This window comes from Lactuca virosa, chromosome 6 (assembly GCF_052849685.1).
Source record: "Lactuca virosa cultivar CGN04683 chromosome 6, Lactuca_virosa_CGN04683_v6, whole genome shotgun sequence".
Taxonomy (NCBI): Eukaryota; Viridiplantae; Streptophyta; class Magnoliopsida; order Asterales; family Asteraceae; genus Lactuca; species Lactuca virosa.
The window spans coordinates 194,332,862-194,404,950 of record NC_136431.1 but is presented as its reverse complement, the minus strand read 5'-3'; the positions used below and the strand labels follow the sequence as shown (position 1 = coordinate 194,404,950).

At 40.6% G+C, this 72,089-nt stretch overlaps 2 protein-coding genes across 4 annotated transcripts; one reads left to right on the top strand and one right to left on the bottom strand.

Moving 5' to 3' along the window:
- The first annotated feature begins 61,901 nt into the window (after nucleotides 1-61,901).
- Nucleotides 61,902-62,960, top strand: LOC145122197 (uncharacterized). Its single transcript, XM_079057840.1, has 2 exons — nucleotides 61,902-62,352; nucleotides 62,608-62,960. The coding sequence occupies exons 1-2, from the start codon at nucleotides 61,902-61,904 to the stop codon at nucleotides 62,958-62,960; spliced, it is 804 nt and encodes a 267-aa protein (XP_078913966.1).
- Nucleotides 62,961-63,924: 964 nt separating this feature from the next.
- On the bottom strand, nucleotides 63,925-66,462 carry DIM1A (Ribosomal RNA adenine dimethylase family protein). Of its 3 annotated transcripts, none has more exons than XM_079056332.1 (4): nucleotides 66,308-66,462; nucleotides 65,834-65,950; nucleotides 64,896-65,255; nucleotides 63,925-64,829 (listed from the first exon to the last, which is right to left on the bottom strand). In XM_079056332.1, exons 3-4 carry the CDS (start codon nucleotides 65,211-65,213, stop codon nucleotides 64,116-64,118), a joined length of 1,032 nt encoding a protein of 343 aa, XP_078912458.1. In that variant the 5' UTR covers nucleotides 65,214-65,255; nucleotides 65,834-65,950; nucleotides 66,308-66,462; the 3' UTR covers nucleotides 63,925-64,115. The 3 variants fall into 3 exon arrangements, with proteins under 3 accessions (XP_078912458.1, XP_078912459.1, XP_078912460.1); XM_079056333.1 differs by having other exon boundaries at nucleotides 64,896-65,244; XM_079056334.1 differs by lacking the exon at nucleotides 65,834-65,950 and having other exon boundaries at nucleotides 64,896-65,244; nucleotides 66,308-66,447.
- Between the last annotated feature and the right edge of the window lie 5,627 nt (nucleotides 66,463-72,089).

The following is a 72,089-nucleotide window of genomic DNA, read 5'->3' as shown; positions in this document are numbered from 1 at the left end:
ATTATGTGCCTACGGTTTCCTTGATTGTTTATATGTCGACATATGGTGGTGGATAAGGCTAAGGCGGTCCTGCTATGTGTTGTAGGCCAAGATACCAGGTGTGGTCCGGTTGTAAGCCGAAGGCACAGAGGCTTGGGAAGAGCGGTTGGGTTGAGGTGGCAGGCCAACATACCCGGGGTAATCCAATCCGATGATTGTGGACCCGATATGCATGCTAGTATGTCCGTTGTATGGAATATTTTGGGGAAACTCATTAAGCTTTGTTCTTAACCAATTATGTAACGTCCCATTTTCACAACCAAAAATTTTCATTTTGTTTAAGTAAATTTCCCCAATTATAAATTCGTTATGTAGAAAACCGTTTATTCTGAATACATTTAAAAAAAAAATCAAAATGATATTAAAGCGCGAAATTGTAACATCCGTTTTCTTTGATGAATCGAATTAGGGTTTCAAAGGGTCAAAGGTTGGATTTTTGGAGAAAAAGGGGTCCTCAAGACGTGAGGCATTAAGGCTCACGACGTGAGGATGGATGCATGAAGATTATGTCTGGGAGTGAGCTCACATCGTGAGCAATACGAGCTCACGATATGAAGGTCGCTGCCGCCCAAGCCCATGGAGTTTTAAGGTTTCCTACGTATTTAAGCCCCTTTAACTTGGTTTTGGGTTCATTTATCAGCCTCCACCTTCCCCTAACTCAGAACAACCCTAACCTTAATCCATCTTGGTGATTTTGGATCCATTGTGGTGTTTTGGTGCCTAGAAGAAGAATAAGAGGCTCTAGAGTGTTGGTTCAACAAGGAGGCTTCATCATCATCATCTTGTGCACATTTTGAACCATTGTAAGTGTCCAAGATCCAATCTTTATGAGCTCAAATTGCTAGATCTAAGTTCCACGCTCCTTTTTGCATTTTTATGTTGGATTGCATGTTTGGGATCCATAAAGTTGGCAACTTTATGGATCAATGAGTCATTCTCTATGATTTAGTCATATGGATTTGAAGTGTGGTTATAATTTATAAATCTTGTTTGAGTTTGGGGCTATTTCTTGTCATTTTGACCTAATATGGGTCTAGGACATGCTTGAGGCATGCATGTCCATCAAATAATCATTATATTGGCCTTTGGAGTCCTTGTTAGCTTTTAAAAGACTTAGGATTGAAGGATTAATGGATTAAGGATTCAAAAGTTGGATTTTTAGCCTCAGACTGTTCTCACGACGTGAGAAGCGTTACGTCCCGATTCTGGAGAGTTGGTTGGGGCTCACGACGTGAGGATAGGCCGCTCGCATCGTGAGGCCAGCTCATGTGGCATTTCTTAACTGAGTTGGTTGGGTTGAGTCAGGATGAGTGAGATCTGATCGAGTGAACTCTCACGACGTGACCAAGGACTGGTCACAACGCAAGATGTGGTTTTGGGCCTTGTTGGGCCATTGGGCTTTTGTTCTTGGGCCATGGTTAGGCTGTGGATTTTCTTGGTAATGGACCCATGAGAGTTTTTAGGCCCAATTAGGAAGTTGGGTCATATTGGGCTTGGGTTGCCATTTTGGGCTTTTGTGTAATTAGGTTGGCCCTTGGTTTTATGCCAAATGAGAAAAGGAAGTTGGATTATGGAGTGGGCCTTGGATTTTGGGTTATCGGGTTAATTATTAATTAATGTTGTATTTATTTCCAGTTGATGCGAGGTTATCCGGTTTAGTGACACGAGCAGTTATTTGATTATCAGCAGATTGAGGTGAGTCTTTCTTCGCAGTATCTGTGGGTCGAAGGCACCAATATTGGCCCATTAGTTTATGATGTAGTGTGATGATTATCTTTGTGACAATTTTCAGTTATGTCTGTATTTGCTTCATGACTATGTGATTTATGTTATGATATTATGTGGTAGTGGTAGGGGTGAAATAGACCCGATATCCGGTTGAAATAGACCGGAGGGGATTGCAAGCACCCAGATATGTTTGATAGTATTCGGTTGAAATAGACCGAAGGGGTAGGAAAGCACCCATATATGCTTGGCAGTAGTCGGTTGAAATAGAACGAATGGGTAGGCCAGCACCCAGATATGCATGGCAGTAGCCAGTTGAAATAGACCGAAAGGTTAATGTAACGTCTGGTTCCTGGTACGCAATTTAACCTTATTATTTATTTATTTTGGAAGGGCTACTCGATGAGTTGGTGGCCCTAACTCGTCGAGTAGAAGGCAGAAAAGGCGTGGGTTTTAAGTGAGCTACTCGAAGAGTCGAAGTCCTGACTTGACGAGTAGTCCAGGCTGGATGAAACCCTAATTTTTGGGGTTTGCACCCTATTTAAGCATCATTGTTGGCCTCCATTCCAGCCTCCATCACCTCCAAACCCTAATCAACCTTGAGTGATCTTGAGTTATTTCTTGCCATTTTGTGATAAAAGCTAGAAGAAGGAAGCAAAAGGCTTGGAGTTGTAGAGGAAGGTCAAAGATCCAGAGCTAAGGACTCATTTCTGTCTTCATAGAGGTATAAAGCTTATACATTGGCTGTTATCCACTTATATCCCCTTCTTAGCTTGTATGTTGTCATTTTTTGGTTATTCCGAGTTTTGGACCTTTGAGGATGTATGGACTTCAGATCTGGGCACTCTTGAGCTTTGGAAGCTCAAAGTTGCCACCTTTATTCAACCATAGCTCCATTCTATGACTTAGACCTTCATTTTGGTATGGATTGGGTGTTTTAGCTTCATAACACCATGCATGCACGTAAAGTTAGCAACTTTACGTGTAATGCTAGCCTAAGGAGTCCAGATCTATGAGTTAGAAGCACTGGAATGGATTAGAATCAACTGAATGGGTTGTCACATGGAGGACTCGACGAGTTGTTCTTGGACTCGGCGAGTCAGGTCGTGAACCCTAACTCCTTTTCTGGTTGTGAGTGAAACCATTGAGTTTTGGGAGATGACTCAGTGAGTTGGACAAGATTAGGACTCGGAAGCTGAAGAAATCGACGAGTCCAAAGAGGAACTCGACGAGTTGAAGTCGATATATTGCGATGTTATGAAAGGAAGAACTCGACGAGTCTGGGAAGGGACTCGACGAGTTGACTTAGTTGACCACGTGTCTGAATTGTTCATGAACTCGCCGAGTTGGGAGATGACTCGACGAGTTGGGGATGACTGGGAGCTGACCTTGACTTTGACTTTGACCAGGGGTAAAATGGTCATTTTACCCTGAGAAGGATTATCAGGTTTTGACTAAGAATTATTGTGATATTGATAGTCGGGGAGTCATTGGAGCAGCTATCAGATATTCCTCACCGAAAGTTTTTGCAGACAACTTTGCGAGGTGAGTCCTCTCCTATAGGAACGGGTCTAAGGCACCAAGGTCGGCCCATTTATGTGTGATTGTATGTGCCGGGGTTAGCCCGATGTAGATCATATGTTCCGGACTTCGGTCTGATGTCGGGGCAAGCCCGAGGAAGTTAGTATGCTTGATGTCTTCGTGATTCTTGCATGTGTCTGATTATGTGTTCCGGACTTTGGTTCGATGCCGGGGCAAGCTCGAGGAATGTTAGCTTTCATGTTATGTTTATGTTATGCTTGTTAATATGGTATGTATAACGGGCCTCGGTCCGATACCGGGCGGGGACCGATGCAGGGGCTAGGCCCAAGTTATGCTGGACCTCGGTCCGATGCCGGGCGGGGCCTGATGTCGGATTTGTCCGATGCCGGGCGGGGCCCGATACAGTGGGCTAGGCCTAGTATGTGATTATGTGTATGGTATGTGGTAGCTTGGGGGGAACTCACTAAGCTTCATGCTTACGGTTTACAGTTTTGTTTTCAGGTACTTCCACTAGCAAAGGGAAGGGCTCAGGATGATTGCAGCGCACACACCATAGTTCAGCCTGGGGCGTTTTTAGACTCTGATATTTTGTCATATGATTTGATACAGTATTTGATGTGATGTTTTGAGACACATGGATTATGATTTTACTTATAATAATTTATGAGTTATGGTTTTATTAATGTTTTAACAACGAAATTTTTGGACCGTATTTTTTGGGTGTTTCAAGTTGGTATCAGAGCCATGGTCTGAGGGATTCGGACACACTCTCGGGTGTGTCTGAACTCAAACTAAGGACATGGTATGAAAATTTTACAAAAGAAAATCATTTCTACATAAGAATTTAAAAAAAAAGGAGCTTTGAAAAGAGAAAAAGGGTGTGGTGCATACAATCAGTCGCGCTTAAGTAAGTACTCCCAAATTACCCATACAATATTATGTTATGATATGCTTATGAGAACTACATGCTAGTTTAGGACTAAGGATCTAGGAAGGATGCCTTAAGTGCCTATTATATGTGTATCAGCTTATGAGAATTGCATGCTAGTTCAGGACTAAGGATCTAGGAAGGATGCCTTATGTGCCTGTTATGTGTATCTCAGCTTTATGAACCGATTAGACAGTGATGAACTGAATGTGATATGCTTGATTATGTGTACTCGATGCTCGAATGCTGCTTGCTTTGTGATTTTAGGGGTTCTAGCTATCTCTTACTAACTAGTAAATGAATATGTTAAGTTATATATTGCGAGGATTAAATAATTTCAGAAGGTTAGGTCTAGCTCTATTGCGCAGCTCTTGTTTGAGTCCAACCATTGTAAGGTAGGATCTCTCATTCGAAGAATTATCTAGTCTTAGTGGTATGTAATAGTATTCATGAGCTAGTTAGGGGGGATAGCAGGGACTTCTTGTGCAGCTGATAACAGAGAGTGAGTGGTGATTACCCTAGGGCAAGCCTAGGATGAGTTTAACATGAGATCAGCAGTAGTAGTAGAAGGGACTTGGTGGAGTCGATGCAGTTCTTGAGGAAAGTACGGATAGATGTGGAAAGTAGTATGGGCCCGTACTACTGAAAGCATAGGATCCGTACTCGAATCAAGGAAGGCTGAGATGAATCCAGGAAACGTGTAGTATGTAAGATCCCTCGAGATATGACATGTATACTGATGTTTGTTATGGTGTATTTTCAGTATAGTGGTTTTACGCACTAGGCCAGTTGGCACTTCAGGCAGTAGTGAGGGATCAGGCTCGGGCTCTGGAGCTGGGCAGTTGGATGAGCAGACGAGGGAGTTTATTTCGTCTGAGATTACACGCAGCATTCTAGAGCAGACTCCTATGATATTTGGATCGGTCAAGGAGGGTATTTTAGACCTTCTGGATGAGAAACTGAGCACTTTCCGCACTGAGATAGCGGCCATGATGGGGTCGCGCACACTGACTTTCAAGGAGTTCAGAGCTTGTGGAGCTCCCGAATAGCATGGGGCTCGGGACCCCATTGCGAGCACCAGATGGTTAACGGATGTCGCCAACGCATTCTGCACGAGTAGATGTCCCGAGGGGGACAATGTTCGACTTGTGTCCTGTCTTCTGAAGGACAAGGCATGAGACTGGTGGGAGGAGGTCGGACATGCCATCGGTGATGATGCAGCTCTTGATACCATGACCTGGGCTGACTTCTCAGCTAGGTTCAGAGCCGAGTTTGCACCCATGATAGAGGTGTAGCAGCTAGCTAGTGAGTTCCAGGATTTACGACAGACGACTCAGACAATGGCGGAGATTACCACCAAGTTCAGGGAGAGGGCCCTTCTCGTTCCGCAGTACATGGCAGACGAGGAGATGGAAAATTCCCGATATCATGAGATGTTGAGGAGCGATATCAGACAGTTTGTGAGCCGCTCCAGCTGCAGGACGCTGGTGATAGGTTTTAAGTGAAACAAATAAACTATAAAAAACAATTCCTAAGTTCACATGCAACCTACTTTGGATCTATGTTTTAACTATTGAACATATAACTTTGAATTGCAAAACAAGAACCGTAAGGAGAGAGGCTATTTTCGAAATTAACCAACTAGAGTTTTAGAGTTACATACCTTTCAATTTTTATAGCAAACAATTGGTAATCCTTTGATCTTGATCTTCTTGGAAGCTTAGCACCACAATTGTAATGCTTCTAATGGAATCACACCCAAGAGCTAGCAAGAAGGAAACTTGTGAGGAGAGAGGTTAGGGTATGTAATTTCGGCCTAGGGTTTCTTCAAGAGAAGGAGTGCCAATTTTGGGAGCCAGGAGGCTCCTTATATAGCTGAGGTATCTAGGGTTTAAGGAAAACCCTAATGTTCCTTTGCTTAGGGCCTAAGCTTATCCAAAGGCCTTATCCAAGCCCCTTGGACGAATTTATTAGGGTTTCCCCTATAGATTTCGTCCACCCCCTTCCAAGGAGGTTCTGGAACCTTCCACTCAACTATTCGATAATTCCAAACTAGTCCCTGCACTTTATAATTAATACAATTAACCTCAAAATCAATTCTAATTAATTTTTGGCTAACTATTAATTAAACATAATGATTTCTAATTAATATATTAACCTTTTAACATATTAATAAATCATTTACATTAATTTATTAATCTTATAATAAATCAATATCTCTCTTTTCATAATTTCCTTGTCTAGTTGCTAGGTTTGAGGGCAACCCAAAATGACTGTGATGCTATCAATTCAAGTACATACCAATTGTAGTTCAAGTACATACCAATTATAGTTATGGGCTTAGACACCTAATCCAATAGTCTCCCACTTGGATAAGTCTGTAACTATTATTGTCAGTATGACTTCTAAATTTGACCAGCAAATTGTAGCTTCCAAAAGCTGCTGCTGAACTCTGACCCAGTCAGTTACGTGTCCTAAGATAAGTGATCATATAATCCTTCGTTCTGCAAGATATCCCTAGACATAAGACATGGAATGTAATCAATCTTTTTGTCCAGAATCTATTTTTCCCGATTTCTGATTTGTGATGATATAGGACTTCTAACTGAACACATCAATTTAGTCCTAGCTGGGCCCAGCACATAAGTCAACACCAAATCATCGAGGGTCCCACAGATATCTCTTTTCCCGTTAGGGAAAAAGGAACAAATAAACGTTGATTCATATTCTTGTATCTTTTACTCATCAAATTATACATGACAATACGTTTTATAACACCAAGTTACTGATGTGTTTTTGTATCACCAATGTATAACCGACTTGCAAATTACAACTCATATATCTCCGTTTCAAGATTATAAGATATTATTGTCTCAATATTACTCGTGATGAATTCCATGAAGTAATACTCTGAGCGAGGGTTTATCCAATACTCAAATCTCAATTTCTGAGTACTCATGAATCATTGCAACAATTCTATTGCTATGTCTATCCTTAGACAATCTGCAATCCAATTCATGACAGTCTTAATTCACTACTTACTTCCAAAAGTATGAGCGACTGTGGAGTTTGAATAATCATATTATTCGGGAAGTAAAACATGCAAAATATGAAACACAATAATAAACAATTGACAAAAGGCAGTAAACAAACTCATAAATAATACTTTATTATTTAATCACCAAAAGTCAATTACATTTACTTTGTTACAAGTTTCATAAAACTAATCTAACTACTAAAACTAATATCATCCCTCAGTCCTATGCTTCGAGCATGCTGAATGTGCTTAACCCTACTCAGAACCTTTGTAAGGGGGTCAGCTGGGTTATCCTCAGATGATACCTCTTTTATAACAACATGGCCTTCTTCTACTCTATGTCTTATGAAATGGTACTTTCTGTTGATGTGTCTGGTTTTACCATGATCTCTAGGTTCCTTTGTTAATGCAACCGCTCCTTCGTTATCGCAGAACAGTTCCATAGGCTCCTGGATGGTCGGAACAACTCCGAGATCTCCGATGAAGTTCCTTAACCAAGCCGCTTTTTTCGACGCTTCACTTGCTGCTATGTACTCTGATTCACAAGTAGAATCAGCCACCGTATCTTGCTTGGAACTTTTCCAAGTAACTGTTCCTCCATTCAGTATAAATACACAGCCTGATTGAGAACGGAAGTTATCTCTATTCGTTTGAAAGTTGGCATCACTGTAACCATCTATTCTCAAAGTATCTTTGCCACCAATTACAAGGACCCAATCCTTTGTCCTTCGCAAATACATGAGTATATTCTTAACCGCTATCCAATGAGCTCTACCCGGATTTCCCTGATAACGACTCACCGTGCTCAAAGCAAAGGCTACATCAGGGCGAGTACATGTCATAGCATACATGATCGATCCGACAGCGGAAGCATAAGGTACACGACTCATGGCAGCTATTTCCTCATTTGTACTCGGGCATTGTGTCTTACTTAATTTGGTAATGCTTTGGATAGGTAGCTCTCCCTTCTTGGAATTTTCCATAGTAAACCTATTTAGTACCTTGTCAAAGTACGTGCTCTGACTAAGTCTAATTAGTCTCCTTTTTCTATCTCTCAATATTCTAATCCCAATAATATAGGCAGCTTCTCCAAGGTCTTTCATGGCAAAACACTTTCCAAGCCAAGACTTAACATCTTTCAAGATTGGAATGTCGTTACCGATGAGTAATATTTCATCGACATATAACACACCAGGAAAGTCACTATACTCCCACTAGCCTTGATATATACACAGAACTCATCTTCACTCCTAGAGAAACCAAACTCTTTGACTTTCTCATCAAAGCAAAGATTCCAGCTGCGAGATGCTTGTTTCAATCCATAAATGGATTTCTCAAGCTTGCACACTCTATTGGGAAACTTTGCATCAACAAAACCCTCTGGCTGATTCATATAAACATCCTCAACCAACTTCCCGTTAAGGAAAGCAGTCTTGACATCCATCTGCCAGATTTCATAGTCATGAAAAGCCGCTATGGCGAGCAATATCCTAATAGATTTAATCTTAGCTACTGGCGAGAAGGTCTCGTCATAGTCAATCCCCAGGGTTTGAGTGAAACCTTTTGCAACCAGTCGAGCCTTGAATGTGTTCACATTTCCATTAATGTTTGTCTTCTTCTTGAAGATCCATTTGCACCCAACTGTCCTACGACCTGGTGCACTATCAACCAAATTCCAAACTTGGTTGTCATACATGGACTTCATCTCACTGTCAATTGCCTCTTTCCACTTGGAAGCCTCTGGGCCTGCCATTGCTTCCTTGTAAGTAACTGGTTCATCTAAATTTACCAGTGTCCTATCACTGATGAATGTGTCACCATCTGAAGTAATATGAAAACCATACAACTCAGGTGGCACACTCACCCTAGTGGATCTTCGAAGAGGTAATGACTTATCAACTGGTTCAACAGGAACTGTTTCCTCTGGTTGAGTGCTAGTGTCATCTAAGGTTCCTTCATTAGATAACTCTTGAATTTCTTTAAGGTCAATGGTGCTCCCACTGCCCTCTTTGAATATATAATCTCTTTCTAGAAAGACTCCTCTTCGTGCCACAAAGACCACGTTTTCACTATGTCTGTAAAACAAATATCCAAAAGACTGTTTTGGGTAACCAATGAAAACACATTTCTCACTTCTAGCTGCTAGCTTGTCGTGAGTCTCTCGTCTTACGAAAGCTTCACAACCCCAAACTTTAATATGTGCTAACGAGGGAACTTTCCTCGTCCACATTTCGTGAGGTGTTTTGGCAACCTTCTTTGTAGGGACAAGATTGAGGATGTGGGTGGCTGTCACTAAGGCATACCCCTAGAAGTGAATAGGAAGCGAAGCACGACTCATCATAGAACGAACCATGTCTAACAAGGTCCGATTACGCCTCTCAGCCACACCATTTAACTGTGGTGTCCTAGGAGGAGTTAATTGTGAGACTATCCCACACTTTTTTAGATAGTCGTTGAACTCGATACTAAGATACTCTCCACCTCTATCGGATCTAAGTATCTTTATATTCCTGCCCAATTGATTCTCGACTTCATTTTTAAACTCTTTGAACTTTTCAAAGGTTTCTGACTTATGTTTGATCAAGTAGATATAGCCATATCTGCTATAATCATCAGTGAAAGTCACATAGAATCGATTAGCATCCCTTGTGGTTGATCTGAAGGGTCCACACACGTCAGTATGTATGAGGTCCAACAAACCTTCACCTCTTTCACAAGATCCCGTGAAATGTGATTTTGTCATCTTTCCCAAAAGACAAGATTCACACATATCATCTGATTTTAGGTCAAATGATTCCAACACTCCATCCTTTTGGAGTTGGGCTATGCGTTTCTTGTTAATGTGTCCACGACGACAATGCCACAAGCATTCCTTATCTACATCACAACTTACCAATTTCAAATGTACAAGAGTAGGACACTTTTACTCTTACATTTGACAATTGTTTTAAACCTTTCTTTAAGATATGTCACTCAAGTTACAATCTTGGAGTATGACTCTAAGAATTGTTTTGGAACGAAGTATGACTCATCTTCCTGATCTAACAATTTCAACAATTCATGACTCCTCTTCTTAGTCATAAGAATGCACTAAGATGACCTTTAGAGGACTAATTGTGATATGATTTCTAAATCATTAAGATGATCACAAACATGATACTAAAGTACTCTCCCATCTTTTCGGATTTGAGAAACTTTTATCTTTCTGCCTAATTTGATTCTTCCCATTCGTTCTGCCATACATTGAAACTTTTCCAATGTTTCAGAATTATACTTAAACTTGTAAGTATAACCATATTTACTAAACTTTAGTAAATCAAATAGTCTTAACGAGCTTTGTGGTGGACATGACCAGTGCACAAGAATGTGTACTCGATCCCTTTAGTCCTTCACTTGACTCACACATCCATGTGAACAAGTAATTAGTCTTGATTTTCCAATGCTTGAAAGTTCTCATTCATCATACTATTCAACTTGCATGATTCCAAATTTCGGTCCAATTGAAACTTGGGCGATGAGGAACTTTCCTGATTTGGTAAATTTAGACACTACCACAAATGAAAGAATCAAATCCATTTTCCAATATTGCTGTCAGTGGAATCATATAAGCAACAATTTTCCACAAATGCCATTGTAAGGATACTTCAAATAAATAAAATTAAAGAATTTTCTTTTATTTTAAAACTTTGCGGAAAAACTTATCCTTACAATCCACATGGAAAATTGTTGTTATCTATTCCTTAGCAATATATCATAACTTCTTAAGCAACTGCTCAAAATTCTGATGCGATCGAAATCCACCTTCGCGATCAGAATCAGCATATACTTCCTTTAAGATTTCTCTCTATTCTTTGATTCTTAAAACATCAATATGTGACCCAGTCACATCATGTAATGATGATCTCAGAATAGAACTTAACAGAGTTAGATAATGGGCTCTACCTGATGTAGAGTCAAACTTATTGACTTTAACATCCTTAGGTAAATTTGGCAGCTTTGCAATCAACGCCCCTTCCTTTGGCAAAATAAACATATGGACCCTTTGGTAATGGGACTATCTCAGACTTAGCCTTTCTCTTTACCATTTGGTCAACCGGGTTGACTATGGCCAATCCCTTTCCATTGGGAAGATAATGCTTTTTCTGGATTTCCAGTGTCACCATTGTAACTGTCCGTAAAGTTTTTGGGAAGTTGATATTCTAATCAAATTTGCTTTACTATCGTTCCAAATCATTGCTGATTCAGCAGCACCAAGCAAATAGATATGATCATTAAGGTTCATGCATAGTCTGTTTCATAGTAGCCCCAAAGGAACTCACTATGTGACTTAGAAAGTGATTGAACATCCAACTTTCTCAAGACTTTGACACTCAACTCTCCCGGCTTGTCAATATGTGACTTCATCTCTAAGATGTGATCACACATAGACCTTGCTTGCCATTAGGGCTTGAGTGACCTTGAACTTGTGGGTTAGGGAGAATAATTGGAGGAGGTGGAGGAAGAGAAGTATGACTTCCATGAGCCAAACTCGGGAAGTCATATTCATTAGGAAAGCTTGGTTTGGGAAGATCATTGTTGTCTAAACCAGACATCAACAATGGGAGAAATTCACGTAAAGTTGATTTAAGTCCTTAATATAACACCCAATATGACATATTAAGGCTAGGACCCAACAAACTATTTTATAACTTGGAAGAGGGATGCCGTAATCCAAGCTATAAAATATTTGAAGGTAGGTGAATGACGATTCACCAATTTCCACCAAGATAAATGAAATGTATTATTAGGTTTTAATTGGTTTTGAAACTCCAATATTCTTTTGAGATTCATTGAACTTTTCAATGGCATGTTTCAATCTCGAGTGTGCCCTTCAGGTTTTGTGACTGGGATGCCGAGGATCACAAAACAAGGTGTGAAGTAACCATGCAAATATACTTGGTACCCTTAATATTTACCCCTCAATCGATGTGCCGGTTAACCACACACGCTCCAACGATACTATGATAAACATTAAGTTACCCTTTGCCTACCTTGTTAAGTCCAGGTTAGTGTGCTGGTTAACCACACACGCTCCACTAACAGCTTAAACAAAGTGCAAAGTGTAATTTCATGGATTAGCACCTTATTCACATTTTCCTAAGTAACTAAGATGGGGAATTTATAAGTGTTTAGTTACTTAGTATTTATCATTATACTTATAATGAAGGGAGAATTATAGTCCTTGTCCTACCTGTTCGGCTAACGACCCTCCACCGGTCAAGGAAGCGGTGAGTGAGAGTGGACACCCATTAAACTGCCATTTTATAGGCAGTAACCTTATACCCCCCCTTATAGACCGGCTTCGTGAATGAGGCCTACTAATGGTAAGACGACTTGCTCTTATACATATAATATATTAAACTTTTAATATTATAATAGTATAAGGGTGTATTTTAGACATTTAAAATACTTGGTGGTTTAATCTATTAATTAAACTAGACTTTTAATTTAATTAAACTCAAACCATATATTTATGGATTAATAATACTCTTTTAATTAAACGCTTTAATTAACTATTAATAAAGTCCATAAGAGTTAATTTGAACTATTCAACATAACATCATAATTCCAATTATTAAACTCAAAATTAAAACCATTTAATTAGTTGTTTAAGTTATGAACCCAAGATTTTTAGAATTCAATTCTTTTTTTCATAAAAAACTTTTCTCAAATTCCAAAACTTGAGGGCAAGTTTTGTAATTTTTGAAAACCTTTGGATTCCATAACTTATGGAATTAATGGTGTTTTATGATGAAATTTTCCATGTTCCATAACTTAAGAACAAGTTATGGAATTCTTTAAAACATTAACACCAAATTTTGTAACTCCATAAAAACTTTGAATCAATTTTTTAAAAAAAAAAAACTTTCATATCCATAACTTATGGAAGTTTCAAAAACTCTTAAGATCACAACTTTAAAAGAAACTTTTGAGCTCCAAAATTTTATGACAAAATATGTAACTCCTTAAAACATTTAGATCAAACTTTTAAAACTAATAAAATAATCATATCATTTTATCTTTTACTAAATTTGACCTAATTCAACTCATATAGCAAATGATTCAAATTTTACAAATAATTAGTTTTTCACAAAAACAAGTAATTATCTTAAAATTTGACAAAAGTCATGTTTTTTTTCCTTTTTTTTTTCAACTTGAAAATAAAACATTTGCATCAATATAACAGAAAACAACCAATGGCTCTGATACCACTGTTGGGTTTTGAGCATTCTAACACTCCTATGGTGTACATGCAACCCTATAAACCTTGGATCTATGTTTTCTCTATTATACATGCAAATATTAACTATTCCAAGGTTTCATCCTAACTAGCATATTATGAAGCACCTATACTACAAAGTTCTGGTTAGATGACATACCTTTTGATGTAGCTTGATGTCTTCAAGCTTTAAGAGCTTAGCCCCAATAGTGTGGAAGCCTCAAATGGAATCACAAATCACCAAAACACCTTGGAAGAACTTGAGAGAATATGTATGCACACTAAAATCGGCCCACTCTTATTTTCACACACTTGTTCCAATTTTGTGAGCCAAGGACCCCTTTATATATTATGGAGGATTAGGGTTACATCCATGTAAACCGTAATACTCATGACCTTTCATTTACATAGGATCCATGGGTTAAAAGCTCCATGGACCATCCATGAAAGCTTAGCCCAACCTAAATGAACTTGGCCCAATTCATATATATAAGAGTCCATATTTAATTAGTTCTTTTTGATCACTTAATTAATTCTAAATTAATTCTTGATCAATATTAATTAAATAATATGATTCCATATTAATATATTAGAACTTATAATATATTAATATAAATCATAAATATACTATTCTCAAAAGACTATCCATATAAATTGTGCTGGTGAAGTGCAACCCAAATGGACCATGCCGGGTCGGGTCAAGTACATACCAAATATAGTTATGGACTTAGACATTAATACAACAGTTTCCCCAAAATACCAACCTCATATAACCATACTCATATCATATCAGCAAATACATAGCAGCATGCATAATGAGCCTTCAGCCTGACTGGACCGCCTCGCAGGGCCTACAGCCTATCTGGACCGCTCCCAAGCCTTCGGCATGACTGGACCGCCTCATAGGGCCAACAGCCTATCTGGACCGCTCGCTGGGTATGTTGGCCTACAGCACAAGGCAGGACCGCCTCAACCCAACCCCCAACCAAACAAACATGTGCACATAAATATCATACGCTAGCTCATATCATATATCAGTCAAACCGATCTAACAGATCACTAATCATAGCAACATCCCAATAACCGGGATACAGACCTAACCGGTCACTAACATAACATCATCCTATAACCAGGACAATCATGTGCACATAGATATCATATAACACTAGCATGTATATATATAACAGTCAAACCGATCTAACAGATCACAAAGCATAGCAACAATCCTATAACCAAGATATCGACCTAACAGGTCACTAACATAGCATCATCCTATATACCAGAATATCGACCCAACCGGGTCACTAAAGCATAGCATATCACCATCCTAACTACCAGGATGTAAATCAATAAGCATAACAACATCCTATCTACCAGGATACCGATCTTAACAGATCATAACAACATACAAGCATACTATAACCCAAATAACAATCCAAAGGGTCGGCCTTGGTGCCTTAGACCCTGTTGATATAGTGAGGATAACTCACCTGACATTGCTGAAGTCCTGCAGAAAACTCCAGCTGCTGGTTGACAGCTTCCCGAACTGTCAACATCAAACAATACCCGATTAATAATTGGGTTCCAAGCCGAAAGTCCAACTCACACTCCAAAGGCCCAAAGGTCAAGTAATGGGCCAAAGCTCAACATATGGCCCAATTTTCCAAATTGGGCCTAGACCTCTACATGGTCTTTCCTTAAGGCCCATCCAATTATTTCAGTCCAATTCCCATGGCCCAATATCACATAATCATGAAGGTCCAATTATGGCCCATCTATGGCCCAATTTTCCAAATTGGGCCCAAGTCCTCACATGGGCCTTATCCTAAAACCCATACAATTATTTAGTCCATTTACTTATTCTTGGAAAGCCCATTAATAGTCCAATCACCAAAACCCAATAGAAAGGCCCCACACAAGCCCAATTGAAATTAGGGTTTCACATAAAATGATGATTAGGGTTAAGTTTCCTACTTAACCCATTAAGGACTTAATCCTCTAAGGACTTAATCCATTAAGTCCAATATTGCTTAGATTAATCTTTGCCAATGATTATTATTTAATATCTCAAGTTCATTAAATAATTCTGATGCGGTCCCGATAAGTCCCAAATTAGGGTTTCATGGCATTAGGGTTTTCCAAACCCTAATTAGGGTTTCCAACCCATCTTAGCCCAATAGGCCCAAAACCAAGTTCTTAAGCCCATTAAGGTTTCCTAGGCCCATTAGGGCTTCATTGGGCCCATTAGGGTTTTAGTCTTTTGTCCAAACATCCAACAAGCAATCCCAACACAACTAAGCACACCGCCACCCGACACGGCGGCCGGTGGCGGCAGGAGGCGGCAGCCACCACCTCACGGTGGCGGTTACGAGTTTTTCTATTGATTATTCCGGCATGATTACAATTACAACACCATCCAAAACACACACACACATACTAAAATAACCACCTACAATAATAAACACACACGCACACAACCGCACCGCGGCGGCAGGCGGTGGTCGGAGCTGGCAGCCACCACCTCACAGTGGTGGTGCTATTCCCAGCCAACAAACTACACACCCTACAGCAGGAACAAACACCCACCCGCTTTCTTTCTTGCAAACGGATCCAGCCACCCTCCTGGTGGCGGTTGGCGACGACATTCATCGGAAATAGCGAACCATAGCGACCTTGACGGCGGCAGCCACCATGGCCGACGACCATGGTGGTTTTTCGTGACTCCATGTCGACAGAACCCATGATAGCAACATTCCCCCTTGCGAGCCACCAACACAACCACCATTTCACGGTGGCATGTGGCAGGCGGCACCCGGAGGTCACAGAATGAGACAGTCGCTCAGAGCGGTGGTCTTCCTTGGCTTCGTACGACGTGAAATAGCATTCACCACACAGCCACCCCCGCATCAACTCATGACAGTTGGGGGGGGGGGGGAAGAAACGATGGAGCAGCCTACATCGTTGGTGGTTCAAGCGGCGGCGGCCGAGTGGAGTTCTCATGAACACGACGACTGAAATGCAAGGGAGATTGATTCCCCCCGTTAGGATGGACAGGATGTGGGTGCTCCGGTGGTTGGGGCTTCGACCAATCGGAGAGACAAGGGAGAGTTGGGGTGGTGACGGCGGCTGGAGCCTACACCATTAGGGTTAGGGTTACCGGTTGTAACTGATATATACCCCCTCCACGAAACTTGGCCCCATAATACCACATTTGGTCCCTCCTTCTTCCTTTTCTTTCAAATTAATCCATATTTTACACTTTTAACCTTGCCTCCTGAAACTCTTTACAATTCAAGTCCAAAATGTTACCGATCAGCCCTTCCCTCCACAAATCTTTCCAACATAAGTCCATAATTTATAGCCCCTGACTTCTAAAATCCTTTGCAAAATAAATCCCATAATTGCACTTTAACCCCCGGAACTTCAGTTCTTATCATTTGGCTTCCCGAAACCAACACTCTAGTAATTATTAATTAATTTTGGGCAATAATTAATATAAAATAACAATAAAAATTATTACTCGGGTTTTGGGTTTATTATTTAATTATTTTATTTTAAACGGGATGTTACAACTCTCCCCCACTTAAATTTGATTTCGTCCTCGAAATCTTTTCTTCTCATTCCTTACATGTCAAACAACTTGAGCTACAATCTCGAGCATAATCCCAGTCTTTCCGAGGCCACTGCAACCAACCCTTGTAGGGTTCTGAAACCTGAAAGTAAACGAATTCCTTGCAATATAATCACATTTACTCAATCTGAAACCTGAAGTCTCGAGATGATCCGGCTCCATGACAGGCCTCTCATATGAAATCATTATTGTTGAGCCCAGTCCGCTTGTCTTTCATCTAACTATTCAACTCCTGATATATGGGGTTCCAACATCTAGATACTTCTCATACACCCGAAGACCCAATTCATCAATACCGCCCTATACGCGAAAACTATCTGAACATTGATCTGCCTGAAACATTAAGTTGCCACATGGCTGCTTTCCAAAAACTTACCGAGACCTCCCTGGTCTCAATTCGCTCACCAATCATCTAACATGCTGGGTTCCAACCTGGTCGCGGAGCTAAAGGACTCCCACATAGTTGCCTCACACGACTTCTGAACGAAATCCTTCTCTGGAACTAGTTGCCACTAGTTATCATGTCACTGAGACTCTAATAACCTCCTGATCCAACCGATCGGATCCATGCGTCGAATCTCGTCGCTACTAACCCATGGCTAAAAGCGATTGCTACATGACCAATGGTAGCCTTACATCACACGGAACCTTAAGCAATCCATTGCTTCCTTGGCCTCATAATTGTAGTGGCGTTCCTACAGTCTTATCACTAGCTTAACCAGGTCTAATCCGGTTCCCAAAACCTGAACGACAGAACATTCTAATCCCAAGCCTTCCTAAAACTGACGGATACCCATTCAGATCTACTCCCGGTCACCTAACTGGAGTATTACCTGATCCAAGCAGATTAATCCCATGAGACACTCCGAACTGATGAGATCACCAAGATCCACTGTACTCTATCCGATTTTTAATAACAACTTCCGATCAACCCAAAATATACCGGAGTCTTCACCCTACTCCAGCAACACGTTCAACACTTGGGAACAGACCTACTGATTGATATAGCATAACATCATACTCAATACCCGCACATACATCTACAAACACATACAAAGTCTTCAGCATGACTGGACCGCCTCACTAGGCCTTCAGTCATCTAGACCACTTTAAACTATTTAACATCTCCTTGGACCACCCCCTGGTGATCTTTCCCATGTAGACTTTTCTCACCCACTTAGGGTTCCGAACTCCTGATCCATTTCATGGACTCTAACCCCGGCCTAACCCTAGGCATCATGTCGATCGTCCATCCTCTCGGGAATCCGTGGTCTGTTCCCTGACCTGCGTGTCTACCACATACACTTATAACCCGCACACCTGTGTTGAATGTACTGCCGAGTCCTGGCAGCTATCAAAACCCTCAACCTATCAATCCAAAACCTTCAGAGTCGAGCACACCCTCGACCGAATACTCGAACTGAACACAATTCATGACTAGAACTCCAACCTGGTTTCCCGACTTCTGCTATCAAGCACCAGGAAAACGTGATACACATGCTCTGGAGTTTTACCGAACTCCCAATTCGCACAATCCACAAACCAAAAAGCCACTTGGGTTGTCTTCCTTTCTGACAACGATGTGAGACTTATCCCTTTTTCAACACTGCTCCTGTTTCTGCATCTCGGGACGATTCTCCCCCACTTAGCTTTGACTAAGTCTTCACAATACATGATAATTTGGAGAATTCCCGACCCTTCCCACCTTCCGACGATTGATCCGATGAAAACTAACTCTTTCACACTAGTGCTCCATTACTAGCCAATCCCAAATGATCACACACTCCTAGGAGCCAGATGAATGTGACATCCCCTAATTTCTCGGCCAGAAAAGACCAATTTAATTTATGCTTTTTAAATTAAAATCAGAGAAATCCTTTTAAAAGATGTTGCGGAATTGGTCCCCAAAACTAAACATGATAACAGTTTATCAAAACCTTTCTTTAAGAAATATATAATTTCCTTTTTATATCAAAACCTCGGGATGTCATGTTCCGATACAGATCAAAAGCATAAACAAGACATTATAAGACTTACAACAGTTATTTACAACTACTGGCCTATAATCCAAAAATCACTCATCATCATCATCCGACTATGCTCGGGGTCCACTACCTGTAATATAAAAAGCTGAGTGGGTCAGGCTTGGGAGCCTGGTGAGCATATAGGGTTTTCAACCCACAATAAATAACTTTATTATGCCTAAACGTTAATAATCAACCAAATTACCCCAACCCCATTATCTTATTTATTTCTTAAGGATTTACCCTAAGATTCAACTATCACTCATTCCTAAGGATTCATACTAAGGAATAGGCACGAAGTCACATCCTCGCCAGGGTTTATACAACAGGCACTAAGTCCATAGCTGTCAGGGTTTATACAATATGTGCTAAGTCCATAGCTCTTATTTATCGACAGTATTATTCACGGGAATCCCCCCCCCCCTTCAATACATGCCAATGGTTTTTTAGAGTACAGCTAATGAACATATAGTTCACACACTTACAGGTTGCGAGCCTGCTAGTGTTCCACAGATCATCTAGAATAGTCCATGGTTGTCATTCATAATCTGCTGAATGACGGGGGCCATGTTTGGGTAAGTGATTCTCTCATAACTCACCACTCACCCTCAACTCATGATCTATATCACTGATCATCTCATTTATCCAACTCATCTTTCATCACACACCCACTATTTCATCTACCCATGTTTTACCCAACATTTTTGTAGATAAAAAAAACATATACAGTTTAAATTATTTAAAAACCTGTATAAATCATTCCTTCAACATCCATCTCAAATAAACAAACAATATATATTCACACAGCACCTATTTTATATAAAATACTTCATATCTATGTGTAAGGTAAAAGTAACTACACACTCACGTGATTTAATGATAATCGGGTAGCACTTCGTTTCCTAAAACGATCGTTTCTAATAAAACCGGGAGTTTTATTGAGAAATCGGGCTATACAAGGGTCGAGCTTTGAAACCGAAAAGATAAAGTTTTGCGGGTCTTCGGGTACTTCGGGGCGTGTTCCGGGTGTTTGGTATAATACCGGGGCTTTAGGGGAAGTGAAAATAGCTAAAATATGAAATTAAGGGTGAAAGGTGGCAAATTTTCAAAGTTACACGGGAAGGCTCGCAGCCTTCTATTTATAGGCGAGGTCCGAAGGTCGGATAAGAAGGGTGAGTCAGCAGCGAAGGCGCGTGGCAGCAGGAGGCGAAGGCAAGCAGATGGCTCGCACGTGCGAGGGTCCAAGTGTGGCCTTCTGATTGGACCGAGGTCTATGGTCCGAGGGGGGTTCGTGGCGCACCATGCGAGGCTCGGATACGTCAGGAGAGGCACGCGTCAGACTCCTACTGGACCGCACTTCGGATGCGAGGGAAGGCCACACGCCTCGCCAGCTGGCCTCCGTGACTCAGCATTTTCGGACACGTGGCGCGTTATGAGCGAGGGTGACGTGGCCGAAGTCCCACCTTGCGAAATTTCTCGGATTTGACATTTTTTCTCGATTTTTGTGCAAAAACTTCTAAAATCCATAACTTTTGCATACGGGCTCCGTTTTTGCGTTCTTTATATGCACGTGTAGGTAAAATTACGCTCTACAACTTTCGTTTAGACTTCGTCGGCTAATTTTGACTTTAATTTTTATATTATTATTTTTAACAGACCGGGACATGAAATCCGTTAAAAATTCATAACTTCTTCATCCGACGTCCGTTTTCGTCTGTCTTTTTACCGTTGTACTACTATTGACGAGACCTTCGATTCTCGTTTAGGTTGTGTCGGCTAAAAATCACTCGATCTAAAATTCGAGTTTTTAGCTGTCTACTGCTAAGCTGAAACTTAGAAAAATCATAACTTCCTCATACGAAGTCAGATTTGGACGTTCTTTTTATACATACTCTCGGTTTAATGAACACTACGACTTTCATTTAGATCACTAAGGCTAAAAAGTAGTTTATCAAAAACTCACTTTTTACGTCATTCGGCACCGTGCCGGTTTTGTCGCGAAACTTTGACAGGTCGTAACTTCTTCGTTATAACTCGGATTTCGGTATTCTTTATATATCTGTAATCCTTGTCACGACCACTACAACTTTCTTAATAGATATCGGCTTTATCTAATATTTATTTTCGACGCTCATTTTTATTCTTAATTAATTAAATCCTAGTAATTAAGCATAAAACACATAATACACATAATTCCTTTTCATTTCTTCAAAATGAGCTACAAAGGTTAACCTAGACTATTATATCAATATTAATGCCTAGCCTAGAAATACGGGCGTTACAATTCTCTCCCCCTTAGGATGATTCTGTCCCCGAAATCACACATCAACAAACAACTGCGGGTAGCGACTCATCATGTCACTCTCCGTTTCCCAGGTGAGATTTGGCCCATTCGTATGTTTCCAACGCACACGCACTAAATCGACCATCTTGCGTCGCAACTTCTTAGTCTTACGGTCAACGATTGCCTCAGGTTCTTCAATTAACCTCTTGTTTTCATCCAACCTTAATTCAGAAATGGGAATTATGTCGGGCACATCTCTCGTGAACTTTCTCAAATAACACACATGAAAGGTATTATGAATACCCTCCAGTTCTTCCTGTAATTCTAGCTTGTAAGCTTGATTCCCGATCCTCTGAAGAACTTTAAATGGTCCAATAAACCTTGGACTCAATTTTCCCCCTTTACCAGATCTTATAAGTCCCTTCCACGGCGAGACTTTAAGTAAAACCGAATCTCCAACTTCGAATGATATCGGTTGTCTTTTCTTGTCAGCATAACTCTTTTGTCGATCTTGAGCTGCTAACATCCTTTCCCTAATCACTTTCAACTTTTCAGCAGTCTGATGGACTAATTCAGGTCCCACAAACTGCTTTTCCCCAGCCTCCAGCCAACATGACGGCCTTCGACACTTTTCTCCATACAAAGCGTGATAAGGTGCCATCTTGATGTTTGAGTGGAAACTATTATTATAGGAAAATTCTACTAGAGGTAAGTGTTCATCCCAGTTACCTTGGAATTCCAGGGTACATGCTCTCAACATATCCTCCAGTGTTTGAATTGTTCGTTTGCTCTGACCATCGGTTTGCGGATGGTAAGCTGTACTCAAACACAACTTAGTACCTAATTCCTCTTGTAGACTCCTCCAAAACCTTGAGGTAAAACGGCTGTCACGATCTGATACAATCGATAACGGAACACCGTGAAGCCTCACCATTTCCTTCACGTAAGAATTCGCAAGTTTATCCGTAGACCATTTCTCGTTAGCTGCTATGAAATGGGCACTCTTAGTGAAGCGGTCAACGACCACCCAACTCATGTCGTGACCGTTCCTTGTTCTGGGCAGTTTAGTCACAAAATCCATGGTGATGTCTTCCCATTTACCTTGGGTACAGGCAAAGGTTCTAAACTCCCATACGGTTTCTGATGTTGTGCCTTAACCCTAGCACATGTTACACACTCGGCCACATACTTAGCAACATCGAGCTTCATCGTCGGCCACCAGTAATAGGGCTTTAGATCCCTATACATTTTTGTACTGCCAGGATGAATCGAGTACATGGTCTTGTGAGCTTCTTCCATCAGAAGATCTCTTACTCCTCCCGTCTTAGGTACCCAAATCCTATCTTTGAATACCTTCAGTCCTTGACTGTTTGTATCAAACACCAACGTTTTACCCAAACGTTCTTCCTTTCGGTCATTTTTCGCTAAAGCTTCCTATTGAGCTTTCTTTATAACTTCCATAATTGTCGAGACAACTTCAATTCTCAACGCTCTTGGCCTTTTCTTTTCAAGACTTACCTTCCGACTGAGAGCATCAGCAACAACATTTGCTTTACCAGGGTGGTAAAGTATCTCACAGTCGTAGTCCTTGAGTAACTCTAGCCAGCGCCGTTGCCTCATGTTCAATTCCTTCTGATTAAATAGATATTGAAGACTCTTACGATCAGTGAAAAGTTTTCACTTTGTGCCATAAAGATAATGCCTCCATATCTTTAAGGCGAATACTACCGCTGCCGACTCCAGATCATGAGTGGGGTATTTCTTTTCATGCTCTTTCAATTGCCTCGATGCATACGCTATCACTTTATCCCTTTGGGTCAGAACACAACCTAACCCAACTCCAGAGGCATCACTATAAACTGCAAAGTCATAAACTCCTTCAGGTAATGAAAGAATCGGTGCTTCACACAATTTCTTCTTTAGCTTCTCATTCCAAGTATAAGTAGCTCTTTTGTGGGTCAAAGCTGTTAATAGAGTAGCGATCAAAGAAAAGCCTTGGATAAATCTTCGATAATATCCAGCTAATCCTAAAAAGCTTCAGATCTCCGTAGGACTTTCAATCGTAACCTTCGAGTTACAAAATAAATCCTTATTGAGGACTCCTTCTTCTTCTTAGAATGAGTACTTTCCTTCATTTATTGTAACAGACCGATGGGTCATGTTCTAATGATCTCTCATTGTATAATGCACTGCTTAGACTCAGGTCTCTTAGAGATAAATTCCGGAACAAACTATACCTTCCTTCATGTTCTAATGTGATACAATCACAGTTCAACATGTATCATTTCTAACTACCAACTTCTTTAACAATGAGCGCAATACTTCTATTGATCGCTTTGATCATCTTTCACTTCAATCTTCTGGCTTAAGTCAAATGCTACATCGAACTTGGTTCTCTGAACCACGTAATAAACTCATCGTAGTCGGACTCGATTCGATATGACCTCTAGGGTCGGAATAAAAATCATCTTCTTAGTCATTACCGAAACGATGGTAACGACAGACTAGAATAAGACGGAATCAATTACTAGTTCCTTGGTAACCTTGTGACTTTCCCTGATCCAAGTACGAGTCATGTGCTTCCAGTAGTATAGGCCTCTACTACCATTCACACCTACTCATACTCGTCCCAAGTATTGTCTCACAGTTCTCCAAGTCACCATACAAGAATTTCACATAGTCATTCAATTCATCAGATGACAAAACCAGGGTTTATATTATTTCTTGAAACGATTACACAGAGGTTCAAGTTTACCCTATACTATGCCTCTAATAGGCTAAACCACTTGTTACTATTCACATTACTACTTCATAACTTGATCTTCGGATATCAAGTCTTTACTTCTAATTCCTAGCGTTGTTATTTGCTTCGTCAAGGATATTCTAAAATTCCCTTGGCGTTGGCGGTGCGCTTGGCCTTGTTATTTCATTTTTCTTCAGGCAGTCCTTAGAAATATGGCCTTCTTCCTTACATCTGTAACACACCCCCTTGGGAATCGTACACTCATTCGCGTAATGTCCAATTTCTCCATACTTGAAGCATTTCACCTTCCTGTTATGATTCCCAGAGTGTTTATTTTTGCACTTCCCGCACCATTTCCCTTTACCTCCACACTTGAAGCATTTCACCTTCCTGAGAATATGTTGCTCTTATTGGGCCTTGAAGACCCCTCAAATTTCCTCTTCTTGCCAACTTCAACCTTGTTAGTGGTCCTGTCATTGATCATTTCTTCAATAGACTTAGCAACCCAGATAGTTGCCTCAAGAACAGATGCCTGACGTTGGCGGCGAAATTTCTCGGATTTGACATTTTTTCTCGATTTTTGTGCAAAAACTTCTAAAATCCATAACTTTTGCATACGGGCTCCGGTTTTGACGTTCTTTATATGCACGCGTAGGTAAAATTACGCTCTACAACTTTTGTTTAGACTTCGTCGGCTAACTTTGACTTTAATTTTTATATTATTATTTTTAACAGACCGAGACAGGAAATCCGTTAAAAACTCATAACTTCTTCATCCGACGTCCGTTTTCGTCTGTCTTTTTACCGTTGTACTACTATTGACGAGACCTTCGATTCTCGTTTAGGTTGTGTCGGCTAAAAATCACTCGATCTAAAATTCGAGTTTTTAGCTGTCTACTGCTAAGCTGAAACTTAGAAAAATCATAACTTCCTCATACGAAGTCAGATTTGGACGTTCTTTTTATACATACTCTCGGTTTAATGAACACTACGACTTTCGTTTAGATCACTAAGGCTAAAAAGTAGTTTATCAAAAACTCACTTTTTACGTCATTCGGCATCGTGCCAGTTTTGTCGCGAAACTTTGACAGGTCGTAACTTCTTCGTTATAACTCGGATTTCGGTATTCTTTATATATCCGTAATCCTTGTCACGACCACTACAACTTTCTTAATAGATATCGGTTTTATCTAATATTTATTTTCGACGCTCATTTTTATTCTTAATTAATTAAATCCTAGTAATTAAGCATAAAACACATAATTCACATAATATTCACATAATTCCTTTTCATTTCTTCAAAATGAGTTATAAAGGTTAACCTAGACTATTATATCAATATTAATGCCTAGCCTAGAAACACGGGCGTTACAATGAACACTTCTTGAATCTCAGTGAAACCGACAGTCACTAATGCTTGAATGACCTCACACTCAAATCCTGACAACGTTGAATAACCCTTATGTTGGACCGTATTCGCCGACCTCCCACATTATACCCCTTTTCCAAGATGCTCCAAACAAGTTTCCCGCTCTCGGCTCTAGAATCATTCCCTTCAGGGTTCGCACCCTAACTCACTCACCAGCTCGATCATCCACAGCTGAACTGCAGTAGCTGAAACAACCTCTGCCCTAAACCGGGATACAACTGCTCCCAAGACATAGTCTCCAATCCTGAAAGTGCGATGAATCACATAATCAATCCTTACCGTCCGATGCAAGAGATCCAAGGCAAACCGAACCTCACAAAATACTTATGCCACATTGACCCACCCGCGCTTACTAACGCTAAACTACTGTCGTCAATCCCGACGACCAACTGACCCCGAGCTGGAATACGACCTGATCCTGGGGTCACAAGCATGCTCACTCCTTCCTGTTCGAAAACTGAAAGGGCACAATCCTTGCCCTAGAAAACGACATTTCACTCCATCAATTACCCATTCTACTTCCAGCTGCAACACTCTAGCTGCCCATAATCCTCACTCCCTTCCGAAGCCCCCGCGTTTCGCATTCCGGCCTCAAGCAAAACCCCCGAAGCCTCAAGTCTAGAAACTCATGTACTAGATTCTCCCGCTCAACCCGCAGAAATATAACGAGTACAGATCATCTTCCTGATCCCAGATAACTGCAGCCCTCTGCTCATCAGAATAAGTACCCATAACAAGTCCCGGTACTAAAAAGCTCGACCAGCTCCTCCCCCTTACCGTCGTTACAACTGCTATAGCTGCCGCGGAAACCGTCTCAGCAATGGCTGCATAGCGCTCGGCGAAATACTCAACCGTGGCGGTCTTTATAGACCCAAACATCTCCGGCAACTGTCCCCGGACAGTCTCAATCACCTCCTCCCGGATGATCTCACTGACATGATCCTCTGAAAATGATGGCCTATCCTGGCCGCCAGCTCCCAATCCTAACCCGGATCCGTTCTTAAGACGTCTCGTAACAAACATTCTGGTAAGATACCAGAAAGATCTCTGATAACCCATATAATGATATGGGATCAACTCCCAATCCCAACCCTAAGGGTTGTGACTTCCTTGCTACGCGTATGGGTCCTGTGCTTTCAGTAGTACGGACCCATACTACCTTCCACACCTACCCATATTTGTCTCAAGTATCACCACAACGCCCTAACTGAATACACAACATGGCTAGCGCTCAATCCTCACTCCTAGAGGAATTGTAAATATCTCATAACTAGCCTCTCGGCCTCACACAACCCACCCATCCATGAAACTTCCACCAACCCTGCAGCACTAGTGTATGCTAGCCATACATAACGCTGGACCCTATAGACTTTCGAATATCCAATCTTACCCTAAGCCCCAATCAATAAGAACAGAACATAAGGCCAAATCAAACATTTTTGGGCTATAAGATCTTAGTTATGTACAGCCGTGATGCATACACTAAACAACTACAGTAATGATGTCAATCTCATATAAGGAAACCCTAGGCTAGCAGGCATCATGTAATCAGGCAATTCTATCATGCAATTCCTGAAGATCCCTAGCCTAGTACTAGCATGTCGTTCTAACATATCACATAATCAAATAACTGTATGGTATTTTGGGGTCTACTTACTGGCTCTGGCTGATCGTACAACCTGCATCCTCCTTTACTTATTTTGAAAACCATTTCAAAATCATTTTGAAAATTCTTTCCTTGATTTGAGACTGGAGTTACACGAGTGTTCCTCCAATTCACTCAAACAAAGGCTCTGATACCAACTTGTAACACCCATAAAATTCAAGCCAATTTAAAACTTTTTAAAACATTTAAAACCATTAAGTTATTTCAATTTGTTTTCAAAATAGTTTAAGCATCAGAGTATCCCCAGAATCAATCATGAAAATATGAGGAGGTGCACGATCACGCCTTCGCCTTCCTGCGATCATCAGAAATACCTGAAATAAAATCAACAACTGTAAGCCCGAAGCTTAGTGAGTTTCCCCCAAAATACCAACCTCATATAACCATACTCATATCATTTCAGCAAATACAGAGCAGCATGCATAATGAGCCTTCAGCCTGACTGGACCGCCTCGCAGGGCCTACAGCCTATCTGGACCGCTCCCAAGCCTTCGGCACGACTGGACCGCCTCGCAGGGCCTACAGCCTATCTGGACAGCTCGTTGGGTATGTTGGCCTACAGCACAAGGCAGGACCGCCTCAACCCAACCCCTAACTAAACAAACATGTGCACATAAATATCATACACTAGCTCATATCATATATCAGTCAAACCGATCTAACAGATCACTAATCATAGCAACATCCCAATAACCGGGATACAGACCTAACCGGTCACTAACATAACATCATCCTATAACCAGGACAATCATGTGCACATAGATATCATATAACACTAGCATGTATATATATAACAGTCAAACCGATCTAACAGATCACAAAGCATAGCAACAATCCTATAACCAATATATCGACCTAACAGGTCACTAACATAGCATCATCCTATATACCAGGATACCGACCCAACCGGGTCACTAAAGCATAGCATGTCACCATCCTAACTACCAAGATGTAAATCAGTAAGCATAACAACATCCTATCTACCAGGATACCGATCTTAACAGATCATAACAGCATACAAGCATACTATAACCCGAATAACAATCCAAAGGGTCGGCCTTGGTGCCTTAGACCCTGTTGATATAGTGAGGATAACTCACCTGGCATTGCTGAAGTCCTGCAGAAAACTCCAGCTGCTGGTTGACAGCTTCCCGAACTGTCAACATCAAACAATACCCGATTAATAATTGGGTTCCAAGCCTAAAGTCCAACTCACACTCCAAAGGCCCAAAGGTCAAGTAATGGGCCAAAGCTCAACATATGGCCCAATTTTCCAAATTGGGCCCAGACCTCTACATGGACTTTCCTTAAGGCCCATCCAATTATTTCAGTCCAATTCCCATGGCCTAATATCACATAATCATGAAGGTCCAATTATGGCCCATCTATGGCCCAATTTTCCAAATTGGGCCCAAGTCCTCACATGGGCCTTATCCTAAAACCCATACAATTATTTAGTCCATTTACTTATTCTTGGAAAGCCCATTAATAGTTCAATCACCAAAACCCAATAGAAAGGCCCCACACAAAGCCCAATTGAAATTAGGGTTTCACATAAAATGATGATTAGGGTTAACTTTCCTACTTAACCCATTAAGGACTTAATCCTCTAAGGATTTAATCCATTAAATCCAATATTGCTTAGATTAATCTTTGCCAATGATTATTATTTAATATCTCAAGTTCATTAAATAATTCTGATGCGGTCCCGATAAGTCCCAAATTAGGGTTTCATGGCATTAGGGTTTTCCAAGCCCTAATTAGGGTTTCCAACCCATCTTAGCCCAATAGGCCCAAAACCAAGTTCTTAAGCCCATTAAGGTTTCCTAGGCCCATTAGGGCTTCATTGGGCCCATTAGGGTTTTAGTCTTTTGTCCAAACATCCAACAAGCAATCCCAACACAACTAAGCACACCGACACCCGACACGGCGGCCGGTGGCGGCAGGAGGCGGCAGCCACCACCTCACGGTGGCGGTTACGGTTTTTCTATTGATTATTCCGGCATGATTACAATTACAACACCATCCAAAACACACACACACATACTAAAATAACCACCTACAAGGGGAATTAGGTCAGGCCTTGGGCCAGTCCAATTCAGGCCCAGCTAACAAGGAGCTGGGCGAGGCCGCCCGCAGGCGCCGGGCGGGGCTGGCGAGCGCGCACCAGGCAAGGCTGGCGGGCGCGCACCAGGAAAGGCTGGTAAGGGAGCGCCAGGTCGGGCCGGCAGGAGAGTCCCTAGCGAGGCTGGCAAGGGAGTCCCCAGCAAGGCTAGCAAGGGATAGCCAGGCCAGGGAGCGCCAGGCCGGACCGGCGGGGAAGTCCCCAGCAAGGCTGGCACAGGAGTCCCCAGCGAGGCTAGCGGGAGCGCACCAGGTAGGGATGGCACGCTAGAGTGGTCTAGGTCATGCTAATAGACCATACATTATCTAGTCCCCCCAGTCCGATGTTATTGGTACGCGGCCAATGACATTGGACTGGACTAAGTCATATAAACCAGCAGGAGAGTCCCCAGCGATGCTGGCAAGGGAGTCCCCAGCAAGGCTGGCAAGGGAGCGCCAGGCGCGGCTGGCGTGCCGGAGCTGTCTAGTCCATGCTAATGGATCATATATCATCAAGTCCCCCCAGTCTGATGTTATTGGTACACGGCCAATGACATCGAACTGGACTTAGTCATATAAATTGTGCGTCGTCAAGTTCCCCTAGTCTGATGCGATTGGGTTGCTGACAATCGGATCGGACTAGATAAAACACCAATACATTAAATAATAGAGAGAAGGACCGAACCTCGCCCCCGAGACCCGTGGGGTTGTGCGATGAGCTAAGCATCGCTTATGCAGCTTGAGCTGACTTGATACTCCTTCATTGAGAGGAGTGCGAGGTTGCTAAAGAGTGTTGCGTGATACTGATGTGGATAAAATGTCGGGTCGAGATGGCTAAGGAGCGTAACCTCACCATGCAGTCTCTGAGACTGTTATTTGGCACAGATGTTGTGTCGAGCTCCGAAGTCTGTAAATAAGTGCAACGTACTTGGTCCGTGATTCCCGCATTCTAGTCACATCTAAAAGTTGTTAATAGAAATAGACGCTCTAAGCGTCGCGCGCGCACCCCGATGAGGGGGACGAGACCCACAGCCAACACTGGGTGGGGAATTATATTTCTATGCCCGTTGGATGGGAACTTTGAGTGACTGGTCAGCGGTGCACACTTCGCAAGTCCCCTGTAAATGTTTTACAGACCGAGCTCTACTTCGCGAATTTGCCGTCGGCGAGCTCTGAGTGTCGCGGCGCTGGATCGGCTCTCTGAAAAGACAACACAAACAAATTTAATAGTTAGTATTTTCTCTTGAAGTAATAAATTGATTGTTTTCTTGTCGGGGTTATTTTGAAATGCTTCCCGAGTAGTAGTAGCAATAATGCACTATTCTTCTCCTTCCCCCCTTTTTTTATGAAAACGTCAAGCTGATCGGACCGCATCTTCTAGAATCGGATTGATCTTGATTGAACTGGAGCGCACGAGCTTTATTTTATTTTATTATTATTATTATTATTATTATTTTGAAAATGATGAGTGAGTCTGGGCCTCAGCGTATATTCTGAAGGCGCATCTTGTTTGAAAGACGTCGCGATACTTGAGCGTTAAACGACTGATTTGCTAGTTTATTCTTGCAAATAATTGGGTTATTTTCGTGTTGAACCATCCCAATAAAAATATCATGAATTATTGCATCCTGATTGGAGAAGCCTGATTGGAGAAGCCCAGTTCATATAAGTCAACCCACTTCTTGTTGAGGTAGTCCATAAAAAACTAGGAGAAACCCAAGATAAGTATCACACCCCATTTATAATTAATCAGCCCAAGATAAATCTTTAGGAGCCCAATCTTTCAATTATCGGCCCAGGTGAATTTCCTTCTTCTTTTTGAAACATAATGGGCACAAAACATCACACATGGGTCCGTAACGCCTTATGATCAGTTTTGAGCGGAGATTCCTTCAGCTGCATCTCGTTCTCACCCATGTCACGTGGAAGCGCTAAAGAAGGAAACACTGCTGACCTGCTATTGAAGGCTCCTTGCTAGGGGATGTCGGTTGTAAAAGAGATCGGAGGCGATACCGAAGGAGCGTATCTTCTGCAAAGGAGATCGGGGCACATGCTAGCCGGCGACGCTGGTTCGTTGGGTTGTTGAGCCGAAGATGGTTGGAAGATATGGGCGATCCGGTGGTGATGGTTGAAGTTGTTGGCGGTGAATCAAGAAGACATAGGGGGCCGGCGATCGATTATTCTTGAGTTCTGATGGTCTGGGATTGCCGGTGACGGTCTGATTTCGATTGTTGGCTGCTGGCTGGTGGCGCTTTGGGTCCGGTTTCTATTGGTTATAGCTGGAGTCGGAGGTCACTGCAGTTGTAGGGTCTTTGAACCAGAATAGACTAAGCGGTTCTCAGGCGGCTTGGAGCTGTTTGGCGGCGAGAATGGCGGTGCTTTAGCTGTTGTCACCGGGGGTTACGAGCTGTGTTGCAATTCGAATCGGAGATGACTGGAGATTGCGACTGAGCTCTATTCGCTGGAGTCTGAAGTGCTGGGTGATGCAGTTGCGATGGACATCTGGCGGTGTCGCGGCTATGGTGGAGCGATTAGAAGCGACTGGTGGTGGCTTAGATTGGGTCGTCGACATCGATGTTCGAAGGGAGTCTTGTAGACGGTCTGGTGGTGTTGTGACTCCGGCGAGAGAAGGTCGGGATTTGGGGAAGTTTTTGATTGCCCGAGAACATGCGTTGACCCGGTGGGTCCCAATTCCTTTGTCTTTTCTGTATATGGAGAGTTGGACCACATGTAGTATACTGTATACACTACTTTCTCCCATGTTTTATTTTTGAAGATGTACAAGACATCTGTAAATGCATTTGTCTTCTAGCTTGTATATGCATTCTTTTTGTGAATAGACGTTTTATACATGTGTGTGTCTTACACCACACTACTTTCCCCCTTTTTTGTCGGTTGAAAAGAAACAAACTGTACAAGTCTTGTAACATCTTTTCTTTTGCTGTTTACGATGAGCTGTAAAAGACTTTGAATTTGCTCTGTATATCTCTTTTTCCTTTACAGTTTATTTCTTCTTGTAGAATTCTTTTTGAACTTTTTTTTTGACAGCCATTCACTGAAGTGGTAACTAAAAAGTTAGGGTAACTCCGTTCCCCCTTTTATTGTTTTTGATGTTGGCTCAAAAGAAACATATCTCACCATTTTCCCATCCCCTCTCTCTTTTTTTTTTACTGGGCAGTAAACTATGAGAAGGCCCGGGTATATTTTTGAGATAAAAATTACAAAATATAATCTAATGGGTTTGGTGAGAAAGGATAAACGATTTTGTGGGTTTTGTGACATGTATAATGTACATAGCTATGTGTACAAGAAAATAATTTCAGGGATAGAATTTTCACAGGATATCATGAGCTTAAGGGGTTTTTTTTGAAGGTTTTGAGAGATGTACAAGAAACATAACTCGATTTACACACATATTCTAACTAAAAACGATTTTCTGATAATGTATTGACTGAACATGGGTTAAAGACTCATAAAAATTTCTTTTCTACTCAACTTTCCTAACAAACCACCAAACTATAAACGAAAAATGGATCTGATAGGGTTTTTTGTAAGCTTGAAAGATGTTTGAATGAACAAAAACAAGAGCAACTTATCTGAAAAAATTCGTTTTCCTTCTTTAAGCTTTAAAGGAAACACTAAATATACAACTTCAACAGTGTTTTGCCAAGAAAATCATAAACCAAAGACGATTTCTTTTAGGAAAACAACTGGAGACGAGGTAAAATATCACAAAAATTCCATTTCTTTTCATGTTTGTTTCATAAAATACCAAAATAAAAACGAAAATGGGTTAAGAACTCATAAGAGATTCTTTCTTCACTACTTGCTGAAGAACCCATCAAGATATAGATGAAAAATAGATCTGATAAAGTCTTTTAAGACTTGAGAGTTGCTCAAATGAACTAAAACCAAGCATATTTAGACATCTGAACAACAAACAAAGTAGATCTAACGATCTGAACAAAAAACTCAACAGATCTTGAGATCTGAACGAAAAACTAAGCAGATCAATAGATCTGAACGAAAAACTCATAAAAATTTCTTTTATCTTCATCCTACTCAAGAAACCCCCAGAATATGAACCAAAAAACGATTCTAAGAAGATTTTTGCAAACTTGGGGAGTGTTTGAGTGAAGGAAATCATATAGATCCATAGATCTGGACTAAAAAACGTGATGGATCTACAGATCTAGAAGATGGTGAAGCAAATTTGAACAGATCTTGGCAAAAAATAAACTGATCTGAACAAATGATACTAGAAATTAACAGATTTGAGGAAACCTGAGATGAAAACCCATCAAATCTGAACAGATGTGAGGAAGAACAAGCTTGAAACTAACTGAGGCTTTTGCTACTTGCTCGAATTCGGGATGGCGCCAAATGATGCGACATCGGCTCCGACCACCTGCTCTGCGGATGTGCTTCTACGCCGGAGACAGATCTGCGAGGTCACAACAAAGAGACGCGTTAGAGCCGCCCCAGGGACTGTGCCCCGGGAGCGGACTCCGACAGTCAAGTTAGATTATCTGGTAGATCTGAGATGGTTCTCTTTTGCTAGAGAGAACCATCTTGGTGCTGCTGCTGGTGTATGGTGGCTGACAGCGGCGGGTGGCGGCTGAGCCACCCGGTCGGAGTATAGGGTGGCGGCTGAGCCAAGGGGAAGATCCCCCTCCATGGAGGAGGTACTGTTCATTATATAGGGACAATTAGGTCAAGGGGAATTAGGTCAGGCCTTGGGCCAGCCCAATTCAGGCCCAGCTAGCAAGGAGCTGGGCGAGGCCGCCCGGAGGCGCCGAGCGGGGCTGGCGAGCGCGCACCAGGCAAGGCTAGCGGGCGCGCACCAGGAAAGGCTGGTAAGGGAGCGCCAGGCTGGGCCGGCAGGAGAGTCCCCAGCGAGGCTGGCAAGGGAGAGCCAGGCCACGGAGCGCCAGGCCGGGCCAACGGGGGAGTCCCCAGCAAGGCTGGCACGGGAGTCCCCAACGAGGCTAGCGGGAGCGCACCAGCTAGGGCTGGCACGCTAGAGTGGTCTAGGTCATGATAATAGACCATACATCATCATAATATATATATATATATATATATATATATATATATATATATATATATATATATATAAGGTGTGTTTTAAACTTTTTAAAACTTTAGGGTTTATATAAATATTTCGAAAATTAAACCATTAATTTTTAAATCTAAAATAAACCAAAACTAGATTTAATAATTATCTATAAAGATTTCGAAAATTAGGGTATAGGATAATTTCCTTATTTTTCTCAATTATCCAATTAGGTAATAATTATCCAATTAGGCAATAATTATCCAAAATAAAATAAAACCCTAATATTATAAGCAAATTTCAAAATTCAAGGGAGGAGGCTAGGTTTTTCAAAACCTTAACCCTAATTTCGATTAGGGTTCATGGAGGCTAGGGTTTTTTGAAAAACCCTTTGAACCAAAAACCCTAAAAACGAAAAAACATGGCCTTTTAGGATTTAGTAGCTATAAACCCTAATTTGCAATTATACTATTATATCAATTCAATTTAAAACAAAACCAATGGCTCTGATACCACTGATAGGTTTTAAGTGAAACAAATAAACTAGAAAAAACAATTCCTAAGTTCACATGCAACCTACTTTGGATCTATGTTTTAACTATTGAGCATATAACTTTGAATTACAAAACAAGAACCCTAAGGAGAGAGGCTATTTTCGAAATTAACCAACTAGAGTTTTAGAGTTACATACCTTCCAATTGTTATAGCAAAAAATTGGTAATCCTTTGATCTTGATCTTCTTGGAAGCTTAGCACCACAATTGTAATGCCTCTAATGGAATCACACCCAAGAGCTAGCAAGAAGGAAACTTGTGAGGAGAGAGGTTTGGGTATGCAATTTCGGCCTAGGGTTTCTTCAAGAGAAGAAGTGCCAATTTTGGGAGCCAGGAGGCTCCTTATATAGCTGAGGTATCTAGGGTTTAAGGAAAACCCTAATGTTCCTTTGCTTAGGGCCTAAGCTTATCCAAATGCCTTATCCAAGCCCCTTGGACGAAATCATTAGGGTTTCCCGTATAGATTTCATCCACCCCCTTCCAAGGAGGTTCTGGAACCTTCCACTCAACTATTTGATAATTGCAAACTAGTCCCTGCACTTTATAATTAATAGAATTAACCCCAAAATCAATTCTAATTAATTTCTGGCTAACTATTAATTAAACATTATGATTTCTAATTAATATATTAACCTTTTAACGTATTAATAAATCATTTACATTAATTTATTAATCTTATAATAAATCAGTATCTCTCATTTCATAATTTCCTTGTCCAGTTGCAAGGTTTGAGGGAAACCCAAAAGGACTGTGTTGCTATCAATTCAAGTAAATACCAATTATAGTTATGGGCTAAGACACCTAATCCAATAGATGGAGGATATGATAGCGAGGGCTCGTGAGAGAGATATTGATTTAGAGATGGAGAGGAAGAGGAAGCCAGAGGTGGCGTATGGCATGGAGAGTTCGGGCAAGAAGCCCAAGGTGTCTGACCACAGGTCTAGGAGCCAGCAGAGTCGCAGCCGTTATGGAAAATGCGGCAAGTTGCACTATGGTGTGTGCAAGGCAGGGAGTTCCGGCTGCTTCAAGTGCGGCCGAACTGGGCATATGAGCAGGGATTGTACAGCTACTACCACCACCACGACATCATCAGATCTGATTTGCTTTCAGTGAAATCAGAGGGGACACAAGCGGTCCCAGTGTCAAAGTTTAGCAGCAGCAGGGCAGGTGGCAGCACCCGCTCCTGCAACATTGAGGATCACAGCCGGCCGCCAGGGTCGGGCAGAGGCACCGGTGGCCAAGAGCAGAGCCTTTCAGTTGACAGTTGAGGAGGCACGAGCAGCGCCTGACGTGGTGACAGGTATGTATCTTTCTCTTATTTACTATTTTATATTGTTTGTTACTTATGTTTGTGTGTTTTGTTATAGGATCGTTCTTAGTGAACGGTATATCAGCTTTAGTACTATTCGATTCGGGTGCCACCCGATCTTTTGTGTCACTCGCACTCAGCAAGCGATTTGTAGGAGCTCCGGGGGAGCTGGATTGCCCACTTTATGTCGAGATAGCAGATGATAGGACCTTCAGGGTTGCTAGGGTTCACCAACGATGTACACTGCAGTTGTTTGATGAGCAGTTTTCTGTGGATCTATTCCCTTTTCCCCTGCCAGGGAATAAGGTTATAGTTGGTATGGACTGGTTGAGCCCCAATAGGGTAGTGATCGACTGCGAGCAGCAGCTAGTGAGGATTCAGACTCCTAGTGGGGGAGGGTTAGTGATTCAGGGCGAGAGGCCACAACGCGGACCGGTCGTATGCTCAATAGCGAGGGCGAGGCGTTACCTTCAGCAGGGTTGCACAGGTTATGTCGCATATGTGATGGATACCCGGGATAAGGGTAAGGCGACAGTTGATGACGTACCGGTAGTGCGAGAGTACCCAGACGTATTCCCAGAGGATCTACCTGGGATGCCCCCGGAGATACAGGTCGAGTTTAGGATTGACCTAGTCCCTGGTGCAGCTCTGATAGCCAAGACACCGTATCGGTTGGCTCCTCCCGAGATGCAGGAGTTGTCTACGCAACTGCAAGAGCTGCTAGACAAGGGTTTCATCAGGCCGAGCAGTTCACCATGGGGAGCCCCAATCCTGTTTGTGAAGAAGAAGGATGGGACACATCGCATGTGTATAGACTACCGGGAGCTGAAAAAGGTAACGGTGAAGAACCGTTACCCACTTCTGAGGATAGATGATTTGTTTGATCAGCTTCAGGGAGCATCTTGGTTCTCCAAGATTGATCTACGGTCAGGGTATCACCAGATATGAGTCAGGGACGATGATGTGCAGAAGACAGCTTTTAGGACTCGCTATGGTCATTATGAGTTTGTGGCGATGCCGTTTAGGCTCACCAATGTCGCAGCCGCGTTAATGGACCTCATGAACCGCGTGTGCAGACCAATGTTGGATCAGTCTGTAATAGTCTTCAATGATGACATCTTGGTTTACTCCAAGACTCAGGAGCAACATGAGGAGCACCCGAGGGAGGTGCTGGAGACACTGAGGATTGAGAGACTTTTTGTGAAGTTCTCCAAGTGTGAGTTCTGGTTGCGCGAGGTGTAGTTCCTTGGGCATCTCGTCAATCAGAAGGGTATTCTGGTCGATCCGGCCAAGATAGAGGCCGTGATGCAGTGGGAGATTCCGAGGTCTCTATCTGACAATCGGAGTTTTCTGGGTCTTGCGGGTTATTACAGAAGATTTATCCAGGACTTCTCCAAGATTGCAGTTCCGTTGACCCAACTGACCAAGAAGTCGGTGGTTTTTCGTTGGGGACTTGTGTAACGCCCGTGTTTCTGGGCTAAGCATTAGTATAGTGATGTAATAGTCAGGGTCAACCATTGTAACTTATTTTCAAGTAAGAAAGATGAATTATTTGCGTATTATGTGAATTTATGTGTTTTATACTTGTTTATAACAACGTAATAAATAAAGGGTAAAAATAAGCGTCAAAAATAAAATGTTAGATAAAACCGATATCGATGAAGAAATTTATAGCGGTCGTGACAAGGATTCCAGACATATAAAGAACGCCGAAATCCGAATTATAACGAAGAAGTTATGGTTTGTCGAAATTTCGCGACAAAACCGACACGACGCTATGTGACGTAAAGTCATATTATACGTTAAACCGAGAGCATTCATAAAAAGAACGTCCAAATCCAACTTCGTATGAGGAAGTTACGATTTTTCTAAAATTTAGCATAGCAGTACACAGCCCCGAATTTGAATTTTAGATCGGTCGATTTTTAGCCAAAATAATCTAAACAGGAAATGAAGATATCATTAATAGGAGTTCAACAATAAAAATACAGTCGAAAACGGAGCTCGTATGCGAAAGATATGGACGAAACGTAGTCCCTACTCTTCGAGCGCGGCGAATTCGATACAGTTTTGTAAATCTGAGATAGAATGAGAATTAGCCGATGGGATCTAAATGAAAGTTGTATTACTCGTAAATACCAACGTTTGGATATAAATAACGTCGGTAATAGAGTTTGTATGCTAAAGATATGAACGAAACTTAGTCCCTACTCTTCGAGCGCGATAAATTCGATACAGTTTTGCAAATCAGAGATAGAATGAGAATTACGCGACATGGTCTAAATGAAAGTTGTAGTACTCGTCAATACCAAAGTGTGGATATAAAGAACGTAGAAAACAGAGCTCGTACGCGGAAGATACGGACGAAACTTAGGGCCTACTCTACGATAAAACCCCTATAAATAAAGGGTGAATCCTTCATATTTTCTTCACACCATAAGCCTTTCTTTCTCTCTCTAACTTCTCTATAGACTCCCAAAACCCCTCTAAATCCCTAGTAAGCTCAAGGTGCTAGAGGAAAGCCCCGGAGCGCCTGAAGGCTTCGAGCAAAATAGCTTTTCGGCTCAGAAGCTTTGCTCCAGCGGAGCCCTTTTTTTAGTAAAATCCGTTGTAAGTGAGATACGCCTTCCCTACTTTAAATATATCTTATATATAAATATAATATCGTTATTATGAACCTATAAATATGATTTATCAGTGATTCAAAGTCGTTATACTGATTGAACTAATTACGAGAGAGGTGTCTAGAATGGTCAGGTTGGGTTCGGTTGTTGGATTTCAGAAAAGGTATATGTCGAAATGGTCCTACCTCCCAACTGTCCTGCCTGGCTGATCCTTACTTGATAGATCATGAAGTAGACTCTGAGTTAATGATGAATCTAGACTAACAATTAGTCGCAATAAATATTAGACTAAAATCTAGTGGTAATAATACTAGGTTTCGTCGAAGGAAATCATATTGTTAAGAAGCGAAGCGCTGCTCAAATTTTGAGTCGTCACTTTAACAAGTGAGTGCATAGTTACTTTCATCTTACACATAGATATGAAGTATTTTATATAAATTACGTGCTATGTGTGCATATTATCTGAATACTTGATGTCTATGATGGATGAATGTTTTTATACATGTTTTAAATGATTTAAACTGTATATGTATTTTATATCTACAAAATGTGTTGGGTAAAACATGTGTAAATGTAATAGTTGGTGTGTGATGAGATAAAATGATGAGAGGCCTCGATGTCGATGTTGATCTAGTCATCTAGCGGAGTATAGATGACGACCACAGACTCTTCTAGACAGTCCAGTGGAAATCTAGCAGGCTCACAACCTGTAGGTGTTTGTGAACGATGTGTGCACCGGTGTAATCCATCCCCCTCATGGTTGCCTTAAGTACATTTATTGCTGAGGAACCCCTTTAGCAGTAGTGTGCATCCCGATGATGATCCTTAGGCTAGGTCCCTTATGATAGGTTTTTTAGCGACGTAAAGTGAGGATAACGGGAGCGGGTAATCGGGTTATTGTTGGTTGATGAAATTAATAAACTTATTTATTGTGGGTTGACAAACCTATGTGCTCACCAGGCTCCCAAGCCTGACCCACTCAGTTTCTTGTATTACAGGTAGTGGCACTCGAGCATAGATGTGATGTTTGGATGAGGGATTACGGATTATAGGCCTGTAGATATGAATAAATGTTGTAAGGCTTATATTGTACTGTTTATGCTTTTGATCTGTATCAAACATGATATCCCGAGGTTTTTAATGAAATACATTTCTTCGGAAATGCTTTGATAAATCTTTATCATATTTTCTTTTGGGAACAAATTCCGCAACACTTTTCTTTAAAATATTACTCTGATTTTTAAACAAGCATAAACAAAATCGGTCTTTTCTGGCCGTGAAAATGGGGATGTCACAGTTGGTATCAGAGCATTAGTTTAAGCGAACTAGGAATTTTTAGGATTTCTAGACTTAAACTTAGAATGCTAAGCGATGTTTGTAAGATGAGTGTCTACTATATTTTAGACACAAGCACTAGTTTATATTAGGAAAGATGCCTAAAAATCTTTTATGTGCTATATGCTATTATTTGTTCGGATCTATGGTCTATTGACGACCGGATCTGGAAACCTTATGTGTTTAGGATTCTAAACGTACGACTACGATATTAGAACTAACATGTAAACGTTTCGGACTGATAAGGATGATTTAAATGTCTATCAAAAATAAAGATCTAAATTCACCTATTTCGGTGCATAGATCAAAATGGCAAGAACCCGAAGTGGAGTCGGGAACGCGAATGGAAACAGGAATCAACAGCCTCAACCGCCAGTGATTGAGAAAATACTTGTTGTAACAGCCGCTCCTGAGCCAATCACGATGGCCGGAGTACAAGCGATGATCCAAATGATGTTGGATCGTCAAATGGAGGAGACCAGACGTTTACTTCAACAGAATCGAGAGGAAGCTACAATACTGATCGAACAGCCCGGACTGAATGATGGGCAGTCAGAAGGAGGGAACTATAGTGGGACTGTTGGTCAAGCCAACCCACCAATAGTTAGACGAAACAACCAGGATGGAGGAAATGACGGACGTGGATGCAAGTACAAGGATTTCATGGCATCCAAACCACTGTGTCTATCTGGAAGCCCAACACCGGTGGAAGTTATGGACTGGATCTCCGAGATGGCGACAATGTTTGAGAGCTGCGAATGTAGCAACAGGCAGAAGACCGCTCTCACGGTTCCCCTGTTAAAATCTGGAGTACTGAGCTGGTGGAAGCTACTAGCTGATTCAATGCCCAAGGGTGAAGCGAGCAAGATGTCTTCGGAGGATTTTCTGGTGCAACTGAATATGCAATACTGATTGGAGCAGGATCTTTTGGAAATCAACAATGAGTTCCAGAATCTGAAGAAGGGAAGAATGAGCGTCACTGAATACGCTGCAAGTTTTACAGAGAAAATGAAGCTTGTTTCGTACCTAGTTCCAACCGAACTCTCCATGGTTAACAAGTTTGCCCACGGATTACCAGCGGACTTTGGTCTGATGGTCAAGCAAGCAACCACTCTGAAAGCCGCCATCTGGGCTGTTAAGAATGTGGAGACCCAGATACGAGAGAAGGGTCTGGAGAGAGCGGGGTGAGAAAAGGAAATTTGATGGGTCGTCGAAATTCAGCAAGAAGAGAAAGTTCTCAAAGTTTGGTACGAAGAAGTACGGAGGAGGTGAAGCCAAATGGTGCGACAAATGCAAGAAGAAGCACCATGGGAAATTTGACGGGGAGGTCACATGTTTTAAGTGTGGAAAGATTGGGCATTATGCCAATGAATGCACCCTCACCCAGAAAGTTTGTTATCGGTGTAATGAAGAGGGGCACATCTCAAGGGACTGGCCGAAGAAGAAGGAGGCAACAAGACCCAATGTTCCACCGAAGCCGAAGGCGAGAGCCTTCCAAATGACGCTTGAAGTTGCGAAGGAGGCAGCAGATGTCGCTTTAGGTACCTTTCTTGTAGATGGATTACCTGCCAATGTATTATTTGATTCGGGAGCAAACTACTCCTTTATATCGCATAGATTTAGTGGGAAACTAGCATTGCCTGTAGAAAAACTTGATAATGCCCTAATTGTGGAAGTTGCCAGTGGCAAGTTCATACCTGTTAGTGATCGTATTAAGAACATCGTCATCGACTTAAACGGAAACGAATTCCACGAAGAGATGTTGCCCATAGAGTTGAACGGTTTCGACATCGTTCTGGGAATGGATTGGCTTAGCGCCAACGACGTCGAGATATTATTCCAAAAGAATATAATAAGAGTAAACCCACCTGGAAGAAAGTCATTTATGTTGTACGCGGACAAACGTCGAGTGAATTCTGGAATCATTTCCCGAATGAAAGCCAGAAAATGTTTGTCCAAAGGATGCACATCATATTTGGCATTCATGATCGATGCTAAGAAGGAGAAAAGGGATATGTAAAGTATACCAGTGGTGTCTGACTATCCGAAGGTCTTTCCCGAAGATCTTCCCGGATTACCGTCTGATAGACAAGTTGAGTTCCGAATAGACTTGTTTCCAGGAACGACACCAATATCGAAAGCACCATACCGATTAGCACCGAAAGAGATGAAGGAGCTTATGACGCAACTTCAGGAGTTGTTGGACAATGGTTTCATTAGACCTAGTTCATCACCCTGGGGAGCTCCAGTTTTATTCGTGAAAAAGAAAGATGGAAGCATAAGGATGTGCATAGACTATCGAGAGCTGAACAAGGTAACGGTGAAGAAAAAGTATCCATTGCCAAGGATTGATGACCTATTCGATCAGCTGCAAGGTTCAAGATATTTCTCAAAGATTGATCTTAGGTCAGGATATCATCAGCTGAAGGGGAGAGAGCAGGATATTGAGAAAACTGCATTCAGAACAAGATATGGACACTATGAGTTTTTGGTTATGTCGTTTGGACTAACCAATGCTCCAGCAGCGTTCATGGATTTGATCAACAGGGTTTGTAAACCATTCCTCGATAAATCTGTGATAGTGTTCATAGATGACATTTGGATTTATTCAAAAATCCAGAAGGAGCACGGCAATCATCTGCGAGAAGTACTAGAAGTCCTGAAAAAGGAGAAGTTGTATGCAAAGTTCTCCAAATGTGATTTTTGGATTCGAGAAGTCCAATTCTTGGGTCATGTGGTTAAACAAGAAGGGATAATGGTTTACCCAGCAAAGATCGAAGTTGTGATGAAGTGGGAACGATCGAAAAATCCCACTGAAATTCGAAGCTTTTTGGGATTAGCCGGATATTATCGAAGGTTTATCCAAGGCTTTTCTTCGATAGCTGCTCCATTGACAACTTTGACCCACAAAGGAGCTACATATACATGGAGTGAGAAGCACGAAGAGGCATTCGAGAAGCTAAAGAAGAAGTTATGTGAAGCACCGATTCTTTCTCTACCCGCTGGAGTTGAAGACTTCGCAGTGTATAGTGATGCGTCGGGATTCGGGTTAGGATGTGTTCTAAGTCAAAGAGAAGAGGTGATAGCATATGCATCTCGACAACTGAAAGAACATGAAAATAACTAGCCCACTCATGATCTGGAGTTGGTAGCGGTATTTTTCTCTCTAAAGATATGGTGGCATTATCTCTATGGCACAAAGTGCAAACTTTTCACTGATCATAAGAGTCTCCAGTATCTCTTTAATCAGAAGGAATTGAATATGAGGCAACGACGTTGGCTAGAGTTACTCAAGGACTACGACTGTGAGATACTTTACCACCCTGGTAAATCCAATGTTGTCACTGATGCTCTCAGTCGAAAAGTAAATCTTGAAAGAAAAAGGCCAAGAGCGTTAATAATCGAAGTTGTCTCGACGACTGTGGAAAGCATAAATAAAGCTCAAGAAGAAGCTTCCGAGAAAAATGACCGGAAAGGAAGAACGTTTGGGAAAAACGTTAGTGTTCGGTACAAACAGTTAATGACTGAATGTATTCCAAGATAGAATTTGGGTACCTAAGATGGGAGGAATAAGAGATCTTCTGATGGAAGAAGCTCACAAGACCATGTACTCGATTCATCCCGGTGGCACTAAAATGTATAGGGACCTAAAACCCTACTACTGGTGGCCGACGATGAAGCTCGATGTTGCAAAGTATGTGGCCGAGTGTGTAACATGTGCAAGAGTTAAGGCACAACATCAGAAACCATATGGGAGTTTAGAACCTTTACCTGTACCCATGGGTAAATGGGAAGAAATCACCATGAATTTTGTGACTAAATTTCCCAGAACGATGAACGGTCACGACATGATTTGGGTAGTCGTGGATCGGTTCACCAAGAGTGCACACTTCATAGCAGCCAATGAGAGATGGTCTATGGATAATCTTGAAAATGCTTACGTGAAGGAAGTTGTAAGACTTCACGGTGTTCCTCTAACGATTGTATCAGATTGTGATAGTCGTTTCACATCAAGGTTTTGGAAGAGTCTACAAGAAGAAATGGGTACGAAGTTGTGTTTGAGTACAACTTACCATCCGCAGACTGATGGTCAGAGCGAAAGAACGATTCAAACACTGGAAGATATGGTGAGAGCCTGTACCCTGGAATTCCAAGGTAGTTGGGATGAGCACTTACCTTTGGTAGAGTTTTCCTACAACAATAGTTTCCAACTCGAGCATCAAGATGGCACCTTATCAAGCTTTGTACGGACAGAAGTGTCGTACGCCGTCTTGTTGGCTTGAAGTTGGAGAAAAGCAGTTTATGGGCCCCGAGATAGTCCATCAGACTGCTGAAAAGCTGAAGGTGATTATGGAAAGAATGTTAGCAGCTTAGGATCGTCAAAAGAGCTATGCTGACAAGAAAAGACGACCGATGACATTGGAAGTTGGAGATTTGGTTTTGCTTAAAGTCTCACTGTGGAAGGGACTTATAAGATTTGGGAAACGAGGAAAGTTGAGTCCAAGGTTTATTGGACCGTTCAATGTTCTTCAGAGGATTAGGAACCAAGCTTACAAGTCGAATTACCAGAAGAATTGGATGGTATTCATAACACTTTCCATGTGTGTTATTTGAGGAAGTTCACGGGAGAAGTTCCCGACATAATTCCAATCTCAGAGTTAAGGATGGATGAGAATAAGAGGCTAATCGAAGAGCCCGAGGCAATCGTTGACCGTAAGACTAAGAAGTTACAACGCAAGATGGTCGAATTAGTGTTTGTCCGCTGGAAACATACGAATGGGCCGAATCTCACCTGGGAAACAGAGAGTGACATGATGAGTCGCTATCCACATTTGTTTGTTGATGCATGATTCTGGCACGGAATCATCCTAAGGGGGAGAGAATTGTATCGCCCGTGTTTCTGGGCTATTAGTATAGTGATGTAATAGTCAGGGTCAACCATTGTAACTTATTTTAAAGTAATAAAGATGAATTATTTGCGTATTATGTGAATTTATGTGTTTTATACTTGTTTATAACAACGTAATAAATAAAGGGTAAAAATAAGCGTCAAAAATAAAATGTTAGATAAACCTGATATCGATGAAGAAATTCATAGTGCTCGTGACAAGGATTTCGGACATATAAAGAACGCCAAAATCCGAATTATAACGAAGAAGTTATGACATGTTGAAGTTTCGCGACAAAACCGGCACGACGTTGTGTGACGTAAAAAGTGAATTTTTGATAAAATATTTTTTAGCCTTAGCGATCTAAACAAAAGTCGTAGTATACGTTAAACCGAGAGCGTGCATAAAAAGAACGTCCAAATCCGACTTCGTATGAGGAAGTTACGATTTTTCTAAGATTTAGCATATGAGTACACAGCCCGGACTTTGAATTTTAGATCGATCGATTTTTAGCCAAAATAATCTAAACAAGAAATGAAGATATCATTAATAGGAGTTCAACGATAAAAAGACAATCGAAAACGGAGCTTGTATGCGACAGATATGGACGAAACCTAGTCCCTACTCTTCGAGCGCGGCGAATTCGATACAGTTTTGTAAACCTGAGATAGAATGAGAATTAGCTGATCGGGTCTAAATAAAAGTTGTAGTACTCGTAAATAACAATGCGTGGATATAAAGAACGTCAATAATAGAGCTCGTATGTTAAAGATATGGACAAAACTTAGTCCTTAATCTTCGAGCGCGATAAATTCGATACAGTTTTGCAAATCAGAGATAAAATGAGAACTAGGCGACAGGGTCTAAATGAAAGTTGTAGTACTCATAAATACCAACGTGTGGATATAAAGAACGTAGAAAACAGAGCTCGTACGCGGAAGATACAGACGAAACTTAGGGCCTACTCTACGATAAAACCCCTATAAATAAAGGGTGAATCATTCATATTTTCTTCACACCATAAGCCTTTCTTTCTCTCTCTAACTTCTCTATAGACTCCCAAAACCCCTCTAAATTCCTAGTAAGCTCAAGGTGCTAGAGGAAAGCCCCGGAGCGCCCGAAGGCTCCGAGTAAAAGAGCTTTTCGGCTCAGAAGCTCTGCTCCAGCGGAGCCCTTTTTTTTAGTAAAATCCGTTGTAAGTGAGATACGCCTTCCCTACTTTAAATATAGCTTATATATAAATATAATATCGTTATTATGAACCTATAAATATGATTTATCAGTGATTCAAAGTCGTTATACTGATTGAACTACTTACGGGAGAGGTGTCTAGAATGGTCAGGTTGGGTTCGGTTGTTGGATTTCAGAAAAGCTATATGTCGAAATGGTCCTGCCTCCCAACTGTCCTGCCTGGCTGATCCTTACTTGATAGATCATGAAGTAGACTCTGAGTTAATGATGAATCTAGCCTAATAATTAGTCGCAATAAATATTAGACTAAAATCTAGTGGTAATAATACTAGGTTTCGTCGAAGGAAATCATATTGTTAAGAAGTGAAGCGCTGCTCGAATTTCGAGTCGTCACTTTAACAAGTGAGTGCATAGTTACTTTCATCTTACACATAGATATGAAGTATTTTATATAAATTACGTGCTATGTGTGCATATTATCTGAATACTTGTTGTCTATGATGGATGAATGTTTTTATACATGCTTTAAATGATTTAAACTGTATATGTATTTTATATCTACAAAATATGTTGGGTAAAACATGGGTAGATGTAATAGTTGGTGTGTGATGAGATAAAATGATGAGAGGCCTCGATGTTGATGTTGATCTAGTCATATAGCGGAGTATAGATGACGACCACGGACTCTTCTAGATAGTCCAGTGGAACGCTAGCAGGCTCGCAACCTGTAGGTGTTTGTGAACAATGTGTTCACCGGTGTACTCCATCCCCCTCATGGTTGCCTTAAGGACATTTATTTCTGAGGAACCCCCTTAGCAGTAGTGTCCATCCCGATGATGATCCTTAGGTTAGGTCCCTTATGATAGGTGTTTTAGGGACGTAAAGTGAGGATAACGGGAACGGGTAATCGGGTTATTGTTGGTTGATGAAATTAATAAACTTATTTATTGTGGGTTGAAAACCCTATGTTCTCACCAGGGTCCCAAGCCCGACCCACTCGGTTTCTTGTATTAAAGGTAGTGGCACTCGAGCATAGATGTGATGTTTGGATGAGGGATTACGGATTATAGGCCTGTAGATATGAATAAATGTTGTAAGGCTTATATTGTACTGTTTATGCTTTTGATCTGTATCGAACATGACATCCCGAGGTTTTTAATGAAATACATTTCTTAGGAAATGCTTTGATAAATCTTTATCATATTTTCTTTTGGGAACAAATTCTGCAACACTTTTCTTTAAAATGTTACTCTGATTTTTAAAAAAACATAAACAAAATCGGTATTTTATTTCCATGAAAATGGGGATGTCACAACCTGAGCAGCAGGCAGCCTTCGAGACTCTCAGGTAACGGTTATGCGAGGCACCGATTCTCACTCTGACGGAGGGTGTAGACGATTTTGTAGTTTACTGTTACGCTTCAATGACAGGCATGGGTGCGGTTTTGATGCAGCGAGGTCAGAGGTCACGTGATAGCTTATGCGTCGAGGCAGCTGAAGCCTTACGAAGCTAACTATCCGACGCATGATTTAGAGCTGGGGGTCGTGGTTTTCTCCCTCAAGATTTGGCAGCATTACCTCTATGGGGTCCAAAGTACCATTTACACGGACCACAAGAGTTTGAGGTACCTCATGGATCAGCCGAATCTGAACATGAGGCAGCGTCGGTGGTTAGATATGGTATAGGATTATGACTGTGAGATCCTTTACCACCCGGGCAAGGCCAATGTGGTGGACGATGCCTTGAGCCGCAAGGTAGTAGTGGCTCCGATTAGAGACATATGTTTTAGGATGACGGTGATCGCTCCACAGTTGGAGCAGATTAGAGAGGCGCAGGTTGAGGGCCTGAAGGAAGAGCGCCAAAAGTGGGAGAGGATTGTAGGCCGGGTGGCCTCGTTCGATTATGATAGCCGAGGATTGCTGACCTTGCATGAGAGGGTCTAGGTTCCATACTGGGGAGGAGTACGACAGGTTCTGATGGATGAGGCCCATAATTCAATGTTCTCCATCCATCCTCGGGCGACAAAGATGTATCGAGATCTTCGCCCTGGTTATTGGTGGCCCTGCATGAAGCGGGACGTAGGGTGGTATGTGGAGAGGTGCCTGGCCTGTAGAAACGTCAAGGCTGAGCACCAGAGACCACACGACAAGATGCAATCGTTAGACATTCTCGTGTGGAAATAGGAGGATATCACCATGGATTTCATTACCAAGCTTCCCAGGACCGCACGTGGAGTAGATTCGATATGGGTCATCGTGGATCGGTTGACCAAGAGCGCTCATTTTATCCCGATCCAGGAGAGCATATCAACCGAGAAGTTGGCCGAAATATATGTGCGTAAGATAGTGGCACGGCCTGGGGTTCCTGTCTCGGTGGTGTCAGAACGAGATGTCCGTTTCACTTCCAGATTTTGGAAGCGGTTTCATGAGGAGATGGGTACTCGTCTCCACTTCAGCACCGCTTTCCACCCTCAGACAGACGGACAGAGCGATAGGACGATACAGACTCTCGAGGACATGCTACGCGCATGTGTGTTAGTTTTCGGTGGAAGTTAGGATACGTATCCTCCGTTAGCGGAATTTTTTTATAACAACAGTTACCACGCCAGCATAGACCGACCTCCCTTCGAGATTCTCTATGGGAGGAAGTGTAGGACCCCAATCTGTTGGGGTGAGGTCGGTCAGAGAGTTATTGGATTACAAACCCTGTTCATTAAATCCATGAATGCTGCTGGAGCATTGGTTAGTCCAAACGACATAACCAAAAACTCGTAGTGTCCATATCGTGTTCTGAATGCAGTCTTCTCGATATCCTGCTCTCTTACTTTTAGCTGATGATATCCTGACCTTAGGTCGATCTTTGAAAAATAACTTGAACCTTGTAGTTGATCGAACAGGTCATCAATCCTCGGCAACGGATATCTATTCTTTATTGTTGCCTTGTTCAGCTCTCTGTAATCGATGCACATTCTCATACTTCCATCTTTCTTCTTCACGAATAACACCGGAGCTCCCCAGGGTGATGAACTAGGTCTAATGAAACCTTTTTCCAATAACTCCTGAAGTTGCATCATCAGCTCCTTCATCTCCGTCAGTACTAATCGGTAAGGTGCTTTTGCTATTGGCGTCGTCCCTGGTAACAAGTCTATTCTGAACTCCACTTGTCTATCAGGCGGTAATCCGGGAAGATCTTCGGGAAATACTTCTGGATAATCACATACGACAGGAATGCTCTGCATCTCCTTTTTTCCTTCTTAGCATTGATCACGAATGCCAAATATGATGTACATCCTTTGGCCAAACACTTTCTAGCTTTCATTAGCGAAATGATTCCAGAATTTACTCTGCGTTTGTCCCCATACACCACAAATGACTCTTTCCCTGGAGGGTTTACTTTTACTATCTTCTTCTTGCACAGTATTTCGGCATCATTGGTGCTAAGCCAATCCATTCCCAACACGATGTCGAAACCGTTAAGTTCGATAGGCAATAATTCCTCGTGAAACTTATTCCCATTCAAGTCAATTAAGATGTTTTTCATACGATGGCTAACAGGTACAAACTTGCCACTAGCAACTTCGACTAATAAAGCATTATCTAGTCTATCGACAGGCGAAGCTAGTTTTCTACCAAATTCATGCGAAATAAAGGAGTAGATGGCTCCATAATCAAATAAAATTTAGGCAGGCAGTTTGTTTACGAGAAAGGTACCTGAAGCGACATCAGATTCATCTTTAGCAGCTTCCAGTGTCATCTGGAAGGCTCTCGCCTTCGGCTTTAGCGGAATGTTGGGTTTTGCTGCCTCCTTCTTCTTCAGGCAGTCCCTAGACATATGTCCCTCCTCACCGCAACCATAGCAAACTTTCTTGGTGAGAGTGCATTCATTGGCATAGTGTCCTGGCTTTCCACATTTAAAACATGTGGCCACTACCTCACATTTTCCATGATGCTTCTTCTAACATTTGTCGCACCATTTCGCTTCGCCTCCTCCTCCTCTCGAACTAGACTTTGAGAACTTGTTTTTCTTGTTGGACCCTGAAGGTCCATCGAACTTCCTTTTCTCACCAACCTCTATTCTTTCCAGACCCTTTTGCTTCTGCTGGGCCTCCACATTCTTAGCTGCTCGAACAGCTGTTTTCAGAGTGGTTGCCATCTTGACTGTCGGGCCAAAGTCGGCAGGCAGTCCATTAGCGAACCTCTCAATCTTGGAGAGTTCCGTTGGCACTAGGTACGGAAATAACTTCATTTTCTCAGTGAATGCAGTAGCATAGTCGTCTATGCTCATTCTCCCCTTCTTCAAGTTTTGGAACTCATTGTTCAGTTCAATCAGATCTATCTCTGAACAATACTGCACCCTTAATTGTTCCAAGAACTCCTCCCATGACATTTTCAGGGCTTCTCCTCGTGGCATAGTATCTGCCAACAACTTCCACCAGCTCAAGACTCCGGTCTTCAGTCGTCTAACTGCAAAGATAGTCTTCTGTTTGTTGCTACAGTCGCAACTTTCAAACACCATCTCCATTTCGGAGATCCAGTCCATAATCTCAACAGGCTTTGGGCTTCCAGAAAGACTTGGCGGCTTGGCGCCCAAGAAATTCTTGTACATTCGCCCATCCTTGTTGTTTCCCCTTCCCGGGTCATTCCTTCGTTCTTCTTGAGTCCCAACTTGACTCACAGCCGACTATTGTTTCCTTCCTCCGATTGCTCGGGAATCAGCTCGGGTTGCTCAATGGGCATGATAGGTTCGTCCCTATTTTCATGCAACATCTGTCGCATTTCTTCCCTTTGTTCGGCTAACATAAGCCGAATCATGGCTTGCACTCCAGCCATTGTTATTGGCTCTGGTGCTGCTGCTACAACAGGTGCTTGCTCAATCACTGGTGGTTGATTCCTGTTTTCATCTACGTTTCCAACGCCACTTCTGGTTCTTACCATTTTTGATCTACACACCAATTAAGGTGAATTTAGATCCTCAATCACGATAGATAATCAAATCATCCTTATCACTCCGAAACGTTTACGTGCTAGTTCTAATACCGTCGTCATACGCTTAGAACCCTAAACACATAAGGTTTCCAGATCCGGTTGGCAACAAACCATAGATCCGAACAAATAATATCATATATGGCAACATATATCATTTAGCACATAAAAGCATTTTAGGCAGCTTCCTAAAATAAACTAGTGCTCGTGTCTAAAATATGACAGACACTCACCCCACAATCTTTACTTAGCATTCTAAGTTTAAGTCTAGAAATCCTACAAATTCCTAGTTCGCTTAAACTAATGCTCTGATACCAACTGTGACATCCCCAAAATCACGGCCAGAAAAGACCGGTTTCATTTATGCTTTTAAAATAGTTTCAGAGTAAATCCATTGATTTAAAAGAGTTGCGGAATTTGTTCCCAAAACAAAATATGATAAAATAAATTTTATCAAAGCATTTCATCAAGAGATGCATTTTCATTATATAACAATATTCGGGATGTCATGTTCCGATAAACAGACCAAAAGCATAAACAACAAAAGATAGACCATACAACAGTTACATATAACAACTGGTCTAATATCAAAAGATCTTGATAAGTCATCCAACTTATGCTCTCGCGCCACTACCTGTAATACAACAAAACTGAGTAGGTCAGGCTTGGGAGCCTGGTGAGCATATAGGGTTTTCAACCCACAATAAATAATTATATTTAATTTCACCAACCAACAATAACCCGATTACCCATTCCCGTTATCCTCACTTTACGTCCCTAAAACAACATCTATTATAAGGGACCTAATCTAGGAATTTCATCGGGATGGACTTTACCGCGAGGGGTTTCCTCAGCAATAAAAGTCCTAAGGAAACCATGAGGGGGATAGAGTACACCGGTGAACACATCGTTCACAACACCTACAGGTTATGAGCCTGCTAGCGTTCCACAGGACTGTCTAGAAAGTGTCCGTGGTCATTATCCATACTCCGCTGGATAACTAGATCAACAACAACATCGAGGCCTCTCATCTGTTTATCACACATCAACTATCTACCCATGTTCTACCCAACATATTAGTAGATAAAAATATATATATATATATACATAGTTTAAAACCTGTATAGCATTCTCATTCAATACATATTCTAAACAACAGATGAGACACATACACATAACACGTATTTCATAGAGATAAATCATATCTATGAGATAGAAGAAAGTGAATATACATTCACACATATAAACATATACACATAACACGTATTTCGTATCAAATACTTCAAATTATGTGTTAGAAGAAAGTAACTACACACTCACTTGATCAAAAGATGATCGGACAGCACTACGGCTTTAAAAGTAGTATTCTTCGGTGAAACCGGGATCACTTCGCACACCGGACTTCTCGCGGTAGAGCTTCGGCTCGGAAACTCTTTTCTTCTCGGGATCTTCGGGCTTCAGGACTTGCTTCGGGTATCGGGATGATACCGGGGCTTCGGGGGTACTTCTTTGCACGTAAATCGAGGTAATATGGGAGAGAGAAGGGTGAATTAGCAACCTTGGCCGGCTGCCCCTTCAAATCTATTTATAGGGCAAATTTTTCATTTGCCACGTCGTGGACAGTGTTTGCACGTCGTGGGCTTGAACGTCATTGCATGCGTCATCGTCCACTTGCTTTGTCAGGCATCAGAAGCCATGCCACGTCGTGGTTTCGGACAGTTTTGGGGTTTCGCGCCCCGAACTTCAGAAATTCATAACTTTCGCATACGAACTCCGTTTTTGACGTTCTTTATATTGACGCGTAGGTGAAATTATGCTCTACAACTCTCGTTTAGACTCTGTTCGCTAATTTTGACTTTAATTTTAATATATTATTAATATATTATTTTTAGTAGGCTGGGACAGGAAAACTCCGTTCGAAATTCATAACTCCTTCATCTGAACTCCGTTTTCGTCTGTCTTTTTATCGTTGGACTACTATCGATGAGATCTTCAATTCTCATTTAGAATGTTTTGGCTAAATATCACTCGATCTCTATTTCGAGTATTCGGGCTGCATACCGCTAAGTCGAAACTTCGAAAAATCATAACTTCCTCATACGAAGTCAGATTTAGACGTTCTTTTTATGCACGCTCGCGGTTTAACGTATTCTACGACTTTCGTTTAGATCACTAAGGCTAAATATCGCTCTATCTTAAATTCGCATTTTACGTCATTCAGCGTCGTGCCGGTTCTGTCGCGAAACTTCGACAGATCATAACTTCTTCGTTATAACTCGGATTTCGGCATTCTTTATATATTCGGAAACCTCGTCATGACCACTACGTTTTCATGTATCGATATTGGGTTTATCTAACATTTCATTTTCACGCTTATTTTTATTCTTAATTCATTTAAGACACACAATTAAGCACAAAACACACAATACTCAAATAATACACTTCTATTATTTCAAAATGGGTTACAAATGTCAACCTAGACTATCACATCATCATTAATGTCTGGCCCAGAAACACGGGCGTTACAGGTTCGGAGTGGACTTGGGATCCCGAGGAGGAGATGAGGGAGCACTACCCAAAGTTCTTTTCAGATGCAGCATACTTCGAGGACGAAGTCTAAGACAAGTGGGGGAGAATTGTAACGTCTGGTTCCTGGTACACATTTTGACCTTATTTTTTATTTATTTTGGAAGGGCTACTCGACGAGTTTGTGGCCCTAACTCGTCGAGTAGAAGGCAGAAAAGGTGCGGGTTTTAAGTGAGCTACTCGACGAGTCAAATTCCTGACTCGACGAGTAGGCCAGGCTGGATGAAACCCTAATATTTGGGGTTTGAACCCTATTTAAGCATCATATCTGGCCTCCATTCCAACCTCCATCACCTCCAAACCCTAATCTCGAAACCCTAATCAACCTTGATTGAACTTGAGTTATTTCTTGCCATTTTTGTGATAAAAGCTAGAAGAAGGAAGCAAAAGGCTTGGAGTTGCAGAGGAAGGTCAAAGATCCAGAGCTAAGGACTTATTTCTGTCTTCATAGAGGTATAAAGCTTATACCTTGGCTGTTATTCACTTAGATCCCCTTCTTAGCTTGTATGTTGTCATTTTTGGGTCATTTCCAAGGTTATTCCGAGTTTTGGACCTTTGGGATGTAAGGACTTCAGATCTGGGCACTCTTGAGCTTTGGAAGCTCAAAGTTGCCACCTTTATTCAACCATAGCTCCATTCTATGACTTAGACCTTAATTTTGGTATGGATTGGGTGTTTTAGCTTCATAACACCATGCATGCACGTAAAGTTACTAACTTCACGTGTAATGCTAGCCTAAGGAGTCCAAATCTATCAGTTAGAAGCACTGGAATGGATTAGAATCGACTGAATGGGTATGTAACATGGAGGACTCGACGAGTTGTTCTTGGACTCGATGAGTCGGGTCGTGAACCCTAACTCCTTTTCTAGTTGTGAGAGAAACCATTGAGTTTTGGGAGATGACTCAGTGAATTGGACAAGATTAGGACTCGGAAGCTGAAGAACTCGACGAGTCCAAAGAGGGACTCGGCTAATTGAAGTCGATATGTCCCAATGTTATGATAGGAAGAACTCGACGAGTCTGGGAAGGGACTCGACGAGTTGACTTAGTTGACCACGGGTCTGAATTGTTCAAGAACTCGCCGAGTTGGGAGATGACTCGACGAGTTGGGGTTGACTGCGAGTTGACCTTGACTTTGACTTTGACCAGGGGTAAAATGGTCATTTTACCCTGAGAAGGATTATCAGGTTTTGACTAAGCATTATTGTGATATTGATAGCCGGGGAGTCATTGGAGCAGCTATCAGATATTCCTCATCGCAAGTTTCTGCAGACAGCTTTGCGAGGTGAGTCCTCTCCTATAGGAACGGGTCTAAGGCACCAAGGCCGGCCCGTTTATGTGCGATTGTATGTGTCGGGGTTATCCCGATGTAGATTGTATGTTTCGTACTTCGGTCTGATGCCGGGGAAAGCCCGAGGAAGTTAGTATGCTTGATGTCTTCGTGATTCTTGCATGTGTCTGATTATGTGTTCCGGACTTTGGTCCCATGACAGGGCAAGCCCGAGGAATGTTAGCTTTCATGTTATGTTTATGTTATGTTGTAATGCCCGTGTTTCTAGGCTAGGCATTAATATCGACATTATAGTCTAGGTTAACCTTTGTAACTCATTTTGAAGAAATGAAAAGGGATTATTGAATATTATGTGAATTATGTGTTTTATGCTTAATTATTAGGGTTTAATTAATTAAGAATAAAAAACGAGCGTCAAAAATTAAATTTTAGATAAAGCCGATATCTATTAAGAAACTTGTAGTGGGCGTGACAAGGATTACGGATATATAAAGAATGTCGAAATCCGAGTTATAACGAAGAAGTTATGACCTGTCGAAGTTTCGCGACAAACCGGCACGGGGCCGAATGTCGTAAAAAGTGAGTTTTCGATAAACTACTTTTTGGCCTTAGTGATCTAAACAAAACTCGTAGTGTTCGTTAAACCGAGAGTAGGCATAAAAAGAACGCCCAAATCTGACTTCGTATGAGGAAGTTATGATTTTTCGAAGTTTCAGCTTAGCAGTAGACAGCTAAAAACTCGAATTTTAGATCAAGTGATTTTTAGCCGACACGACCTAAACAAGAATCGAAGGTCTCGTCGTTAGTAGCACAACAGTAAAAAGTCTGACGAAAACGGACGTCGGATGAAGAAGTTATGAATTTTTAACGGATTTCCTGTCCCGGTCTGTTAAAAATAATAATATAAAATTTAAAATCAAAATTAGCCGACGAAGTCTAAACGAAATTTGTAGAGCGTAATTTTACCTACGCGTGCATATAAAGAACGTCAAAAACGGAGCTCGTATGCGAAAGTTATGGATTTTAGAAGTTTTTGCACAAAAATCGAGAAAATTCGCATAGTCACGTTTTTGCCACGTCACCCTCGCTTAGATCGTGCCACGTGTCCGAAATTGGTGAGTCATGCGAGCCACGTGTCCTCGCCTCGCATGTGCCACATGTCCGAAACGAGGCTGAGTCATCCGAGCTGCTGAACGGTCCAATGCATGTCCGACGCGTGTCCTCCTTCACATGTCTGAAGCCCTCGCTAGAAGCCACGGAACCCTACTTCGGACCAGTAGACCTCGGTCCAATCAGGACAGGACAGCAAGCCTTCGCACGCGCAGACCTCGTGCGAGCCATCCCCCTGCGAGCTTCGGATCTGCGACGCGTGGCTCCTTCCCAGCCGTCGGATCAGGACTTCGGACCCCTACAAATACAAGGGTCATGCGAACCCTCCCGGTTACTTTTGAGATTTTGCCATATTTAGCCCCTTTCTTCATATTTTCTTCATCTTAACATCCCCCAAAGCCCCGGTATCGATTATAAGCCCCGGAATACGCCACGAAGTGCCCGTGAAGCCCGGAAAATTTATGTTTTCGGTTTCGAAGCCCGACCCTCGCAGAGCCCGGTTTCTGAATAAAACTCCCGGTTTTATTAGAAACGAACGTTTTAGGAAACGAATTGATGCCCGATTTTCATCAAATCAAGTGAGTGTATAGTCACTTTCATTTTACACATAGATATGAAGTATTTACCTTATAATACGTGCTATGTGTAAATATATTAATTGTTTATTTGAGGTGACTGTTGAGTTGATGTTTTATACAAGTTTTAAACTGTATAAGTAATTTTATCTACAAATATGTTGGGTAGAACATGGGTAGATAGTTGGTGTGTGATGAAATAAAGTGATGAGAGGCCTCGTTGTGATTTGTGATTCAGTCATCTAGCGGAGTTTGGATGACGACCACGGACATTCTAGACAGTCCAGTGGGAAGCACTAGCAGGCCCGCAACCTGTAGGTGTTAATGAACTTGGGTGTTTATTCGCTGTACTCCAATCCCCCTCATGGTTGCCTTTAGGAAATGTATGGCTAAGGAAACCCCTTAGCAGTAGTGTCCATCCCGATTATATTCTTTAGGCTAGGTCCCTTGTGAAAAGTGTTTAGGGACGTAAAGTGAGGATAACGGGAACGGGTAATCAGGGTTATTATTGATTGATGAATTTAATAAGTTTATTATTATTGTGGGTTGAAAACCCTATATGCTCACCAGGCTCCCAAGTCTGACCCACTCAGTTTTTTTATGATTACAGGTAGTGGACCCCGAGCATAGACGGAGGATGACGTGAGATTTTTGGATTATAGGCCAGTAGTTGTAAATAACTGTAGTAAGGCTTATAATGTCTTGTTTATGCTTTTGATCTGTATCGGAACATGACATCCCGAGGTTTTGATATATATGGAAAATATATACCTTCTTAATGAAGGGTTTTGATAAACTTTTATCATATGTTGTTTGGGGACCAATTCCGCAACATCTTTTGAAAAGATTTCTCTGATTTTATTTTAAAAAACATAAATTAAATCGGTCTTTTCTGGCCGAGAAATTAAGGGGATGTCACATATGTTTATGTTATGCTTGTTAATATGGTATGTATACCGGACCTCGGTCTGATACCGGTCGGGGACCGATGCAGGGGCTAGGCCCAAGTTATGTTGGACCTCGGTCTGATGCCGGGCGGGGCCTGATGTCGGATTCGTCCGATGTCGGGCGAGGCCCGATGCAGTGGGCTAGGCCTAGTATGTGATTATGTGTATGGTATGTGGTAGCTTGGGGGAACTCACTAAGCTTCGTGCTTATGGTTTACAGTTTTGTTTTCAGGTACTTCCACTGGCAAAGGGAAGGGCTCGGGATGATTGCAGCGCACACACCATAGTTCAGCCTGGGGCGTTTTTAGACTCTGATATTTTGTTATATGATTTGATACAGTATTTGATGTGATGTTTTGAGACACATGGATTATGATTTTACTTATAATAATTTATGAGTTATGGTTTTATTAATGTTTTAACAACGAAATTTTTGGACCGTATTTTTGGGGTGTTTTAGTTAGGCAAGCACCCAAATATGCTTTGCAGTATGTTTGTTAGTATGTGGTATTTTGGGGAACTCACTAAGCTTTGTGATTACGTTTTTTATGGTTATGGTTTCAAGTACTTCATGTTCGAAATGGAAGGGCCCGACTCAATCGCAGTGCATCCACCCATGTTTCCGCATTATGATGATTTTAGGATTGTACTCTGATAATTGTTTTCTTATAAAGTACTTCTGAATATTTGAAAAGAAAATGATATTGAATGTTGACTTAAAGATAATTAATGTTTTGGCTAAATTAAAAATGAAATTTTTACCTCATAATTTTGGGACGTTACAAGTTGGTATCATAGCCTTAGTTTGATGGATTCAGACATACTTCCGGGTGTGTCTGAACTCAAACTGAGGATTTGGTAAAATAAATTCAAAAAGGAAATGTTTTTAAGGAAAAGGGTTTTCTAATAAAAGAAAGGGTGTGGTGCATGCAATTGACTGAGCTCAAGTAAGTTTTCCCAAAATACCCATACTTTTTATCTGATATGATTTGATTTGTGAATCTGTGAATCGCATTCTAGTTACGGATAAGGGTCTGCTCAGTGTTTGCATGATAGAATGTTAGGTGAGATGCATTTGTATGCCTATTGTATGAGCTTGTATATTTGCATGCTAGTACTAATCAGTCGATAATAGATTGGCTTGATATGTGATGTCTTGTAGCCTTGGGAATTCACCCGAAAGGGTATCGTCCAATAAGCGTCCCGAAATTCACTCTGTGTAAGATAAACAACTAGATTAGGCAGCCATACCGAGGGTTGGACCCCGATATAGCTCTCTGATGCCTAAGTTAGATTGCGACTTTTTGATGTTGCTTTTGTGTTAAGGAATATATGTTCCCTTACTTACCTGCCTGGTTATCATGTCTCCGGGAGTATTTATAGGTTATCTGTGGCTAGTAAAACCCATTTCTTAGACCGGTCCTCCATCCATTACCCGGTCTGCGAGCGGTCGCGCTTCTTGTCCTTGTTTATTTTATTTGCTTCATAATATTTGGCATATTTTCTGGGTTACGATTTTGATGCTTGCGTACGATGTATTCGAATTCGTATTTGTCCGAAACAAGTGGCAATGCTTGTAGCGGCGACCTGGTGAGTACTGGGTCGGTAGTGGGTCTCCTCGAACTATCGGCCTGATACACCATTAATAAGTGCTCACGTCGTGACCAAGGTTAAACTCCAAGGAATTCGATCAGAGATTCAAGAAAAGTGTTTACCTAGAACCGGGTGTTACAGTTAGGGTTTCTCTAGGGTTCATCCAAGGATGAAGAAGGCTAAGAACAAGCCATCCCTAGAGGCTTAAGTGCCTTTAAATACCAAATAAACCCAAAAACGTGCAACCCAATGGGTCGGAGGCGCCTCGCGCTCATTAAAGGGGGTCCCACACTTCTCAGATAAATTTTGGATTTATTAGTTTTCAGCTTCAGTTTCAAACAATCATAACTTCTTCGTTCTTAACCCGATTTTAGTGATCTTTATATGCACGAGAAGGTATTGACGAGCCTCACAATCTTATCCAGTTAGTTTTGACTTAAAATATACCGAACTAAATTCATTAATTCATGCAAATAGTCTGAAATATCATTTTTCTCATTTTATTTGACTCCAGTTCACACTTTCATGGGCTTAAATCCCTTAACCAACATTATCAGCATCTAATAAGGTCTAAACTTTATTCACTTGAAGCCTAAGACCTTACTCGATCAAATTACGGTCTGCTATCCCGAAATTAAAAACATCCTGAAGTTAGATGTTACAGAGAATCTTGATCTTCACGTTGTGTATGAGAAACTTTAAAGACCAAATAATGTAATTAACATGTTTTTTAGGGTTTTTAGCTTTTTTTTTTAATATTTTTCTCATCAACCAAATTATATTTTCCTATATTTGTTAACTTAAAGGCTTATAAGCTCAAAATATATTTAGATACCTATACAAAAAGATTTTATTTGTTTGTTAACCAACTAATGATACAATTTTATTTTGTTTTGTTTAACTCAAAAACTATAATTATGTAATTCTAATAATTATAAGAATATCCATCCAGAAAATTTAAGGGTTGTCCAATTGAAATATGTACACTAAAATATTTATTTAATTTTCAAAATCAAAAGATGTTCATGGACACCTTTTGGAATAACATAGATTGCGTACATAAATGATGTTTTGTAACTTAAGTATTTTAATATTAAAATGTTATGTTTTTAATTATTAGTTCTTAAAAAAACAAAAAATAATAATGATTTAAAAGAAATGATGTAACATATTAAGACACAACGTTACTCCCTAACATTGTCACTCCTTAACATCATGTTAAGCTTAATTAAAAAAGTAACTTGACAGCATAATGCATACTTAACATAACATCAGTTCCTCCTGTCCGTGTTACATAATGAAAAGGCATTCACGCATATTCCATTGGTTAAGGGTTTGGATAAGGTGTGTTTGGCCATGTGTACCCAATCCCACTTGTGAGGTACGGATCAATTCGGCACATAATGTTTGATGTATGCGTCATATATTTTGAAGATATGTATATATTTTAAATTAGAATTTGCTTTAGAGTATGAGTCAAAACTTATACTATTAAATCATATACTTACGTAATAATAAATACCCAATTAAATAAATTTATTGTAAACCTAAGAACAAGTATTTTAAATGAATCAATTTTTATTTTTTTTAGGAAAATCGTTTAACCAAAAGTGGTCCAGTTTAAACTGATTCAAACGGTTTAACGTTTTAACCATTAATACCAGTTTGGGATTGAATTAACGGAAACCAATTTAAAACGATCCAAAAACCAATTTTAAATACATATTGGTCCTTCGAATATATCCTTCACGTTTTCAAACTATAGTTCATATGAGATGTTGACCGATTTTTACCAGACGTTCGTGACTATGGTTGCGTGAAAGTAAAAGCCCTCTTTTATTATAACAGTCGATGATAAAAACTTTAATTTAATGAGACACCGCCTCCTTCAATCAATCAATATTCATATCACTTAAGGCCATGTAAGATTTGTAACCGGGTGAAATATAAGTTACCAGACAAAAAAATGATTTAAAATTTTTACCACGTGTTCTTTCCTATTTAAAAAAACGAATATAATGAATTTTTTAAAGATAACCCTATCCATAAACCTAGTTGTTGCCGATTACAAATTTGCTAGATAGAAGGCTAAAATCCGATTTCAAACCATTCGGTTTTTTACCAAAACCGAATTGCTTTTGTTGGGATGACGCAACACATTAGACCATCTGGTATACATTGCACGAAGGGTTTCGTGGTTGAGGTGGACCACGACCACGACCGTGCACACCATCCCGGCCGGTCGTGGTCGATCATGGTCGTTATATTCCGTGTGTTCTAGACGACGAACTCAAACGCCAAATCAAAACATTTTCCTTCTTTTGACCGTTCAACGGTCATTTTTTAAGTTTTAAATATTTTTTTTTTCAAAAACTCAATACCTATATAAATCTAATAAAACCTTCACATTTCATCACATTTTACTCTCATTCTATAAACCAAAAAACACATGGAGGATTTGGCATTGTTAAAAAAAATTTACTCGGATGATGACGAGGAATTCATCTCGACATTCTTCAATATTTTGCAACACATTCACGATGAAGAAAGTTCGAATGTTGCTCGTACAAGGGCGGTCGTCAATCGTGATCGCCAAGCCGCACACGACTTATTGGTATGTGATTACTTCGCCGATAATTGTCTTTACAATGATGACGCATTCGAACGTCGTTTCCGTTTAAATAATGCTATATTTTTATGTATTAGTAATGCTTTAAAAGTCCGTTATGATTTTTTCAAACAAAAACCGGACGCTAGAGGAAGAATGGGTTTTAGTAGTAGACAAAAGTGTTCGGCTGTGCTTAGGTATTTGGGATACGATATAGCATTTGATGCATCTGACGAATACTTGAAAATATCCGAGAGGACCGCAGTTGATTGTGTAGATTGGTTTTGTGCATGTGTGTATGAGGTTTTTCACCAACAATATTTGCGTAAACCTACTCCCCTGGATATTGAGAGATTATATTCGGCTCATGAAGAGAGGCATGGATTTCGGGTATGCTTGGCGGTCTAGATTGTATGCATGTGGCTTGGGAAAAATGTCCAATTGTATGGCGTGGTCAATTCACTCGAGGAGATATAGGTGAACCAAGTATAATCCTAGAAGTTGTTGCATCTAATGATTTATGGATATAACATTTCTTTTTTTGGAGACGCGGGGTCTAACAACGACATTAACGTTCTTGGTCAGTCTCCACTTTTCAACGATCTTTGGACCGGCAAAACACCTTATATGACGTTCACGGTGAACGGATATTCCTACAAATACGGTTACTACCTTTGTGATGGGATATACCCGAATTATTCTACACTTATGAAGGCATATTCGGTTCCTCAAAGTGAAAAGACAAAGTTGTTCATAAAGAGGCAGGAATCAGCGAGGAAGGATATCGAGAGGGCATTTGGAGTCCTCAAGCAGACATGGCATGTAGTGAAATACGCTACACGACTTTGGGATAAGGAAATAATTAAAAAAAATGGTCCTTGCATGTATTATAATGCATAATATGATCATTGAAGATCAAGGTCGAGCGATTTGCACGTATGATCTGGACGACGTCGTCATCCCGCTTGAAGAGTTCGTACCCGGAACAAATGAACTTTTATCACGAGTTGTTGAAATTCATAACAGCGAAACGTGTTTCAATCTTCGAGAAGATGTCGCGGATCATTTGTACCAACTCAACATGGACAAATATTAGTTTTTTTTTACTAGTGTTTGTTTTTTTTTAATTTAAGTTATTTAAGTTAATGTAATGTTTTTTTTATTCTAGGTTAATTAAGTAATGTAGTTTGAAGTTGTGTTTTTATTTTTATAATTAATGAAAAAGTAGTTAAAAAATTCAATGTTTTTTTTTATTTTCAAAAAATGTAATTTTATTGTATTTTTGAATTAAAAATAATAAAAAAATGATGTGAAGCGGAGTGGTTAATGGTGGGTATCTCATAGGTTTAATGAAAGTTAGTGGTAATGACGTGACACTCACCATTATAATGGTTAGTGTTTGGTATAACGAATGGTCTTATGGACCATCGGTTCACATAAAGCACAACGATGATCAAACCACATCAATGGACCACAAAAATATTAAAATAAAGTTTCAATCTAAACAGTCATGTATGGAGGACGCAACAAGTATAAATGAATGCCGAAAACAAATTATAACTTATACTCGAAATTGGACTTATTTTTTAAATATATTTAATGAAATACATGACTTTTACTTTTCATATTGAATATTTATCAAGCATGAAAACAAATCAAAACTACATATAGATATAAAATACAAAAGATTCAATTTAATTAGTTAGACTATTTGGATCGATTTTCGGTTCTGCTTTATACCATTTGGTTTAACAGAAACAACCTATATATAAACTCTTTCAAAAACACATAAAAAACAAACTTATATAAACTCTTTCAAAAACACATAAAAAACAAACTCTTAGTAGTTAATTCATACTATAAATTCTTTTAAAACGCTTTAACCCGATATAATTAGCTTTTACAAAACTTTCACCAATCAAAAACTACAAATCACAATAGTTTAAATTGCAACACATCTAAACACCCCACTAACCAAAATTCCAACAACATATAATCCGAAAAATAATCACAACTGGTTTACTCAAATTAAAAAATCATACAAAATTAAACCCTTCAAGAAAAATGAATCCCCACTTTGTTGAACAAAGACAACAAATGCATAAAATCCTCTTGAGCAAGTTTCGAAGATCTCTTCAATTCAAACTCCCCTTCTTTCAAAACCCCCAAAACCTTCTCTTTAAAATCCGACTTTGTCTCCCCATCTTCCATATCCATTTCCTCATCCTCATCCTCACTCTCCTCCTCCATCTCGCCGGAATCACCAAGAACCGCCATATCCACCGCCACATCCGCCGCCTGAGGAACCCCCAACGCTTGAAGTGTTTTATAGTTTTTCTCCATAATCGAAAGTATACGTTTTTGCCTAAAAATCGAACCTAGGGTTTTGTTTTTTCTAGTGAAACAAATCCTCACTAACCCATCCCATTCTTTGAAGTTAACCACGGGTGGTGGTTTTCTCGGCTCGATTCTAACCACAGATGAGTCAACTTTTGGTGGTGGCCGGAAGTTGTTTTTCCCAACTTTTAGTAGGTGTGAAACACGCGCTAAAAGTTGGGTGTTGACTGAGAGGCGACAATAAAGGGAGTCACTAGGTTGAGCTACTAATCGCATTGCAAATTCCCTTTGAAACATAATTATTGCACATCGAAATGAAGGTTTGTGGTTTAATAATTTGAATGTTAGTGGAGATGATATTTGGTATGGAATGTTGGCTACACATATGTCAAAATATGGGAGATCACATTTCAATACATCGCCTTGTATAACCTATGAAATTGAAAAAAAAAATGTTAAATAACGATTTTACCGTTTTGTTTACAAAAAAATTGTTACCTTGAGTCGATTAGAAAACGGGGTTCCTTGAAAACGACGTTGTAATTCGAGAACCATACGTGGATCGAGTTCAACAGCAATAACTGATTTTCCAGCTTCTAGAAGCTTCTTGGTGAGATTACCAGTTCCAGGACCAATTTCAAGGATTATATCTGTGGAGTTGATTCCAGCTTTTTGGACAATGGAATCAACAAGTAAAGGGTTCTTGAGGATATGTTGACCTTTTGACTTGTGGAATTGAATTCCTCCTTGATAATGATTTGAAGAGCCACTAGATCCACGTGGGGTTTTTTCCTTCCTTATTTTCCCTCCTGCCATGCTTTGTTGATTGTGGATTACACAGCTTTTTCTGTAAACAAACTGTTTATATGTGTAAAATGACTAAAAAGGGCTTCCTTTACATATAAGCATCTTAAGAACGTCATTTAAAAACACTAGGAGGAAATAAGTAGCATCTATTGTTAATTCCCAAGTTACCAACATCAAAATTCAAAAGTTAAACAATAAGACCTGTATATTATAATTGATATGTGAAAACATGCATATTAATAAAGTACTATCCCAGTGTCCCTCTCAGGCATTTCATCAAACAGCTTGCCTGCAAACACATACCCTCTTTTACAAAACACTGTACACATCAGACTTCATACATTTGAACAGAAAACACATTTAGCAAATCAGTAGCAGCAAACAAAAAGCAAATCAATTATCTCTGAAAGTAAGAGATCACCTAACAGAATTCCAGAGAAGAACTTGAACTTGCAGATTGATATTAAAAAAAAAAATTAAAAAAAAAAAAAAAAAACACTACGGAAGTTTCTTATGTGAAAAAGGAAATCACAAGAAAAAGAACACCTTTTGGATAAAAAGAAATCGACCAACATCAATTGGCAAGTTCAAAGAAAGCAGAAAAAAAAAGGAAGGAAGATAAATAGAACCTGGGGTTGGGTGCGACGGAGTTGTGGCTATTGAAGGTCTCCGGCCGGTGGCTTCACAGGGGAGGCGACGACGAGCAGGGGAGAGTTGACGTGAGGAGCAGATAGCGAGAGGCGATGCTGTAATCGTAAGGATAATGAGTAAGGTTTTATTAGGTTAAGGGCAATTAGATGGAATAAGGAGTTTTTATAAGTTAGGGGAACAGCTAGTCAGCTATAAGGCAGATATATAACTAAAAACAACAAAGCAGAAAAATCAAAACTCCAGAACTGATCAACAGGTACATGAAACTGTCCAATTAATCTCGTGGTTATCACAAAGGGCTAAAGAGTTATCAAAGAAAAGGCTGAGATTGAAATCATGTAAATTGGAAAAAGAAGGCAGAGATTGAACCACCTGACTTGTTATTTGAAGAGTTTAGGAATAATGAGAGAGAGAGAGAGAGAGAGAGAGAGAGAGAGAGAGAGAGAGCGAACCAGGAGGTATAGCCGATGGAGGGGGCTGCGATGGAAGGAGGCCGATTGTAAAAGACGGTGGAGGGAAGGAGGAGCTGCGATAGAGACTCTAGGGTTTTAGACCAACCACCATAGAGATTGGGTTTATGTGTTCATATTTCCACTTAATTCATCCACCTAAAAACTAAAAATAAAATGATTTTATTTAATATATATATATATATATATATATATATATATATATATATATATATATATATATATTTTATTTATTTTAATTCCATTTAAATTATGTTGTTTTGTGAATGAATGAAAAAACCTAAGCAGATATATCATCTTCTGATTTCGATTAAATAACGGTATTTTAAAATGTTGACTTATAAGTTATAACAACGATACGAGAGTAGCTGGAGGAGGACAACAATTATGCGCACCACCATGAAGGTCGGGTGGTGCTGAAAAGGTGCCACGATCATTGACATCAGTGGTGTATGTTTGTGGAAATAATCCCCTTAGGGTTTGCATTGTATTATCATCAGTATATATACAAAGTATAATATATAAAATACACAAAAGACCCCTATGATATACATGTATACCAAACATACACTAAAATAAATAAATAGGTACATTAACACTCCCCCTCAGTTTGAGTGGTTCCCGAATGTTTAAATTGTCACGAAAATCCAAAAAATAATGGTGTAGGTAGTCCTTTGGTGAAGATATATGCAAACTGATGAGCCGAACAAACATGCAACACGCAAACCTGACCAATGACAACGCGTTCCCTAACAAAATGTAAGTCTATTTCCACATGTTTGGTTCTTTGGTGTTGAATTGGGTTAGAAGCTAAGTACATGACACTCACATTGTCACAAAACATGATCGTAGATCGAGTTAGAGGGCACGAAAGTTCAAGAAGGAGATTTTGGAGCCAAGTGGTTTCGGCAACAACATTAGCTACCCCCTGATACTCAGCTTCGGCACTAGACTGAGAGACGATGTGTTGACGTTTGGAAGACCAAGAAACCCAGAGGTAGATCAGCGTGTCAAGGGACAACCAGCAAAGTCAGCATCAGAATAAGAAACCAAACGATCGACATGAGACAGACGAATGAAAAGACCATGATGAAGTGTACCCTGAAGATAACGCAAGATACACTTAAGAGCTAGAAAGTGGGGTTCACACGGATCATGCATGTACAAACAAATTTGTTGAACTGCATAAGGAATATTTGGTTGAGTGAAAGCCACATACTCAAGAGCCCTAACTATACTTCTATACAGGGTGGGATCAGAAACCGGATCTCTTGAGGAATAGAGTTTCGGTTTGGTGTCCATAGGAGTGCTACACGGGTTGCAGGAGGTCATATCAGCTCGAGATAGAATCTCCTTGCCAAAGGCAGTCTGTGACAAAAACAGACTATCTGTAGAACGAGTAGCAGGAATGTCGAGAAAAAAAGACAGAAGACCTAAGTCCATCATAGAAAACTCATATGAGAGTCGAGTAATGACTCACGTGAAAAGGGATGGGTTATAAGCCGTGAGAATGATATCATCCACATAAAGAAGAAGATAGATGGTCTCGAAGCACGGTGGAAAGTGAAAAAGAAAGGTGTCCAAGCGACTAGTGGTAAACCCGAGCGAAGAGATATATACAACAAATCGTTGGTACCAGGCACGGGGGGGTTGTTTGAGGCCATATAAGGCCTTACGTAAGTGGAACACGTGGTATGGATGAGCGGGATGAACATAGCATGGTGGTTGTTTCATATAAACCTATTCGGTAAAGTCACCATGAAGAAAGGCATTTTTAACATCAAGCTGATGAATGGGCCAGTAACGGGAGACAACAATACTAAGAACAGTGTGAATGGTAGCAGGTTTCACAACTGGACTCAAAGTGTCATGAAAATCTAGACCGAGTTGTTGAGAGAAACCTTGAGAAACTAATTTGCCTCTGTAACGATTAAGGTTACCGTGATAGTCAAATTTGTGACGGTAGAGTCATCGATAACCAACAATGTTGTCATTGGGAGGAAGAGGAACAATATCCCACGTATGATTGTCGACGAGAGCTGACATTTATGCATCCATAGCTAGCTTCCAATTTGGATAAGTCATGACATGAGCTGTGGATATGGGGATAAGGGAGATGTCGGAAGTAGCAAAAAGATTAAGAATGGTACGCGTTCTTAAGGAACAAGTACGAGAGCGAGTAGTCAAGTAGCATTTTTGGCTAGGAAATTCTATCTATGTATGGTCAACTCTTGATGTATCTTGAAACTCTAAGATTGATGTCATACATGTTATTCATTTCAAAAAAAACTATTCAAATCAAAAACTCATTCGTGAAGCCCTAAACCTAGTTCAATGCACTATGTTCACTCTACTTTGGGTTGTAACCCTAAATTCCTAGTTCAAACATCTTTTTGGGCCAGGAATCATTTATTGGGCCTAATGGACCAATAAACCCACAACCTAATTATTTTGGGTTAAGAATACACATTTGGGCCCTAGTTGGACCCACATTCATTACACTATAGAATTTTAGGCCATAAGACTCTTCATGGGCCTTATTGGTCCTAAAACCACCTTCTTTAAATATATAGGCCGAAAAACCCATATATTTGCCTCATTTGGGCCGCAAACTCAAATATGAGTCCAATGGGCCGAAAACTTCCATATTGGGCCTTATAATTTTGGTTGATATTCAATACTAGCCCAACATCCAAATTTCTTTCATCTTCTCTCCAATTCTCGGCCCACATACAAAAAAAAGAGAAAGAAAAACTCAAATATGGGGTAATTAGAGTGACACTTCATTATAAACCACCAAATAACAATGTCATAATCTCACATGTCTCCATGCATCAACTAAAGACCACCATGCAAAAACCACACCACATTCTCTCTCTTCTCTTCTTATTCTCGGCCTCCCCTCTCCATTTCACACTTGAATTCATTTCTAAACTTCTCTCTAAATCTTCAAGGATTCCTCCATTTTCCTTCAAGAAAAATTATGAGGTGGTGTAAATTTTCAATAAGTTTTCACCAAAGCCCTTTCAATATTGGTAAGTTACTTCCTATTCAAGATGTTTAACTTCATTTTTATGATGAATCTTTCACTCATAAGCACTCCATTTCGTGACTCTTGCTCCTTAGAACTCCTTAAGTTCGAAAACTCCTCCCAAGAAGCAAGCTAGGCCGAAATCTCCTTCAATCTCCTTCAAAAACCGAATCTATCAACCAAAGTGAGTTCATACCCCCTTGTTTTCGGTTTTTACTATGTTTTAGGGGAGGATACAAGTTGCTTTGTGTTAGATCTATGTATTTGTTCATATTTATGTGTGTTTTTCATATTATATGTTGTGATTTTGTGTTGAAATTTCATGAAACTCGAAATTACTACCAAAACTTGGTGATATTTGCAACCTAAATCACTTATGCACATACCATGAGATTGTAAGGATAAAACATGTTAAGAATGTTAAAAGCTAAACAAAACCGTAAGAGGGGCCTTATTTGACAAAAATACAAAAAGTAAAACCTTTATGTTAATTCACAATTTTAAGGGACTAAAAGAGTCATTTTTAAATAAAAATGGATCTTTATGATATTCATGAATTTAAAAGGGCCAAAAGTGTTAATTTTCACAAAATGGGCTTAAATTGGGCCTTCACGGTTTCATGGGCTTAATTTGTAAACTTTTGACCTTTGTGGATTAAATTATCATTTTAAACAAATTTGAGCCAAAATATAAATTTTTGGTTAAATGGGCTGAAAATGTCAATTTTATTAAACTTGGGCCCAAAATGTAAATTTCTATACATTTGGGCCGCAAATGTCAATTTTCATCAAAGATTGGGCCGAAAATGTTATTTCTAACAAAAGTGGGCTAAAAATGTTGTTTTATTTAAAATAAGCCCTTAAATGTAAACTTTTGGTCTTAAGGGACCTAAAGTGTCATTTTTTCCAAAGATGTGCCTTAATTGTAAACTTTCGGCTTGATGGGCCAAAAATGTCATCATTACAAAAAGTGAACCTTTTATGTCATTTTGGTAAACAATTGAGCTAAAACAAACAACGTAATAACAAACGGACTAATTATGTCATTTTCACTCTTATTGGGCCTGGAATATACCTTACATGTTTATTGGGCCTTAGTGGTCAATTTACATGCTTATTGGGCCTGAAATATACCTTACATGTTTATTGGGCCTTAGTGGTCCATTTACATGTTTATTGGGCCTGAAATATATATTACATGTTTATTGGGCCTCAGTGATCCAGTTACATGCTTATTGGGTCTGATACTTTCATCACATGTCATTGGGCCTTAGTGACCAATTTACATGTTTGATAAGTCTTGTAAATTCATTTCATGTTTATTGGACCTTATAACCTAAATACATACACGGAAACATTATTTTGAAACGATAAATAATGTGATACACTGTTCGCGTAAATTTAGTTAAGGTTCTTGTTAGACGTTCTTTCATTCGTACCTACCTAGTGTACACCCTTTAGTCTTGTAGTTATAACTAGAGGCTCCTGGAGGGAGAGCGAGAGTTTGTGTATAGATCTATACGGGGTTGACAGCCCCGCACCTGAGTTGTTCGATACAGCTAGACTAGGCCAGTCTAGGGTGACAAATGTCTTACCTTAAACAAGCGACGCCTGAAAAACGTCATGACAGGCAGATCAGTCATATCAAGTATGGTTATAACGACTCACATAAAAATTAACTCCACTGTAAAATTTACGGAATACATATACGTTTCTACAGTTACAATTCTATACAAACACTATTTTACGGTCTTTGGGTTTAAGACCACAACACCTTTACACGCAGAAAATATCGGGTTTTCTGGGAAAACTTACATTATACATTACCTTTTACCTACAACAGAAAACATAGGAATTCTGGAATACACTCTTTATACATTTTCAAAACAGAAACACGCATGCTTTAATACAAGATTTGATACAAAGCGTTCAAACCATTTATCTCTTTTACAAAAAAATATCGGATTTTCTGGTGTTTACAAAGTGATACAAACTTTTCATACAAATATGTTTATGAACTCACAAACATTATATATGTTGACCATTTTCAAAATAACTTGTATTCTCAGGAAATCGTTAAGCAGGTTGGCCTTCAAGAACTCATGGATTTTGATGTATTTTGCTATCATCGTACACTTATATTTGGAAATGTAATTTGTAATCCAACACACTGGTGTAAACAATGACGGTTGTATTATTGTATGTGTGATGATGATGTTGTCGTGATTCAGTTATATACACTGTGATGGTATTACAAGATGAAGTCACCCAACCCTCGGACGTTTCCGTCGTTCCGGTTCGAGGGTGTGACACCATGTGATCAGTTTGAGGGGGAACCGATGTGGATGAGAGAGGGAGAGGGGTGTCGTTATCGGCAGAAAGCTACTGATAGTCAGATTCGGGAGGGGGAGGGTGAAAATAAGAGTAAGGAAAATGATCTTCATCGAATATGACATGACGGGATATGATGGCACGTTGAGTGACAAGGTCTAGACATTTATGTCCCTTGTGGTATGGGGAGGGACCTAGATAGAAACATGCAGTTTATCGAGGGGAAAGCTTGTGGGTGCAGGTGGAAGATGTGTTAGGATAACACAAGCATCCAAAGACACGAAGATGATCATACTTCAAAAAGAAACCAAATATAACTTTAAAGGGGGTCTTAAAGGATAAAGTGGTAGTGGGAAGGAGATGTTGGGTTTTGAGCATTCTAACACTCCTAAGTGTACATGCA

Excerpts from the sequence above, each read along its gene's own strand:
- DIM1A (XM_079056332.1), bottom strand. The coding sequence starts at position 65,213 with ATGGCAGGAGGGAAAATAAGGAAGGAAAAAACCCCACGTGGATCTAGT. Across the intron at positions 64,830-64,895 it reads CGTTTTCTAATCGACTCAAG|GTTATACAAGGCGATGTATT; the intron begins GTAACAATTTTT and ends TCAATTTCATAG.
- LOC145122197 (XM_079057840.1), top strand. The coding sequence starts at position 61,902 with ATGGAGGATTTGGCATTGTTAAAAAAAATTTACTCGGATGATGACGAG. Across the intron at positions 62,353-62,607 it reads TGTAGATTGGTTTTGTGCAT|ACGCGGGGTCTAACAACGAC; the intron begins GTGTGTATGAGG and ends CTTTTTTTGGAG.